The 60,948-nt window shown below is 41.1% G+C and overlaps 2 protein-coding genes and 1 long non-coding RNA gene across 7 annotated transcripts in view; 1 reads left to right on the top strand and 2 right to left on the bottom strand.

Moving 5' to 3' along the window:
* Nucleotides 1-600: 600 nt before the first annotated feature.
* LOC102075604 (lysozyme C) lies at nt 601-27,946 on the bottom strand. The gene is made up of 7 exons (XR_002062814.2): nt 27,883-27,946; nt 27,461-27,505; nt 26,690-26,778; nt 2,502-2,766; nt 2,022-2,180; nt 852-930; nt 601-768 (listed from the first exon to the last, which is right to left on the bottom strand). It is a non-coding gene; the product is annotated as a lysozyme C (long non-coding RNA).
* LOC109202849 (lysozyme C) lies at nt 6,986-9,132 on the bottom strand. The gene is made up of 4 exons (XM_019361339.1): nt 8,887-9,132; nt 8,407-8,565; nt 7,237-7,315; nt 6,986-7,153 (listed from the first exon to the last, which is right to left on the bottom strand). The coding sequence occupies exons 1-4, from the start codon at nt 9,011-9,013 to the stop codon at nt 7,087-7,089; spliced, it is 432 nt and encodes a 143-aa protein (XP_019216884.1). The 5' UTR covers nt 9,014-9,132; the 3' UTR covers nt 6,986-7,086.
* Nucleotides 27,947-53,626: 25,680 nt separating the features above from the next.
* Nucleotides 53,627-60,948, top strand: part of LOC112847292 (uncharacterized) — an 11,480-nt gene continuing 4,158 nt past the window's right edge. Inside the window, exons 1-4 of one of the 5 annotated variants that reach the window (XR_003220749.1) lie at nt 54,661-55,661; nt 56,069-56,237; nt 56,378-56,545; nt 56,667-57,399. Coding sequence is in view for 4 of the 5 variants with exons in the window: in XM_025908569.1 (XP_025764354.1) it covers nt 54,713-55,661; nt 56,069-56,237; nt 56,667-56,796 (1,248 nt within the window). In the remaining variant the exon portion in view is untranslated. The other 4 variants (XM_025908569.1, XM_025908568.1, XM_025908570.1 and 1 more) reach the window with 4 other exon arrangements.

Below are 60,948 nucleotides of genomic sequence, written 5' to 3'. Positions count from 1 at the left end.
CTGATATCCCTCAATCAAGAGTTCTTGGTCTGCTGCCGTGAAATACTGTGCGCACTCCTTCGACATCTTCGCCGACCAATCACAGGGTTGCCGATCAATGTTTCTACTATCGATGCGTAGCCCCTTTTAAGCCACCCAGTGATCTCAGATTACTTCATCCAGCTATACTAATCGTCAACAACAGGTGTGTTCGGAGAACCGGATTAGCGAGCTCAAAGTTAGCGCGATGATTTGATCTTGGATGTGTCATTTGATCTTGGATGTAGTAAGCGAGGTACGAAGAACAGGCCCCAGGTCGTCTGTTATCCCCACCATAGTCTGTCGTAGTGTTTTATAGTGTTTTGACAGTGTGTCATAGTTTTTTGTTTTTTTTTATAGTTTTCATGCTTATCAACTGCCAGCAGCCAAATAAAGGCTCACTTTTTGTTTCACCTGCAACTCCTCTCTCAGTGTCTGCTCTTGGGTCTGTTCAATAAAACACACCGGCGTATCCCGCCGTGACAATTATATATTTCAATTGAATACTTTAGGGTTGGGGTCATGACTGATGAGAACTTTCAGGGTTAAATCTTAAAAAAGGTAGATGAAAACAATGAAAGCTGTGATTTTAATTCAGTTTATTAATTTGAGAAATTACAGAAACAGAAGAAGACGGGGACATCTTATTATGTGGACGAGACCCTCCTGTTCCCGTGGGCTGATTAAACACCACATCCACTCACATACGAGCTGAGGTCACGGCCATCACAGTTAGAACGCCAGCCATACCTGAAACCAGACAAAAGTATGATTAACCAAGTAACAGGTCAGTCAGTTAGAAACTGTTTGTCAATTATGTGATTCGTTCTTACCAGGCACTGATGCCTTGAGGATCCCTAACGACACGTTTGGCACAGGTGATTGCTGCACTGACATTATCGCTCAAAAACGCTGAGACCAAAAATGGGAAAAAAGGACAGCAATGTAAAAATCAAAAGTGTAAAACATCAAAATTGTAGCTGGCACTGGAGAAACTGAGAAAAAAGTGAGTCAAATCACATTATCCCTCAGCTGTTTCAACAGCAGTAGTAAACTTCAAATCTAGATTAAAAATTAACACAAAGCAAAAGTGGTCTTAAGACCAGTATTCACAGACCAATAGAGTATTAACATAAACCTTTTTATCTCCTGTGCAGCAGTTTATAACCACCTGTATCTGCTGCTATAAGGATAGAGGCAGATACAAGTGACAGAAAGGACCAATCATGGACAGTACCAATGTTTCACTTAACATGCTGTTTTTTACTAAGAGTAATTTCCCACGCACAAATGGAAGTATTTGAGAAGTAAGAGCGTCTTTTGGAGGGATAGAGGGTATATAAAAGTGTCTACTTCTGTAGCCAGCATACACAGAGCATCCCATTGGAGTTTTGGTTCTGTTTGGGTCTTCACTGCCTCCTGATCTTTAAAGCATCACAATTAAGGAGAATAGGTTTAAAACTACCAGATATGCAACTTATAAAGTATCAGCTTTATGCTTTAACCCTCTGAGGTCTATGTAGGGGTGGGTTTATTTTAGTTTGAATAATGCAATATTGATTCATTAAATCCTGAATCGATTTTTAAATATAAATGTATTTTGCCAGAAATGTCAGAATCTCAGGTTAAAGCTCACCAAACTGTTTAAACAGCAAATTGGAATTTAATCAGTTATAGAAATCAGTGATGATACCCAGCCCTAGGTCTAAGTCATCATTGATGGTGTCCCCAGCCCTAACCCATAACTTTAACTCATGCAGACAAGCAGAAAAAGGTAATATTTGTTTTATTAAATTTCCCAAGTTCTCCTAATCCTTGGCAGTCAGGAAACACCCATTAAAAACTATTCTGTTTTCCCCCTAAAATAATTTATTTTGCTTTTCTTTAAAGTATAAGCTAAGTGTTAGGACCTATGATGACTTAGACAGCAAAGGGTTAAAGATTGCCATCATTCAGACAGCAAGAGGACCTGAGCTAAAAACCTATTGAGGCTCATCACTGACCACTGCAGTCCATGTTGCATCCGTTATGCGAGTTGATGATGTAGTCATTGCACCACCAGTAGCTGTTAATTTGAAAGATGCCAAAGTCGGTGGATCCATCATTGTTGGTGTTTTTGGCCATGGTGTTATAGTTTGACTCCCATCGGGTGAGGCAAACCCCTGCAGACAGAAAAAAAGAGGTGGAGGTATAGACAACTTGAAAGCTAAGTGTCAGGTAAACAAACATTTCCCATTTACCTGTTTTTCATATATTAATGCTTGGTCACAATCCCATTCTTGACAGATTTTAAAAACAAAGGTTACACAAGTTGGAAGACAGATCGGTAAGTTGGACTCTCTGCGCACCAATATTATTAAAAAGCAAGTAGGTGAAAATTCCACATATTGATAACCATGACCTTACCCTTAACATTGCATTGGTAACAACGTACAAGTTAAGAATTATCTTGCATTTTCTTAAGCTGACAGGCTGGTACTCACAGTCGGCAAGGCTGATTCCATAGTAGCCGTCCATGCCGTTAGCCTTGAGCGTGCGCGCCCATTCACAGCGCTCGAAGATTTTGGCGTTGGCCACAGCCAAGAAGAGCAAAACCAACAGACTCCTCATGATGGTATTTTTCCTTGTCCGAATGTGTCCACAACTGCTGCTGCTTCCCTTTTTATAGCCAAAAATGCTTAGTTGCAAATTGTGTTGATTTCCAGGCTCAGATAAGAGGACCCCAAAGGACAGCATAAGGGACGCGTTCTGGCAAAGTAGAAAAGCAAGCAATGGTGGGTTTACGGTTGAAAAATAGAGCTTGACAAACAAAGCATATCGATCCAGCTGAGAAAGATCCCAAAGCTCTGAAAAGTGTATTTAAAAAAAAAAAAAAAGAAGAAGAGATAACTAGAGAAAACTAGATAAGAGGACCCAAATACCCACAAGGGAAGGGTTAAGTTAGGTGAAAGTGGAAAAGCAAGCAATGGTGGATGTATTCTTAAAAAATACAGCTGGACAAACAAAGCATATTGGTCAAGTTGAGACAGATTCCAGAGTTGTGGAAAGTTTTTCCGTTTGTTTTTGCAACACATGGGGCCACATTTTCTCAAATGAACATCATGTTTGATTCAATAAGACTAAAGTAGCCTTAAACATTCAACCAGTGATTTTAAATTCATCTATCAGCCCCTTAACATGACCAGAAAAAAAGAAAATGATCAAAATCTCTCTTCAATCTTTGAAATTAAAAACAGTGAAAGTAGAGATGTTAACTGAGTTTAACAGAGTTCATTAATTTTATTTAATATTATTAATTTCAATGTGTTTCCCTTCAAAAGCAGTTGTAATGTTTCCGTCTGCTGCAGAGGAAGATGGGGACATTATGTTGATGATCAGGGCCGTGCAGAGATGTTTGAAGGGGCACATAAGCTGAATAACAACAACCCACATTCATCAAGAATAATAATATGGAATCACATCACAATATATCATTACCATCAGGTGGGGACAATGCAAAGCAAACGTAGACTAGGTTTTACCTGATGGGTACAATGTTGCTGTTGTGGGTTTGCTGCAACAGATTTAAAAAACAGTGGGAAATAAACTAGGCTCTGCCTGTGAATCACTCTTTGCCTCTCTTCCCCCTTCCATCTCCTCATCTCAGCTATCAGTTTCCAGTTGCTGTCCATCTGAGAACAAGGCACAATTTGCTATTGTATTAATCTATTATTTAATTATCCACACTTAACAACTCTTGCACCTAATCCATAAAAAAGTATAGAAAAGTGTCATAGAACCAAAACATGGTGTTTATTATTGTTTTTGTACTTGAATAACTCTGCAACAGGGGCGGATCTAGAAGGGTGGCATGGGGTGGCAAGTGCCACCCTAAAATGATCCCGTGCCACCCCAGTTTTGCATATGACAGTGTTGTTTATTAAAATAAGATAGCATTAACAGTTTGAGCGTAGTTACAGTCAACAGTGAATATAAATGCTAAAACTGAATATATTGCATAGTGTTCCCCCCCTCCACCATTAACAAATGGTTCAGCCCATAGCAGGACCGGCTTTTTTCTTGTTTTCAGTAGCAAGCCATGCTTATGATTGTGCCAGAGCACATTTTGAACAACACCATGGGAATTTCGGATTTTACACAGGTGTTTGGATGTTACACTCTAGAAATGGAAGGAAGGTGAGTGTTATTAACCCTCTGTGGTCCACGGACACGCTGCATCTCCAAATCACATGACTGATGTAAGCTGACATAGCAACAAGCTGCAGCCACGCTGAGTCTCTATTTCAGCCCACATTGAAAGTTCAGACTTCAAAGTTTTTACATTTTAATTACAGGCCAGTAAATCCAGAGTTATGATAATATATATAAGCCACGCTTTTTTCTAAATACTGTCGTCACGTTTTTGTGTGTGTGGGTTTTAAGCGTTTTCTAAGGACAGTAAAGAAAGGAAAGAAAGCCACCTCTTTCCTATCGGTGGAAAAATGTACCATGTTGACCAATTTTTTAAAAAGTCAACACGTGAGATTTGGTTGTTTAGGCAGAGGGAAAAGTTTTGGGAGTGACGGTAACAGCAGCGAGACAGAGCGAGCGAGTGAGAGAGAGGGGGAGAGAGAGAGAGAGAGTTTTTAGATGTGGGAGATTTGTGACGTTTAGTGTGCAGTGTATACTTAGTGTGTTGTGCTGTCTTGTGTAGTTGTTCTGTTGTGTAGTCGTTGTTTTGTTTTGTGTGTCCACTAATGAATGTCACTAAGGCACATTTGCAACGTAAACACTGTCACTAAGTAGAAAACCAGCGGAGTGATACACCACCTGTCATCAGGCCTGCAGGTTTATCCCTGTGCTGTTCTGTCTTTTGGTGTAGAAACTTTTTTTTTACTGGCACACATCATTTGTGGGGCATCTTATTGCGACACCTGATTGTTCTCTCATTTTAGTTTTAGTAGTATTTTTAAATGGTTGTACAAAATGAAAGAAACAGCAGGTATATTGGCTGCATTTTTAGATAAATAGTTGTATATGTTTACAAAATGCACAATTTATATTTGCATTTCAAGTTATAAAAATTTACTCAACATGTCTGTGGTTTTTTTTTACAGTAAAAAATACTACTAGGATTTAAAGTTGTTTGTGTGATTTCAGATCAGTAATACTAATGCAGTATGTCAGTGAAAAAAACAACTAAATTCAGTTGAGCTGAAAAGAATGATACCAAACAAGGCAAGGGGGAAAAAAATAAAAAGAAACAATTTGAGGGTGAAATACAAACATAAACTCAAAAGGAGTCAAAAATGGCCGGTTGTATTTCAGACCTCAGTGGGTTAATCCAACAAATCATGAAAAATTAGGTTTAAATTTTTGTTCATGACAGTGCAGATTTCTGACATTTTGTGTAATTTAAGCTGTAACAATGTGATTGTTTTCTAACAAAAAACAGTGAAACTTAAGTTAGACTTGTGTTTGTAAATGAACCGCCCCATGTTGTGTAGCTTTCTGGATTTTATACTTATTGGGCTACATATTTATTTATTATACAGGCTATACAGTACATAAGATCAAAACTCACATGTTTTATGTAACTAAAGTGTGTAATTATGTGGGCTACAGACAATAATTAAGTTATAGACTATATTTATATGAAAAACGTGTATACTGACTGCATTTGAATCATTTTAACCATATGTAACCACCTGCATATGTGTTTGGGAAAAAAAAAGGCTTTGATTTTGCCACCCCATTTGATTTCTTTGCCACCTTCATGCCACCCTAAAAAAATTTCTCTAGGTCCGCCCCTGCTCTGCAATGCAATAACTGGTACATGTGTTATTTTTACCTGTGCTCTCTTTTATTCCAGCTGGTGAGGGATCCACTGCCTTTAGCAGCCTCACACAGCTCCTTTTGTCCACCTCATTGTTAGTCCGTTTAAAAAACTCGGTGCTTTTCCTCAACATTTTGCCGCGATGTTTCAAAGAGCCGGAAAGTAAATAAACGGCAGACAGAAATGAGGTAGGTTGAATCGGCTTGCGTTTCACGCATGCGCAGTACTGGAATGTAAGCGTTTTCGACCGTTTCAATGTGCACGCACAACTCTGTGAATACAACTGAAAACGATAGCGTAGACGCGGAGCGTTTTCAGATAAAAAACGCAGTTTTCAAATTTATCCGGGCTAGTGTGGACGTAGCCTTAGATTGCCACGTTAGTACGGTGTACATTTTAGGACATCATCAGGTCTCAGGAAAAAAGTTGTCAGGTATCAGGTCTCAGACAAAAAATTGTCAGTTCTCAGGAAAAAAGTCGTCAGGTCTCAGAACACAAGGTATCAGACAGAGAAAATCTTCCTGCAGGTGGCGCTGTTGTCATGTCCCACAGTCATTGGTAAGGACTTGGAAGGACAATCTAATACAACAATATTATTGTCATGGTACTGGGTCTGCGACCCAGTGTTGTGTGTATTTTAGTTTTATTTCATTGATGATTATATTTTCCATCATGTTTCCTGTTTATTTTGAAGGAATCTTGTGTTCTTTGTTCATTGTATTTAGTTTCACTTCCCCTGTCCCGTCATGAGGTTCATGTCAGTCAGCTGTTTCCCCATGTGTTCCCACTTCCCCTGATCACCTCCTGTGTGTATGTATGTCCTCTGTTTTCTGTATGTCATTGTCAGGTCGTCTGTTATCCCCACCATAGTCTGTCGTAGTGTTTTATAGTGTTTTGACAGTGTGTCATAGTTTTTTGTTTTTTTTATAGTTTTCATGCTTATCAACTGCCAGCAGCCAAATAAAGGCTCACTTTTTGTTTCACCTGCAACTCCTCTCTCAGTGTCTGCTCTTGGGTCTGTTCAATAAAACACACCGGCGTATCCCGCCGTGACAATTATATATTTCAATTGAATACTTTAGGGTTGGGGTCATGACTGATGAGAACTTTCAGGGTTAAATCTTAAAAAAGGTAGATGAAAACAATGAAAGCTGTGATTTTAATTCAGTTTATTAATTTGAGAAATTACAGAAACAGAAGAAGACGGGGACATCTTATTATGTGGACGAGACCCTCCTGTTCCCGTGGGCTGATTAAACACCACATCCACTCACATACGAGCTGAGGTCACGGCCATCACAGTTAGAACGCCAGCCATACCTGAAACCAGACAAAAGTATGATTAACCAAGTAACAGGTCAGTCAGTTAGAAACTGTTTGTCAATTATGTGATTCGTTCTTACCAGGCACTGATGCCTTGAGGATCCCTAACGACACGTTTGGCACAGGTGATTGCTGCACTGACATTATCGCTCAAAAACGCTGAGACCAAAAATGGGAAAAAAGGACAGCAATGTAAAAATCAAAAGTGTAAAACATCAAAATTGTAGCTGGCACTGGAGAAACTGAGAAAAAAGTGAGTCAAATCACATTATCCCTCAGCTGTTTCAACAGCAGTAGTAAACTTCAAATCTAGATTAAAAATTAACACAAAGCAAAAGTGGTCTTAAGACCAGTATTCACAGACCAATAGAGTATTAACATAAACCTTTTTATCTCCTGTGCAGCAGTTTATAACCACCTGTATCTGCTGCTATAAGGATAGAGGCAGATACAAGTGACAGAAAGGACCAATCATGGACAGTACCAATGTTTCACTTAACATGCTGTTTTTTACTAAGAGTAATTTCCCACGCACAAATGGAAGTATTTGAGAAGTAAGAGCGTCTTTTGGAGGGATAGAGGGTATATAAAAGTGTCTACTTCTGTAGCCAGCATACACAGAGCATCCCATTGGAGTTTTGGTTCTGTTTGGGTCTTCACTGCCTCCTGATCTTTAAAGCATCACAATTAAGGAGAATAGGTTTAAAACTACCAGATATGCAACTTATAAAGTATCAGCTTTATGCTTTAACCCTCTGAGGTCTATGTAGGGGTGGGTTTATTTTAGTTTGAATAATGCAATATTGATTCATTAAATCCTGAATCGATTTTTAAATATAAATGTATTTTGCCAGAAATGTCAGAATCTCAGGTTAAAGCTCACCAAACTGTTTAAACAGCGAATTGGAATTTAATCAGTTATAGAAATCAGTGATGATACCCAGCCCTAGGTCTAAGTCATCATTGATGGTGTCCCCAGCCCTAACCCATAACTTTAACTCATGCAGACAAGCAGAAAAAGGTAATATTTGTTTTATTAAATTTCCCAAGTTCTCCTAATCCTTGGCAGTCAGGAAACACTCATTAAAAACTATTCTGTTTTCCCCGTAAAATAATTTATTTTGCTTTTCTTTAAAGTATAAGCTAAGTGTTAGGACCTATGATGACTTAGACAGCAAAGGGTTAAAGATTGCCATCATTCAGATAGCAAGAGGACCTGAGCTAAAAACCTATTGAGGCTCATCACTGACCACTGCAGTCCATGTTGCATCCGTTATGCGAGTTGATGATGTAGTCATTGCACCACCAGTAGCTGTTAATTTGAAAGATGCCAAAGTCGGTGGATCCATCATTGTTGGTGTTTTTGGCCATGGTGTTATAGTTTGACTCCCATCGGGTGAGGCAAACCCCTGCAGACAGAAAAAAAGAGGTGGAGGTATAGACGACTTGAAAGCTAAGTGTCAGGTAAACAAACATTTCCCATTTACCTGTTTTTCATATATTAATGCTTGGTCACAATCCCATTCTTGACAGATTTTAAAAACAAAGGTTACACAAGTTGGAAGACAGATCGGTAAGTTGGACTCTCTGCGCACCAATATTATTAAAAAGCAAGTAGGTGAAAATTCCACATATTGATAACCATGACCTTACCCTTAACATTGCATTGGTAACAACGTACAAGTTAAGAATTATCTTGCATTTTCTTAAGCTGACAGGCTGGTACTCACAGTCGGCAAGGCTGATTCCATAGTAGCCGTCCATGCCGTTAGCCTTGAGCGTGCGCGCCCATTCACAGCGCTCGAAGATTTTGGCGTTGGCCACAGCCAAGAAGAGCAAAACCAACAGACTCCTCATGATGGTATTTTTCCTTGTCCGAATGTGTCCACAACTGCTGCTGCTTCCCTTTTTATAGCCAAAAATGCTTAGTTGCAAATTGTGTTGATTTCCAGGCTCAGATAAGAGGACCCCAAAGGACAGCATAAGGGAAGCGTTCTGGCAAAGTAGAAAAGCAAGCAATGGTGGGTTTACGGTTGAAAAATAGAGCTTGACAAACAAAGCATATCGATCCAGCTGAGAAAGATCCCAAAGCTCTGAAAAGTGTATTTAAAAAAAAAAAAAGAAAGAAGAAGAGATAACTAGAGAAAACTAGATAAGAGGACCCAAATACCCACAAGGGAAGGGTTAAGTTAGGTGAAAGTGGAAAAGCAAGCAATGGTGGATGTATTCTTAAAAAATACAGCTGGACAAACAAAGCATATTGGTCAAGTTGAGACAGATTCCAGAGTTGTGGAAAGTTTTTCCGTTTGTTTTTGCAACACATGGGGCCACATTTTCTCAAATGAACATCATGTTTGATTCAATAAGACTAAAGTAGCCTTAAACATTCAACCAGTGATTTTAAATTCATCTATCAGCCCCTTAACATGACCAGAAAAAAAAGAAAATGATCAAAATCTCTCTTCAATCTTTGAAATTAAAAACAGTGAAAGTAGAGATGTTAACTGAGTTTAACAGAGTTCATTAATTTTATTTAATATTATTAATTTCAATGTGTTTCCCTTCAAAAGCAGTTGTAATGTTTCCGTCTGCTGCAGAGGAAGATGGGGACATTATGTTGATGATCAGGGCCGTGCAGAGATGTTTGAAGGGGCACATAAGCTGAATAACAACAACCCACATTCATCAAGAATAATAATATGGAATCACATCACAATATATCATTACCATCAGGTGGGGACAATGCAAAGCAAACGTAGACTAGGTTTTACCTGATGGGTACAATGTTGCTGTTGTGGGTTTGCTGCAACAGATTTAAAAAACAGTGGGAAATAAACTAGGCTCTGCCTGTGAATCACTCTTTGCCTCTCTTCCCCCTTCCATCTCCTCATCTCAGCTATCAGTTTCCAGTTGCTGTCCATCTGAGAACAAGGCACAATTTGCTATTGTATTAATCTATTATTTAATTATCCACACTTAACAACTCTTGCACCTAATCCATAAAAAAGTATAGAAAAGTGTCATAGAACCAAAACATGGTGTTTATTATTGTTTTTGTACTTGAATAACTCTGCAACAGGGGCGGATCTAGAAGGGTGGCATGGGGTGGCAAGTGCCACCCTAAAATGATCCCGTGCCACCCCAGTTTTGCATATGACAGTGTTGTTTATTAAAATAAGATAGCATTAACAGTTTGAGCGTAGTTACAGTCAACAGTGAATATAAATGCTAAAACTGAATATATTGCATAGTGTTCCCCCCCTCCACCATTAACAAATGGTTCAGCCCATAGCAGGACCGGCTTTTTTCTTGTTTTCAGTAGCAAGCCATGCTTATGATTGTGCCAGAGCACATTTTGAACAACACCATGGGAATTTCGGATTTTACACAGGTGTTTGGATGTTACACTCTAGAAATGGAAGGAAGGTGAGTGTTATTAACCCTCTGTGGTCCACGGACACGCTGCATCTCCAAATCACATGACTGATGTAAGCTGACATAGCAACAAGCTGCAGCCACGCTGAGTCTCTATTTCAGCCCACATTGAAAGTTCAGACTTCAAAGTTTTTACATTTTAATTACAGGCCAGTAAATCCAGAGTTATGATAATATATATAAGCCACGCTTTTTTCTAAATACTGTCGTCACGTTTTTGTGTGTGTGGGTTTTAAGCGTTTTCTAAGGACAGTAAAGAAAGGAAAGAAAGCCACCTCTTTCCTATCGGTGGAAAAATGTACCATGTTGACCAATTTTTTAAAAAGTCAACACGTGAGATTTGGTTGTTTAGGCAGAGGGAAAAGTTTTGGGAGTGACGGTAACAGCAGCGAGACAGAGCGAGCGAGTGAGAGAGAGGGGGAGAGAGAGAGAGAGAGAGTTTTTAGATGTGGGAGATTTGTGACGTTTAGTGTGCAGTGTATACTTATGCCGGGCTCACACTGTGCGATTATTTCAGTCGCGTGATTCAGCTCCTGCTCAAACTGTACGATTGACTCGCAGGGGTTAGAAGTTCATAGGTCACGATGCAGGGTCTCACACTATACGGCCCGATGCTCTGATGCGACCTGAGTGCTCAAACTGTGCGTTCATAAAATGAAGGTTATAACAGAAATTCTGCCGCTCGCTCTCCCTCTCTGTCTTTCACTCACACAGACACGCACACCACCACCATCAACTTTATGAAAAACATTGATCAGGCAGCTGTGATTGAGCAGCAGTGTAGATCCAACTATTTTCACGGTTGTTGTGGTCGTGATAATTTTGTGAGGCCACATCGAAAAGGCTCGGGTGAGCTTTCCAAAGTTCTACAAGTTGTGCCTCCATCGCTTGTGTCCAGATCACACGCTGCACTGCCGTGCTGCGCCGTCTTTTTCGCTGACATTTGTGTTTGCGCGTGCGCAGTGTGAGAAGCTGCAGTGACACCCTCACGACGGTCGCGAGGATTTCAAACAGGTTTGAAATCCTCCCGACCAAGCGATTGATGATCGGGAGCTGGTCGTGAGGTGTTAATCGCTTCTCGTTACCCCACGTACACTACACGATGCACGACGCACGATGAAGGACAAACTCGGGCCGATTGCCAAAACGGTCGCACGACTCAAAAATCGGCTCAAAATGGGTCAAAAATCGCACAGTGTGAGCCCGGCATTAGTGTGTTGTGCTGTCTTGTGTAGTTGTTCTGTTGTGTAGTCGTTGTTTTGTTTTGTGTGTCCACTAATGAATGTCACTAAGGCACATTTGCAACGTAAACACTGTCACTAAGTAGAAAACCAGCGGAGTGATACACCACCTGTCATCAGGCCTGCAGGTTTATCCCTGTGCTGTTCTGTCTTTTGGTGTAGAAACTTTTTTTTTACTGGCACACATCATTTGTGGGGCATCTTATTGCGACACCTGATTGTTCTCTCATTTTAGTTTTAGTAGTATTTTTAAATGGTTGTACAAAATGAAAGAAACAGCAGGTATATTGGCTGCATTTTTAGATAAATAGTTGTATATGTTTACAAAATGCACAATTTATATTTGCATTTCAAGTTATAAAAATTTACTCAACATGTCTGTGGTTTTTTTTACAGTAAAAAATACTACTAGGATTTAAAGTTGTTTGTGTGATTTCAGATCAGTAATACTAATGCAGTATGTCAGTGAAAAAAACAACTAAATTCAGTTGAGCTGAAAGGAATGATACCAAACAAGGCAAGGGGGAAAAAAATAAAAAGAAACAATTTGAGGGTGAAATACAAACATAAACTCAAAAGGAGTCAAAAATGGCCGGTTGTATTTCAGACCTCAGTGGGTTAATCCAACAAATCATGAAAAATTAGGTTTAAATTTTTGTTCATGACAGTGCAGATTTCTGACATTTTGTGTAATTTAAGCTGTAACAATGTGATTGTTTTCTAACAAAAAACAGTGAAACTTAAGTTAGACTTGTGTTTGTAAATGAACCGCCCCATGTTGTGTAGCTTTCTGGATTTTATACTTATTGGGCTACATATTTATTTATTATACAGGCTATACAGTACATAAGATCAAAACTCACATGTTTTATGTAACTAAAGTGTGTAATTATGTGGGCTACAGACAATAATTAAGTTATAGACTATATTTATATGAAAAACGTGTATACTGACTGCATTTGAATCATTTTAACCATATGTAATCACCTGCATATGTGTTTGGGAAAAAAAAAGGCTTTGATTTTGCCACCCCATTTGATTTCTTTGCCACCTTCATGCCACCCTAAAAAAATTTCTCTAGGTCCGCCCCTGCTCTGCAATGCAATAACTGGTACATGTGTTATTTTTACCTGTGCTCTCTTTTATTCCAGCTGGTGAGGGATCCACTGCCTTTAGCAGCCTCACACAGCTCCTTTTGTCCACCTCATTGTTAGTCCGTTTAAAAAACTCGGTGCTTTTCCTCAACATTTTGCCGCGATGTTTCAAAGAGCCGGAAAGTAAATAAACGGCAGACAGAAATGAGGTAGGTTGAATCGGCTTGCGTTTCACGCATGCGCAGTACTGGAATGTAAGCGTTTTCGACCGTTTCAATGTGCACGCACAACTCTGTGAATACGACTGAAAACGATAGCGTAGACGCGGAGCGTTTTCAGATAAAAAACGCAGTTTTCAAATTTATCCGGGCTAGTGTGGACGTAGCCTTAGATTGCCACGTTAGTACGGTGTACATTTTAGGACATCATCAGGTCTCAGGAAAAAAGTTGTCAGGTATCAGGTCTCAGACAAAAAATTGTCAGTTCTCAGGAAAAAAGTCGTCAGGTCTCAGAACACAAGGTATCAGACAGAGAGAAAATCCTCCTGCAGGTGGCGCTGTTGTCATGTCCCACAGTCATTGGTAAGGACTTGGAAGGACAATCTAATACAACAATATTATTGTCATGGTACTGGGTCTGCGACCCAGTGTTGTGTGTATTTTAGTTTTATTTCATTGATGATTATATTTTCCTCCATGTTTCCTGTTTATTTTGAAGGAATCTTGTGTTCTTTGTTCATTGTATTTAGTTTCACTTCCCCTGTCCCGTCATTAGGTTCATGTCAGTCAGCTGTTTCCCCATGTGTTCCCACTTCCCCTGATCACCTCCTGTGTGTATGTATGTCCTCTGTTTTCTGTATGTCATTGTCAGGTCGTCTGTTATCCCCACCATAGTCTGTCGTAGTGTTTTATAGTGTTTTGACAGTGTGTCATAGTTTTTTTTTTTTTATAGTTTTCATGCTTATCAACTGCCAGCAGCCAAATAAAGGCTCACTTTTTGTTTCACCTGCAACTCCTCTCTCAGTGTCTGCTCTTGGGTCTGTTCAATAAAACACACCGGCGTATCCCGCCGTGACAATTATATATTTCAATTGAATACTTTAGGGCTGGGGTCATGACTGATGAGAACTTTCAGGGTTAAATCTTAAAAAAGGTAGATGAAAACAATGAAAGCTGTGATTTTAATTCAGTTTATTAATTTGAGAAATTACAGAAACAGAAGAAGACGGGGACATCTTATTATGTGGACGAGACCCTCCTGTTCCCATGGGCTGATTAAACACCACATCCACTCACATACGAGCTGAGGTCACGGCCATCACAGTTAGAACGCCAGCCATACCTGAAACCAGACAAAAGTATGATTAACCAAGTAACAGGTCAGTCAGTTAGAAACTGTTTGTCAATTATGTGATTCGTTCTTACCAGGCACTGATGCCTTGAGGATCCCTAACGACACGTTTGGCACAGGTGATTGCTGCACTGACATTATCGCTCAAAAACGCTGAGACCAAAAATGGGAAAAAAGGACAGCAATGTAAAAATCAAAAGTGTAAAACATCAAAATTGTAGCTGGCACTGGAGAAACTGAGAAAAAAGTGAGTCAAATCACATTATCCCTCAGCTGTTTCAACAGCAGTAGTAAACTTCAAATCTAGATTAAAAATTAACACAAAGCAAAAGTGGTCTTAAGACCAGTATTCACAGACCAATAGAGTATTAACATAAACCTTTTTATCTCCTGTGCAGCAGTTTATAACCACCTGTATCTGCTGCTATAAGGATAGAGGCAGATACAAGTGACAGAAAGGACCAATCATGGACAGTACCAATGTTTCACTTAACATGCTGTTTTTTACTAAGAGTAATTTCCCACGCACAAATGGAAGTATTTGAGAAGTAAGAGCGTCTTTTGGAGGGATAGAGGGTATATAAAAGTGTCTACTTCTGTAGCCAGCATACACAGAGCATCCCATTGGAGTTTTGGTTCTGTTTGGGTCTTCACTGCCTCCTGATCTTTAAAGCATCACAATTAAGGAGAATAGGTTTAAAACTACCAGATATGCAACTTATAAAGTATCAGCTTTATGCTTTAACCCTCTGAGGTCTATGTAGGGGTGGGTTTATTTTAGTTTGAATAATGCAATATTGATTCATTAAATCCTGAATCGATTTTTAAATATAAATGTATTTTGCCAGAAATGTCAGAATCTCAGGTTAAAGCTCACCAAACTGTTTAAACAGCGAATTGGAATTTAATCAGTTATAGAAATCAGTGATGATACCCAGCCCTAGGTCTAAGTCATCATTGATGGTGTCCCCAGCCCTAACCCATAACTTTAACTCATGCAGACAAGCAGAAAAAGGTAATATTTGTTTTATTAAATTTCCCAAGTTCTCCTAATCCTTGGCAGTCAGGAAACACTCATTAAAAACTATTCTGTTTTCCCCCTAAAATAATTTATTTCGCTTTTCTTTAAAGTATAAGCTAAGTGTTAGGACCTATGATGACTTTGCCATCATTCAGACAGCAAGAGGACCTGAGCTAAAAACCTATTGAGGCTCATCACTGACCACTGCAGTCCATGTTGCATCCGTTATGCGAGTTGATGATGTAGTCATTGCACCACCAGTAGCTGTTAATTTGAAAGATGCCAAAGTCGGTGGATCCATCATTGTTGGTGTTTTTGGCCATGGTGTTATAGTTTGACTCCCATCGGGTGAGGCAAACCCCTGCAGACAGAAAAAAAGAGGTGGAGGTATAGACGACTTGAAAGCTAAGTGTCAGGTAAACAAACATTTCCCATTTACCTGTTTTTCATATATTAATGCTTGGTCACAATCCCATTCTTGACAGATTTTAAAAACAAAGGTTACACAAGTTGGAAGACAGATCGATAAGTTGGACTCTCTGCGCACCAATATTATTAAAAAGCAAGTAGGTGAAAATTCCACATATTGATAACCATGACCTTACCCTTAACATTGCATTGGTAACAACGTACAAGTTAAGAATTATCTTGCATTTTCTTAAGCTGACAGGCTGGTACTCACAGTCGGCAAGGCTGATTCCATAGTAGCCGTCCATGCCGTTAGCCTTGAGCGTGCGCGCCCATTCACAGCGCTCGAAGATTTTGGCGTTGGCCACAGCCAAGAAGAGCAAAACCAACAGACTCCTCATGATGGTATTTTTCCTTGTCCGAATGTGTCCACAACTGCTGCTGCTTCCCTTTTTATAGCCAAAAATGCTTAGTTGCAAATTGTGTTGATTTCCAGGCTCAGATAAGAGGACCCCAAAGGACAGCATAAGGGAAGCGTTCTGGCAAAGTAGAAAAGCAAGCAATGGTGGGTTTACGGTTGAAAAATAGAGCTTGACAAACAAAGCATATCGATCCAGCTGAGAAAGATCCCAAAGCTCTGAAAAGTGTATTTAAAAAAAAAAAAAGAAAGAAGAAGAGATAACTAGAGAAAACTAGATAAGAGGACCCAAATACCCACAAGGGAAGGGTTAAGTTAGGTGAAAGTGGAAAAGCAAGCAATGGTGGATGTATTCTTAAAAAATACAGCTGGACAAACAAAGCATATTGGTCAAGTTGAGACAGATTCCAGAGTTGTGGAAAGTTTTTCCGTTTGTTTTTGCAACACATGGGGCCACATTTTCTCAAATGAACATCATGTTTGATTCAATAAGACTATCCATCCATCCATCCATTCGCTTCCGCTTATCCTTTTCAGGGTCGCGGGGGGGCGCTGGAGCCTATCCCAGCTGTCATAGGGCGAGAGGCGGGGTACACCCTGGACAGGTCGCCAGTCTGTCGCAGGGCCAACACACAGGGACAGACAACCATTCACACTCATTCACTCGCACATTCACACCTAGTGACAATTTCGATTATCCAATTAACCTATCCCCACAAGCATGAACATCATGTTTGACTCAATAAGACTAAAGTAGCCTTAAACATTCAACCAGTGATTTTAAATTCATCTATCAGCCCCTTAATTTCTGGGGTAATCCAAGGTTTGTTGTTGGAGAAACACCGTACAGTCCTGGTAGGTACGGTGTTATCCACACAGAAATTAATATAGTCAGTAATGCATGTAGTAAGGCTGTTTATTATTGTTTTTGTACTTGAATAAACTGGTACATGTGTTATTGTTACCTGTGCTCTTTTTATTCCAGCTGGTGAGGGATCCACTGCCTTTAGCAGCCTCACACAGCTCCTTCTGTCACTGTTTCCTCCTCATGTCCTTACAGGACATGTCGGGAAAATGTTATATCATGAGTAAGAATTTAAAAAAAATATACAAACATAAAACATGCGCGCGCACACACACACACACACACCCCCATGACACCCTTACCCAGTTAGCTAGCAGCTATGACCAGCACTACTTGTGCGGTTCATAAAATGACAGGTAATGTTTGTTGCGCTGTTGCACACACAGCACGCTCATTTGTTTCAATTCGTCAGTTGTCTTGTTGCCACAAGACAACTGACCAACGTGTATGTAATAACCTAATATTTCTATGTGCCTTAGACTATAGTATACGCTGTACACCCTACTTACTCGTTTTTGTTGCATCAGCCTGCATCTCCCAATTAATTTGTGTTTCTCCTACAGCTCCGCACTGCTGAGGCAGCAAAAAATGCGCATGCTCTTTGCGAGCTTGTTCCAGACTCGTTTTTTTTTTCATCTGTGAATAACCCTAAGCATAGACAATCAGAGTATGTAATATTTTTTTTAAACCCATTCTTAGCTGACATACATCAAAAACTATTCATTGTTCCAAAATAAAGGGTCAGGGTCACAATCTCAGATCACACAGATGCCAAAAGCAAGAACCAGCCACCCCAACTCACTTACTCTGTTTCTCTCTCACACACACTCCTAGCGTTGTATGGCATACAGGGAAAAAAAGAGCAATTTGTGCATTTACGTACATGACACAGTTACTATGAAAATTCAATGTAAGGATGACTCTGGATTTGACTTTTACTGTGTATTCTTCTGCACACCATACAGGTCAGCTGTAACACAGACTGCAAGTTTACAGAGTGGAGTAATGTGTAATGAAGCAACCTTCTCTGTATGAATCCTGCCTCTACCTGAGCTGTGATATATATCTATAACTCTGATGTTAACTCTGTGAAAAGCAGTAGAATAGAAATTCACCTGAGAATAAAAAAAAAAAGGAAAGAGCTGGCATCAAAGTTAATGGTTAAGGGAGGAGAAAGCTGTGAGAAGCATGTAAGGATTGATGAAGCAGGTCAGAAAGATGACTTTATGCTCTTTACTTCAGTCTGACATTTGCTCACTTTTGCTCATGAAACCATATACAACTTTTTGCTCTGCTCATTTAATCTAAATAAGCAAACTTGGACTGCAAAAGTGAGACATTTTTCTTTAGGGTCTTATCAGAAACTTAGAAGTAGTTGCTGTTGTATTTTCTTTCAAGCTGACTTCATGACAACCAGCACCACAGATGACATGAACTGTGATCTTACTGGTGCCAGAGAACCACTCAGGGATAGACCTATGGATGCATTTTACCCACCTCGTAAACAAGCATAGTTTCAAAAACAAAAAAGATTTTTGCTTTTAAAACAGCTCTCTTACATGGTTGGCCTTATAATCTCCAATTACTTGTGCCAAATACCCATATAAATGGGTAGATATGAACCATACATTAGCCATACCATTCCACTGGTAGGAAGGACTCTACCATATGGGTCACTGGTGGCTTAGACATTAAGCGTCATGTCATCTTGCTTGTTCTTAAATTAAAAGGCTGGTACTCACAGTCAGCCAGGCTGACACCACGTTAGCCGTCCATCCCGCTTGCCTTCAGCTTATGGGCCCAGTCACAGCGCTCGAAGATTTTAGCGCTGACCACAGTCATTAAAAGCAAGAAAACAAACACACTCCTCATGATGATGTCTGTGCTGGTCTAAAATTTTCACAGTTGCTGCTGAATCTCCTTCTTGTTGGAAAAGCTCAGCTGAAAATGCTGTGACTCTCCAGGTTCAGATATGAAGATCCAAATGCACAACAAATAATGGGTTAGATAAAACAAAAGGCTAGGTTCATGGTTACACAATCCAGAGAGACAAACAAAGCACATGATGGGGCTGAAATGTATTCCGAAGTTTAAGAAAGTTAATAAACAATAAATAAAACAGGTTTAATTAAGAGCAGAAACAACAGACAGAAGACAGTGATCTCGAAGAGACACCAAACGAGAAGCCATCTAACTGTTGCCAGGGTCTTATTTTACTTTGGACTCTGGGTATAAGCATTATATCTGCAATTTTATGCAGGTCTATTGCCACCCCCCTAACATGACTCCTCCACCTTAACATGTTCAATTGGTTAAGATTTAACACGGACCAGCCTTTAAGGTGTCACGGATAAATACAACAAAATAAAACCAGTACCGGTACTTAAAAGATTTATTCATAACACACTGGAAAATACACAGGGAAACAGAGTTAAAAAAAATAACAATAAAAAACGATAAAAACCCTGAAAACCATAAATTTCACACCTGAGCCTCAACTCTTGTGGCCCGGTACCAAACGACTCACGCAGTGGCGGTCCTAGCCTGTTTGGTGCCCCGGGCGAACACTCCCTCTGGCGCCCCTCTGGCACACACGCACACACACATAAAACATATTAAGGATTGTACATTAACATAAAACTGTTGTTGGAACCATACTGAATTTCACCAGAGGAACACACACACATGAAGAGAGAGAGAGTATGCATTGTATGCAAACGGCTACCAAACAGCCATCATAATTCGTCATACAATGAGAACAGGACAAATCAACAACTGACAATGACTAATTAATATTAAAATCTATAACATAATGTATTGTTTGGAGTTTAGTCTGTTACTGTTACTATTTTTACCATTTCTTCTTGGAGCAACTGTAACCCACATTATTTCCTTAGGGATTAATAAAGTATTCTGATTCTGATTGTTTCAGGATGACCTGCCATTATCCAATGACACATCTGCTTACCTGTATCTTTTGCTTGTTTCTCCTCCTCTTCTTTTCTATTTTTTCTAAACTGAGCACCTGATGGTTTTGAACTTTTCTTGTCCATCTTCCATTGGTTTTAATTTTGCACTCCAGTATGAACACTCATCCCCCAACTTGAGGATCACCACAACATAACCTAATAGACCTACACCTTAGTTCACAGATTCACTTTGTCTAAGGTGTATTTCTGGGATTTCACACAACCCAGGATTCAAATCATGAATACATAATGGGCTTGGATTTACAACATTATGAATGAAATGTGCTCTATTTGGAAGCAGCAGGTCTCCCTCCCCTTTCAACGAGTTGTGTGTGAGACTTTAAATCTCTCTATATACTGGACTGTATGTAGCGGAGATGCCAATAAAGTTTACTTTGACTTCAGCAGCGCGCAGGTGCACCGAGGGCTCTCGTGCTCACTTTTCACGTATAGAATTTTGAAAAAACATCGGTGCAAATTATAAGTCTGTATCATGATGTCTGGTGTTTTCGTGTTTGTTGTTTTGTTTTTATTTTGTTTTATTTTGCGAGTTGGTTATTGGATGCCGCTCCAGCCAGCCAGAGAATCCCCGCCGCCCCGCCCTCTCCTCCCTGTGCCGCAAGCAGCAGGCGCACCTCGCAAACCCTTACTTCCAGCAAATGGGCGATAGAAAACCGATCGGTGCCTATGCCATTCCCAATATGCGCTGGCTGATGTTGGACCAGCAATTTTTTTTTTTTTTTTTTTTTTTTTTTGCCGATGCCCATGATGCCGCCCCCCACCACGATGCCGCCCCGGGCAGCTCCCCGTGTCGCCCGTATCAAAAACCGCTACTGGACTCACGGACTAGTACCGGTCTGTGGCCCTGGGGTTGGGGACCGCTGTTATGCACAACTCAGGACAACCAAGTAAGAGAGCTAACCTAGCTCTGAATCCCTAACCCTTTGGAGAAAAGCAAAAAGGATGTTCAAAATCAACAAAACCAACAAGAACATTTACAATTAATACTTTCTTTGACCCTTATTGTCTTCAGAGACCAACATTTAAGACAAAACTGCCTTAAAAAACTGAAGACAAGCAGCTGAGATTTGAAAGGTCCATCCCGCAGACTTTACTGAAAAAAGTGATACCTTTACTACTGCTCTGTCTATACCTTTCTGCTCTTAATAGCAAAACAATGCTTATGTGAGGGGCAAAGAATCTTCCAGACTTCTAACATTGACTTTTACATGGTATATTGGACATACTGTTCAGCTTGGACTAAAAGTTAACAGAGATTTATCTGAAAAGTGTTTGATACCTTGATAGATTTTTTCCCCCCTTCAGATGCCTTGTACATGTCCTTAAACTTCATAGTCTTCATAAAAACAGTGATCATAAGAGGAGCCCATTCGTGACTTGTGAAAGATTTCACTGGAAATTTTCTGCTGCACTGATTAAACAAGAAGAAAACTAAAGATGTGACAAGAGGGGTAACGTAAGGAAGAATCAGCTTTGCATTAACAGTATTTTACTTCCTACAATAATCTTGCATTCTTTGGTGATTATTATTCTGGGTATAATCAGCTACTTACTGGGGCTTTTCTCTATTTCTAATGAGAGTATTGTTCTGTCAGGTTTAAGCAAACAAATAACATTTTTAATGTATTATTTACTTAAAAGGGCATTAGGAGACAAAACAAAATATATGGGAAAAATTAACAGAGATGGAGAACTAGACATAAAAATACTAACTTTTAAAACGGGACACAAAACCAGCACAAAACCATAGTGAATAAATACATCTTTGTTTTTATATATTTCAGTTACATTTTAATCAGAATTAATGCTACATATTCATTAAGGATGAAGAATCATTTCTGAGCTGCTTTTGAAAGTCTGTTCTTTTGATGCACACTTTCTTGTCTTGTAGAGTTGATAGATCCAGTTTCCATGTTTCACAATCACACCAAATAATCCATAAAACCAAAATGAAAAAGTCTTTTCTTGTAAATTACTGTTCGGACCCTTATCTTACCAAGCCGAAAAAAGGCTCAGATAAATAAATATTTATTTAAAACAAATACGTTGTGCACAGCAGCACATCTTTTACCTATTTTAATATCTGCTGATCGTATCATCCTCCTTACTGATGCTTTCTTTGCATTTTGCTACAAATGGTGAATGCAAAATCAAAATTTGACATGTTAGTTGATGGCTAATCTATATTAGAATAATGGGGCCACCCCATGCCCCCCGTTGTGGAGATGCTCCTGGACAAGGCTAGCGCTGTCATTACATGGCTGTCAGCAGTAAAAGCAGGTCATAGTTGAGATGTTGCTCCTTGGGGGGCACTAATGGCAACTCTCTGTGACAGCAAGGAGAAGAAAGGGGTGTGTGAGGTGTAGTAGAATTATAAAAATTCAATGGCCAGGCATTGCATGCTTTTAATTAGGAAACTGATGCCATGGGCCACTTTAAAATCAAGATCTAATATTATAAAATACAAACTGAAAAAAATGTCTCAAGAAAAGGGGGCTTATGAAGTAAGAGGCCAACAGGGGGTGTGCTTGAGTATCACCTGGGGTCTGTGCATGTGCCAGCCCACTGTTCTCCTTGAGGTGAGGGTCTACTTGTAACATTAACACACTTTGCAAGCGAAGCCTTTTTTCTTTTTTTGTTACATTTTACCCAGAAGTTTTCTCTCTATTAATGTTTTGACAGCATCTGCTAAATCCATGCACCAGCAGATAAGCTGACCTATTAAATACATGAAAATGCTAGAGTACCAGGGCTAGGAAAAAAACAATTAAAGGTAAAATTTTAAAAAGTGGCTATTCTGCAGTAGGATCTTACCCTAAAAAGTCCACTTGGTTTATTGTAAGTGACAAGGTAAATATTCATGCAGATCTGTGAACTTTAGTAATTCTGAGTGCCAAAAACACTGAGCCAACACAAGACGACAGGAGAGTAAATCATATCCATATGTGTGTTGATTTATTAGGTATAATATTTAATAGGAAAAGTTGGGAATAGTTATTCATTAGCAATACATAAGGTGTAACAGCTTTACTAAATCATATTCCAATATGTGAATCTGTTAGCTGGTGTTTGGAGACCAAACACAGTGAAAAGTAAAGGTTTCACCTGACTTTATTAGTTTAGGAATTTCAGTAAAGAATCATTTGAAAGGTTTCAGACTTAATGGAGGTCCAGATCAGAGACCTGCATTACGCTGATAACTGGTCTAGTTTGGAATACATGGAATTTCACATCCATCCAAGTATGAGGACAAGTCACGGTTTTCACACTGATTATTCCAGGTCCCCCTAAAAACCAGACACAAGGACGCCTCATTTCTCCATAGTGAAGGTAATGTCAGTTAATACATCACAGTGAGACCAGTGATCAGGTCTTACCAGGCTTTGAGCCCTTGGCGTTCCCTCACGACTGCTTGGGCACATTCGATTGCCACCCTGACATTATCAGTCAGAAGCTCTGTGACCAAAAACAGAGAAAAGTGCAAATTTGGACAAACCGCCCCCGAAAAAAACAAGCAGTATATTTCAGGGTCTGGGCAGGTTCTGGGTTTTTTTTTTCCCCCACTCTTGCTCTCTCTTTCTTGCTGCCTATCAGTGGAACCGCCCTTTCTGGGACTTGCACTCATGCACATTAAGGATAAACATTTAAGGCACGGCCGTGGATGCCATTCTCCACCAGATAATTGCTGGTATATTCACTCACCCGAATCAGTTATTGTCCTTGTCTTTTTACTCTCTAATCCTTGTTTGCTCCCCAGTTCACCTGTCTGCCTACTCGCCACTGAATCTCCTTTGCCATCCTTGGGTTCTAGCCTGCCTATCTACTACCCTTCCTATGTCTTTTATTTCAAGTCTAACAAGTAAGGCCTGAGTTTTTATCAGCACACCTTTGCAAGTCTCTGTAATCTGATGGCTTTCTGAGCTCACCTGTCAGAACAGTTTCCTGCCCAATAAGTCATCTGTCTCCCATGAATCCCATTTATTCTGTATATAAACCTTTTGCAACTTTTATTTTTGGTCTTCTCCTTGGGTCTGATAATTGCAAAATCATGACGGTATAGTCTTTCACATACATGGTCATACTTTATTTCCTGATTTAAGAGCTTTTAAATACCTTAAATATAAATGAAAAATTCCCATGTATTACAGGGAGTGCAGAATTATTAGGCAAATGAGTATTTTGTCCACATCATCCTCTTCATGCATGTTGTCTTACTCCAAGCTGTATAGGCTCGAAAGCCTACTACCAATTAAGCATATTAGGTGATGTGCATCTCTGTAATGAGAAGGGGTGTGGTCTAATGACATCAACACCCTATATCAGGTGTGCATAATTATTAGGCAACTTCCTTTCCTTTGGCAAAATGGGTCAAAAGAAGGACTTGACAGGCTCAGAAAAGTCAAAAATAGTGAGATATCTTGCAGAGGGATGCAGCAGTCTTAAAATTGCAAAGCTTCTGAAGCGTGATCATCGAACAATCAAGCGTTTCATTCAAAATAGTCAACAGGGTCGCAAGAAGCGTGTGGAAAAACCAAGGCGCAAAATAACTGCCCATGAACTGAGAAAAGTCAAGCGTGCAGCTGCCAAGATGCCACTTGCCACCAGTTTGGCCATATTTCAGAGCTGCAACATCACTGGAGTGCCCAAAAGCACAAGGTGTGCAATACTCAGAGACATGGCCAAGGTAAGAAAGGCTGAAAGACGACCACCACTGAACAAGACACACAAGCTGAAACGTCAAGACTGGGCCAAGAAATATCTCAAGACTGATTTTTCTAAGGTTTTATGGACTGATGAAATGAGAGTGAGTCTTGATGGGCCAGATGGATGGGCCCGTGGCTGGATTGGTAAAGGGCAGAGCGCTCCAGTCCGACTCAGACGCCAGCAAGGTGGAGGTGGAGTACTGGTTTGGGCTGGTATCATCAAAGATGAGCTTGTGGGGCCTTTTCGGGTTGAGGATGGAGTCAAGCTCAACTCCCAGTCCTACTGCCAGTTTCTGGAAGACACCTTCTTCAAGCAGTGGTACAGGAAGAAGTCTGCATCCTTCAAGAAAAACATGATTTTCATGCAGGACAATGCTCCATCACACGCGTCCAAGTACTCCACAGCGTGGCTGGCAAGAAAGGGTATAAAAGAAGAAAAACTAATGACATGGCCTCCTTGTTCACCTGATCTGAACCCCATTGAGAACCTGTGGTCCATCATCAAATGTGAGATTTACAAGGAGGGAAAACAATACACCTCTCTGAACAGTGTCTGGGAGGCTGTGGTTGCTGCTGCACGCAATGTTGATGGTGAACAGATCAAAACACTGACAGAATCCATGGATGGCAGGCTTTTGAGTGTCCTTGCAAAGAAAGGTGGCTATATTGGTCGCTGATTTGTTTTTGTTTTGTTTTTGAATGTCAGAAATGTATATTTGTGAATGTGGAGATGTTATATTGGTTTCACTGGTAAAAATAAATAATTGAAATGGGTATATATTTGTTTTTTGTTAAGTTGCCTAATAATTATGCACAGTAATAGTCACCTGCACGCACAGATATCCCCCTAAAATAGCTAAAACTAAAAACAAACTAAAAACTACTTCCAAAAACATTCAGCTTTGATATTAATGAGTTTTTTGGGTTCATTGAGAACATGGTTGTTGTTCAATAATAAAATTATTCCTCAAAAATACAACTTGCCTAATAATTCTACACTCCCTGTATACCTCAGCTTTGTCTACTTGTACAAGTTCTGTTTCTGAAAATGTAAGAATCAGTTCAAGGCTTTAGTGACTTTTTAATGGTGAGTGACAATATGCAAACAATCCAGAGAGATATTGTCAGCATATGGCCTGTTTTCACATCAACCAGGCACAGACAGATCATAAGAACATCACTGCCGGGAAGAATGGATTAAAAACTAAAATTCAGCCACCAATCAGACCACCACAGGACTACAGGGGGGACAAAACTTGCCCAAAGAAATGGAATGTAATAAAACAAGAGAAAACACATTTTTTATAATAATATAATAAAGATTAATGTATGGTTGTTCATGTTATGTGATGGCTGTGTGCAGGCAGGAGTGGTAGGAGGAGGACCCAATGTGCAGACACTCGGAGGCGAAACGTGAACTCAAAACAAATTTAATGCTGAACTCAAAAGGGTAACAAAACAAGGAATACAAAATACACTTACGCAGACCAAACACACAGCTAGATAAGGGTAGATCGCGACACGGACACAGAAACACAGGGCTTAAATACACAGAGGGAGCAATCAGGGAATGGGCAACAAGAGGGAAACACAGCTGGGGCAAATCAGGCCTAACGAAACAGGGGGAGCAAAACCAGATACATTAACACAAGACATGCACCTCCAAAGTAAAACAGGAAACATAACACAGACTGAACTTAAAGACACAGACTCACAGGCAGGCACTGCAACAGAGGGAACAGAGACGTGGGACCAGGGCAGACACAGACACTGACTGGACACGGGGATATAGCAGACAGGGGAGATAGCAACTAAGGATTACACAGAGACATAAACCATAAGACAGAACTCCAACAAAGAAACCAAAGACTAGAAATGATAACATGATAAACTCAAAACTCTGGGTCAATGACCCAGGCATCCTAAAAGTTCATCTCTGACCAGTGCAGCTGACGCCACATCTAGCTGATTTGGGGTCGTCGTCATTGCACCACAAACCTCCCTTCACCTGAAAGATGCCATAAAACTTGGCTCCATCGAATCTGTGAGTGATAGCTGAGGTGTTGAAGTTTGATGCACTGCTGGTTAAGCAAAGCCCTGCAGACAAAAAAGATGACACAGGATGACACACCAGAAAGCGCACCATAAAACGTTGGCAGCCTTTGTCTTCACACAAATCCAAATTTCTGGAGACATCTTGCCTGCCTGAAAATGTAACTACCAGCACATTTTACTCTCATTAATGTCTTATCTCAGTAATTTAAATGTTGTTACTGTTTTACAAGTTAAATGATCAGATCCAGGCTAGCTTGATGGTGACTGCTAACTCATCCTTAACGTACAGCCATAACATTGGCATCTTGCTCTCTACAGAACAGGTATATTGTCAACATAGTAAAGTTTTCTTTGCTTGCCCAAATAAGCTCAGCATGCAACACAAAATGATATAGAAACATAATTTACCTTTAGATATAACCAGTATGGATATGTTTTTATTCACACTACTAGCCTGTCAACCAGGAGCAAATGTTGTGTGGCTATTTGTCATTGTATTTGATCGTGATCAATAAAATGTTGTATTAAAAAAGCAAAGACGTGTTCTCGTGCATAATTCAGGATGCCAGCGGGGCAGTTTGAACTCTTGTTAGCCGAGTTGGAACCACCTATGAGGCCTTTAGTCTTAATATGTATGATGTAAACGCCTCCTAGACTTCTAACTCAAAGAAAGTTCCTCAGTGGTTCAAATAAGATGAAAAAAAGTCTTCTTTTAAAAGGCTACCTGGAAAATGTCCATGGACATCTTTTGCTTGGGAGTGTTTCTGAGCTTTAAAAAATATAAAACAAGACATCTTTCACAACCGATCCACACTTGTGTGTAATGAATGTAGCTTTAAGTTTTTACAAAATGTCCCATTTTGTAAAAAAAAGGAAAAAGAAGAGAGGAAATAAATGTAAGTTTCTTTTCTACCCCAGTGTAAGTAATAGAATTAGCTTGGACACCCATAGAAATACAAGCTGCCACCATTGCAAACTTTTTGTAATACTCACCTGCACTTTTAGAAGGAATAACATACACAACGTGCATAGATAGTTTGTTAACTGTAATGGTTTTTTGCATACTTTGTACAATATTTGCACTGATTTAACACTTAAGATGTAAATGATCTTCTGTGACATTTTACACAATAAGCTTGTACTCACAGTCAGCCAAGGTGTGGTTGTAGTAGCCAACCAGACCGTAACACCTCATCGTTCGGGCCCATTCACGTCGCTCAAAGCCTTTCTGCTGACCACAGCGACCAGAAGCAAAAGCACCAGAGTCCTTATTATTGTTGTGGGGAAAGTCTTTAGTTTAGCTCAGACTTGGATCTTTTTGAGAGCAGAACCTACAGTTACAAGATTCCTATCAAAGACCTTTGCCCTAACTTGACACCAAGCATTGGTAAAGGCAGAGGATGATTACAATCTTTACCTAAACCATATTAGGAAACAGATCCTGGTCAATGTCTCGACCTCTGTATCACTTCTCTTTTCAGAGATTTACCATGTTTGCCACATTCATTGGAGAAGTGGTCTGATTAAAATGAATTCAACATTGTTGTGCTTCATTTCACTCATTTTACAGTTTTTGGTTTGAGTTAGCTGAGATCTTTTAGGACAGATGATATAAGAATTGTTTTGGGAAGTCATATAGGTGAAAACCCCTACAGGATCATTAAAACATTAATATTTTTTTCCCAGTTATCAGAAGTTTAGTTTTATCTTTAAAAAAAAAGGCTGTTGATCAAAGTTCAGTTACCTAACACACACGGAGACTGGGACAAAACATGTTTCATAATATTTGCTCAAACTGCCCCGCACTCAAAATAAACTGCACGCTGAATATGATAAACACAAAGTGACCGCATTCATATCTGCTGAACCTTCTGCTTTACGGGAATCTATCCTATCTGTGATAAGCATGGTTTATGGTAACTCTTGGTGCTGTGGCACAGAGCCATGGCTGACTGAGACAAAACAGTTATCAGGAAAATAAATCATGCTTTCACCTTTAGCCTCTTTACAATTTAAATATAAAAAATGATCCTTTAGCGTCTCATGAATGGAACAGACCCATGTTAGAGTAAGGTGAATGACCAAAAAAGTTTATGCTAAAAACTCAACACTAAAACATTAGTACAGTCAGCCTTTCTGTAGCAGCATCTAGTGGATGTGAAAGAAACTAAAAAGCTTCCTAATGCAAAGCCCTACAGTTTTATGGTATCAAATATTCACAACATCGGGGGGCATTTGGGATGTTTTTGGAAAGCAATTTTATTAAAAATATCAAATTATGCTCATGGCAATTTTAAAAATGCTGAAATTTCTTATTGTGTGTTAGCAATATTGCTAGTAATATTGCTAGCAATATCAGATCAAAGTGTAACGCTAGTTGTCTAGCTGCTAAAATTGCTTCATTAGCTAGTAATTCTTGAGTTAATTGGGTATTATGTCAAACAGTAGCTAGAGTTGGTGAGAGGTTGCTATCATGATATTAGCAGCAAAGAGGCAGATGGTACTGCACCCAGAAACCCAGATTGCTTTGGTCACCAGGACATTGCTGCAATGGCTTGCAGTTTGCATGCAACATGGTGACTCGACAAAAAAATAAACACTGTTGGTGAGCAGAGAGAAGTTCAACAATAACTGGATATAGAGAATGTTTGCCTTCAAAATAATAGTTGTGTCTTTTAAAATGGGTTGGCTGCAGCAGTAAGAAAACTTTGACTTTGAAGGTGATTAGTTTTAGTTTCCAGTGTCACAATTTTTCAAGGTTTTCTGCTGCCCAGCTAATAGTTAACAAGTATTTGCAGACATCTTCCATATAAAGTATGGACAACCATGCCAATCGGCTAGCAATCAGAGCAATTGCAAAGATTTTTGTGGTTTGCCACCCCTTTGCAATCGATTTAACCTGGTGACACAGAGCAAACCTCCAGCACTAGCCAAATGGTTGGGAAAGACATTTTTCTCCTGGCAGTCGTTAACCTGCCAGTGGCTTGTGAAGGCCCATGCCACTGAGGCCTAAGTTGAAGTACAACACACGTGACATATGAGTCATGACAGGCTCATACATACAGTCTCACTTTTAGGATCTAGGCCAGCAGGAACACTAACTGTGAGCAAGTACTGCACCTAAACACGAGAACCTTTAATAGCCTATGTCTAATTTGTCATCACAATTGCACTTGCATCAATTTCTCTTTATCGTGTATTTTTCATGAGTGGCGTTGCTCTTTCTCCCGAGTATCTAATGCCATTAACACTACTCAAAGAGACCCTGTGTTACTGAAAGAACAGGAGCTGCCTGTCTCTCTGCTAGCTCTATTCAGATGCATTTTATCATACAGAGCTGTAATCACAGTCATAATGGAGTTCCTGAACTCCATTTATCGCACCAACTTTCTCCATTCTCTCGCTGCACTTAGTGTTTTCAGGCTGTGCTTCATCAAAACACCCTCGCTTGCTCCCCTCTCTCAATGTCTCATCTCAAACCTGAAACACGGGTAAAGAGTGCAATTAATCAACAGGCCAAGTGACAGCAGTTGGATCAATTAATCTGCACACAGAGAGAGACGAGAATGGATCTATCAGTAAGAGAGAGAGAGAGGGAGAGAGAGGCCGAGGAGCAGCTGAAAAGGGTGTAAACAACAGTGTTAGAGGGATCTTAACACAGCTGTGAAGTTCTACAATTTTTCCCAGCAGTGCACTGAAGAAAACACTTCTTCTGTTAAGCTGTTGATGTATTACATTTCTTTCTAATTTAATTAATCTCATCAAATTTTTTGCTTTTACACACAACACCAAGTATAGTCAGTTAAAAACACAGTATGCAAACATAATTTAGAGGTAATCATCCCAAATACCCCAATGTGGAAGGAGGTAAGGGGAAAAAGTTAGATTTCTGTTCACTGCAATAATGAACTCTCTTAAGGTCCAGCAAGTCTCCGATGACCTGACTAAAGTTATGGATCCAGTTCTTTTTATAATTTTTTGTCAGTAATCCCAAAATTAATATATAAGACTTAATTTGGACTGATAAGGGAAAGAAAAGGAATGGATGGATGGATAAAAATAAAGACAGACTCAAGTACTTATTACTTCACTGAGTCATCAGTTTGCTGTTAATTTTCTGTACTCTGCTTTTTGTGGTTAGAGTATTACGATGAATAGATGCCGTCCATCCTGTTTCACGAGGTCAAAGAGATTAAGCTTTTTTTATGTGAAATATATTGAAAAGCACTCTATCATTAGGTCCTCAATATCCCTGGATCAGTTGGAGCACTCACTCACTCAATAGCACACCCAGACAATCCTCATCAACTCTTAAGGTCACATGTAATGAGGTTGCTGTTGAAAGGTGTATATTTTTAGCCTTGCTAGCAGATTACTGTATGAGTGGAGGTGTAGGCCTGTTGACAGGTCAGTCTGCCACTTTGATCCAATTAAAATGATCAATCAGTGGTGGCAAAACATCTGGTTTTGTTTTATAATTTCCAAAAGTGTCTGAGAAAATCTTGAGAATCAGTTTTAACAGTCCAGTTACTACCTACCCCTTTCTTACGACTTTAACAAGACTGTCCCGTTTAATAAACACCGGGTTCACACCAGACAATGGTTATTTCCATGTACTGCTTAACACTCTAGCTTGGAAGTAAAAATCCATCCATCCATTTTGTTTATCAAGGTCCAGATTCAAAGTCAAAACACAACGGTATTCAAAGACAGTTTGATCTCCAGTTAACTTTTTGTGTGGATTTGGGCACATTCACTAAAAGAAATGTAAAAAACCAGATGTCCTATGGTAATTTCTGAGCTTGGTTAAAGACAGCGATAAATGACAATGAGATATCACGTTACAGAGAATAATGGAGCTGATTTACCTTTATCCATTATCTTCCTGAATTAGGACATTTCCAGCCATCACTTCAGGCTGGACTGCATTTGGTTACTGAGCCAACAGTCCTGTTAATCACAGATGAAGCAAACACTGAAAGTTTCTAAAACAAATACTGGCTACGACTAAAACCTGTCCATGTGTTTGTATTTAATCCTCATCCATGGAGAGAGATTCAGTGTGTGGGAGTCCCTGCTGAAGGTCTGAGCCATTCTTTAAACTGATCGATTGTTTTGTTTGTCTTGGTTTCATAAGACCTGAGAGTAATCAGACTCGCAAACTATTTGAAAATATTCTCACAACTTTATGCTCCTAACTGACTGAAGTATTGCCCGTCCTGTGTTACGACATTTCTAAAGGCACCCACACACAAATGTAGTCAAAAGTGTCCAGTTGTGTTGCCTAATGTAACCAATTAGAAGTGTGTAGGGGTCCACAGACTGGTTCCTTACTTTTTTCTCTCCTAACTTTGGCCATAAATAGGGTGGGTCTTTTCTTTTAGTTCCTGACGTCTCTGCACATGCTCACTCTGCTTTAACTCTGCTTTAACCTGAGGGCAGACTTAATTATCCAGAATAAATGGAAACACCTGTGTGGGACTCTGGGGTGCCAAATATTGGTGGTTTATGAAATACAGTCACCATGGATTCAACTTAACATCAAAGTCATGCTACTCTTTTTTTTATAGTAAGAGAAGCAAAGCAGTAACCGCTCTTAAATTTTAAGTATAGAATTATAGTGAACATGTAAAGAAAATAGAAGAATGAGGTGACAGGTGGCAGTTACAGATATACTGGATTATAATGCGGGGGGGGGGGGGGGGTTGGGCATTCTGTATTACTTTCAAATAATTATCCTCAGCTTTATTTAATATTCCCTGGGGAGTCACTTTTAGGCATGATTTACTCTGCACATTTTTGCCTGGTTTCACAATGACTCACAACAGGGGCAGACAAGATCATAATAAGATTAGTTAGAAAATTACAAAAAAACAGTGCACTTAAAGTAACAAAACCTACTTGGTTTTTGTAGTTTTGACCTCTTTCTCCTTTATCTTCCTGCTCTTGCATGATTATCAAGCAGGCTGTGTGAACACATGGACATGGCCATAATTATAGGAGAAATTTGAGGTGAGCTAATGTTAATGCCACAATTAGCATCTGTATTTCATAGAGTTGCTAATTTCATGTCAGGTTTGCCGTCAGGAGCAATCGCAGGACTTCTAGGCCTGGGAAAGCATAATGGTTTGGTCTGGACCAGTTTGAGATGGGAGGCATGAAAGAGAAAACAGACAGACGAGACAGAACGACAAAACACACAGATACAGGGCTGCCTACAAAGGAAACAATGATGACAAGACACCTACATGAGACTAGGAATAACAAAAAACACAGAAACTAGAAATAACCTCAGGTGCACCAGGGAAAATCTAAACAATACAGAGCTAGCACTTTCTTTCACTTCTTAAATGCAGCAGAAAGAATCACAACAACCACACAACAAACTCCAAATGTTGGACCATGACATTCTGACTAACAACAAACAGGCTTAAAACTAAACGTACCTATACTGGTTAAACTAAACTCCTAACTTTTCAGGGTTGATTAGTGTAACCGAAACCAAAAGATAATAAATATCATTACTTGTTTATTTATTGTTGTTTTGTAATCAGACGAGCACCCGCTGGTGACCATTTCAAAGAGTTACAGGTTCACTTTTCAGACCACCCCAAAAATGAATGATGAATTTAATCAAGGATAAACAGTAAATGTCTTTAAACTGATTTATATAAATCCACTGGGCAGTAGAGAAGACATTAGGTCTAAAACATGGATGCTGGTATTAACATGGGGCCTGTACAGTGGCTTAATATCAATATCAGACAACTTTGGATTCTTATTTTAACACTTGGTCTTGAAGAAAAATAAAAGCATGATGAACTCACAATATAGCAATACATCTGCTAAAGCTGGATTTGAGTGTAGGTCCACATTAAGCTTCAGGTTGTGCGTCGTGACTTTTCTACAGAAAGGTAAGTGTCATCCTGAGCAAGAGAGCAATGATGATCCCTGCATAAAAAAGAACAAACTAATAAAAATATATTTATGAGAATGCACAAAAGATTAGACTTCTGTGATGAAATTAGTTTTGGTTAAAAGATTTGTTTAAAATGAGAGTCCAACGAAAGAGAAAGCAGAAGTAGAAACACAGGGAGGTAGAACATCAGCAACCAGCAGCATCGATAAATGAGTCAATTATTTATTAAAGACTGACACAGAAAGTGTGAGGGGACACCTCTGAACTCAAACCTGGACACATGTGATTCATTTTCTGATGCGTGAGGAAATTCAGACTTCAGTTCAGATCCAACAGTTTAAATAATGACTCTGGCTTTTTGGCACACACACGCACACGCGCACGCACACACACGCACACACACAAGCACACACACACGCACACACGCACGCACACACACACGGGCGCGCGCATGAACACAGACGGTGACCTCCGTCTCTGTGTCACTGATTGGTTGGAGTAGAAAGGATGGAGAGGGAGGTGGAGAGACAGAGAGCGAGCGAGGCCAGACAGGAATGATGTCAGGGATGATGAGTTTTGTTCCACTAGGCTGAGCTGAAAAAAGTGAAGTGCAATTCAACTCCCACAGCTTCTCTGTGGGTATTAGAGGTGTTGGGGGCAGCGTCTGTCACCTGAAACTGTCATAATGCAGAGAAAATGCAAAACCTGTCAATGCAAATCATTTGATTTTAGGGGATTTAGACTGGGTTTAGGATTAATTTAGAGGTTAGAGTCAGGTTTGTGTCAGTTTGTAAAGGTAAGTTATGTAAAGACTCCTGAAGTGATAAGGTGATGAAGTGATAAGATCTTTTGGATCTTCACTCCCTTCTTTTTCACTCCCCATACATTTACGTCACTACTAAATACCAAAATACTTTAGTTACTGGCTCCTGTGGTTTGTTTTGTTCTGCTAGTCCAACCAACCCAACACTCTGGTTGGGTTGGTTGGACTAGAGGACTACAGAGAGGAGTAACTGTGGATTTGAAACAGGTTTGGGATGAGATAGAGATGGAAACAATCAGACACAAGTCGACTCTTACTGGTAACGACACAGAGACAGAGGAACAGAGGCAGAAACACAGAAACTAGACAAAAGGAAGCAGTGACAGGGAAACACCGGGGAGACTAGAACAAAATAAAAACACACTAAAGCAAAACCACTGTCACTAAAAGTGGAAGTCATCGCTACAGTAACAATAAAAGACTCAATAAAACACGATATTTCCAAAAGTATGTTCATCTGCATTTCTGCACAAATGAACTCGAGTGACATCACATTTTCAACCCACAGACTTTAATATGATGTCAGCACACCCTTTGCCGCTGTAACAGTTTCAAATCTTCTGGGAAGGAGTGTGTTTATAGGAATATGTGACCATTCTTCCAGAAGCATGTTTGTGAGGTCAGACGCTGATGTTGGACGAGAAGGTCTGTCTCGCAGTCTCCCCTCCGATTGTTTGTAGACGCAGTCTACATGCTTAGATGCTTGATTTTATACACATGTGGCCATGGAGCTGAATTCAGTGATTTAGATAGGTGAGTGAATACTTTTAGCATTATAGTATATTACAGTTTTTCCTGAATGCTTAAACCCTAACTGTGATTCTTATTGCATAATTTCTAAAACTATTAATGCTTATAGCAAAACCACTCACTGAGTTTGCCAAACTAAAAACACAAACACTGCTTTGCACTCAGTTTGCCATTTTGTAACACACACCTTGCAAACCTGTAGCTACAATCCACTGCACAGCACTCTATTTGCAGAACTGTAAACACAACTCACTGCTTTACACTCAATTTCCAAATGATCAACACACTCCTAGCAAAACTATACACATTTATGGCTGTCTGGCACACTGTCACATGTGAAAACTGTGTTAGATAATTAGTTCACTTTCCAATCAGCCTAAGCACTATAAATAAGCTACAGGTAAGCTGTCCGTGTGGAGTACAATGGAGGGAGCAGGAAGAGTGAGAAGAGTGAGAACTAGAGGAGCCCGAGGAAGAGGACGTGGAGGTGAAGAAGTAGGATGAAGAGGACGACAAGGACAAGGAAGTGAAGTTAGAGGAAGAGGACAAGGAGGAGCAAGAGGAGGACGAGGAGGGGGAGGAGGAAGGGGAAGAAGAGTAAGAAACAGAATTGCTGATGACATCAAGCTACAATAGTGGACCATGTAATCAACCATGGAATGACCCTGAGGGAAGCTGGCCAACGGATTCAGCCTAACTTGAACCGCTACACTGTAGCAAGCATCATAAGGACATTTCGAAATGAGAATCAGTTACAGTTTTTTCTGATGGCTTGAGCACATTTTTTGTAACTATTGGCTATTTTTGCAAAACTCTACACACAAATAAGAAAACTCTTCACCCAATCAGCAAAACATTGTAGTTTTCTTGTAAAAGCGAATAACCCTTGCTTAACTCTCCACACCTTTGTAAAAATGGTATTTTCATATCCAACAGTTAACACAAGCCATCACATTAATAAGCACACAATGCACCAACTACACACTGATGGTATGAATAAAAACACATCTGGCTTTTGCTTTCTCTGTGCACAAGGTAGGCTATGTCAGTTTGAGCTCATACTTTTGTCATAGATCCGTAAGCATAGAGGGATCCAAACTTCAAGTACTGGTGTTTATTCACACACACATCAAAACAAACACAAGTGTTTATTTCCAAGTATAGGATTATTTGCAATCGCCATATTGACTGTATGGGTTTCTTGGTCTGCAGTGAACATTCTTCCTCTGCCCCCAGCATCTGGTCATCTAGCAATTCTGTAAAGTAACAATTTCAGTATTTTTAAAAGCACAAACACTGCTGTAAACAAAAAAAACAACACAAAACCAACACACCATGACAAGAAGAGAATGCGCGGGAGCCTCCAGGCTGATAAACGGGCACCTGCACTCTTCTGACCTCTTAACGTGGTCTTTGTAGGGTCTCTATAACAGGACTGATAACCTTTGTCAGCTGATATTGCTGTGTCCAATACATCAGTGAACTCAAGCAAAAGACAGCTTATGCATAATGGCGAGACAACGTCGTGCCTTGTGACGTTCATGGGTCTGCCTTTTGTTTTTGTGCTGTAAACTGGCGAGGCTAGGATGGTTTGGACATGTGCAGAGGAGGGAGAGTGGATATATTAGACAGAGGATGTTGAAGATGAAGCTGCCAGGCTGGAGATTCATGGATGTAGTGAAGGAGGATATGGAGAGGGTTGGTGTGACAGAAAGGACAGGGTGGTGTAGGTGTAGGAGATCTGCTGTGCCTGAGACAGAGTTTTGAAACTTCTTCAAGTTCACGTGAGAGAAACCTGAAACCAAAATGTATAGGTAAACATTTTTTTGTGTTTGTTATACTGTGAATAGCAGAGAATCAGAAACACTGCATTCCTTGGTGTACACATCACTAACAAGCTCGCCTGATCCACCAACTCAAGCTCTGTTGTGAAGGAGTTACAATCGTGGCTCCACTTCCTGTAAAGACTAAAGAAAGCTAGAGCTCTCTCACTAATCCTCACCACCTTCTCCAGTGGGACCCTAGAAAGCCTCCTGAGCACCTACGTCCCTCCATGCCTATGCACAGACATGCTGCCACCATGCAGGACCCCACCCTTCCTGCACACAGATTGTTTGCAATGCCATCAGGCAGCATTAAAACTGCACTCTGAGGTTCTGCGAAAACTTCTTCAACCAAGCTATCAGGCAAACTCACAGCCTCTTCCCAACACCTGATACCTGATATGAGTGAGGCCTGACATCCTGGAGGAACTACAGTGGAGGCAGAGACAGTGGAGTTTTAGAGGTGGAGCTAAGTGGAGAAAATCTAAACTGTCTGTTCCAGTGATCATCATGGGGAATGTGAGGTGTTTGGAGAATAAGATACGAGCTCTGTGAGCTTATTAAATCCCAGAGACTGAGTGCAATTTGATGTCTCTAACGGAGACTGGACTGCAGCGCGACTGTACTAGGCTTCGGACTATTTGGGTGGATTGCACTGTGACTGAAAGGTGGTGTAATCCCAGACATGTTAATATGAAGCAATGTTTCTGTGGCCTGAATATTGAGTTGATCTGGAATGCATCCATGTGGATTCCTAAGGGGAACTCTCCTCCATCATGCTATTGCTGCTTGTATCCAGCTCGAATGATAAACACCCCGTTTGGCTTTCTCCATCTGCTGATGCAGATGACTTTGGCTGTAGTGACTGTCTACAGATTATTAATGGCTGTTGACCACTCTCTGCTTCACTTACTGGACATGCAGCTGCAGAATTTCTCTAACATTTGTTTCAGCACATCTCCATAAGTTTGATTATTATTATCTTATCATTTTTATTTTACTTTCAATAATTAAAAAAATACATTTAATTTATTTTTTTTGTTCATTTTTTGTTGGTTTTACCTTCCAGAAATATTTAGATTTATTTTATTGAGCAATTTGACTTTATTTAGGCAATTTTAGTATTTTGGTTGATTTGACACATTAATTTCCAAATGTTTGGGACTAAAGTACATCTTAGCATCTCTTATCTTGTGTCTGTATTTGTGAAAGCTTCTGGGTTCCAGCTCTCTGAATCTGTATGTATGTAGAAGTGCTCCTTGTTCTTTCCAGATAATTCAACCTTAACTTCATGAATCCATGAAGTATTTTCCCAGCAGTGTAGTGAAGTGTCAGGCTGCTCTTTAGCAAACTTCGGGCTGGGCTGGCAGTTGCTTCCTCTGTGGTGTCCTGCCACGAACATCATGATCAGCGTTTGACATGCTTGCCAACACTTAGGTTTGCCTTGGTGCTGAGAGCCAAGAGTGAAAAAAATACCTCCTTATATTACCATCAACACTACAGAGGTCCCAGAAAAGCACAGCTGTGATCCTGATGACTTGCACATTAAAAACAGAAAATCTTCACTTTATCTCAAGCTAAATTTGCAGTTGCAGACAACAAACAGGTCCATGTTTAAAGACACTCAATCGTGTTTGTGCCTAGGGATGAATCATCTGCAGGGGCAGAGGAGAACAAGAGCCAGGAGGTCAATGAGAAAAAGTGATGAAGGAGGAAAAAAAGAGGGAACGAGAAGGTTTGGACAAGACAGAGGAAAAGCAATATAGTAATAAAGAGAATTAGAAGGAGAAGGTGTCATGGTCCTGAGTCTGACGACTCAGTGTTTTGTGTTTCTTTATATTATTCTATGTTCTTGTTTATTCTGTTATATCTTTTGTTAAGGTTTGCCATTTGTTAGGGTTTTGCTCTGTGCCTGCCTGCTCCCACTTCTCTGTGTTCCCTCTGTCTGTCTTTGGTGTCACACTGTCTGCTCGTGAGTCTGTCTGTTAAGTTCAGTGTCTTGTCTGGTTCTGTGTCTGTGAGTTTCCTGTTTTATTCTGAAGGTCTCTGTCTCATGTGAGTGTGTTCAGATAACGTTTCCCCTGTCCCGTCAGCTCTGATTTCTCCCAGGTGTGTTCCCCTCCTGTCTCTCATCCCTTGATTACTGCTGTGTGTATTTAAGCCCTGTGTGTTCTCCTGCCTGTTGCCGGTTCGTCTGTGTTAATTCCCTCTGTCATCCTGAGTGGTTTCCCTGCATCTGCCTGCGTCTCTCTGTCCTTTTCCCTGTTTGGTTATCATTTCAGGTTTGCTCTTTAGTTTTCCCAGTTTAGGTTTACTCAGTTCTGTTTTTCGCCACCCTCGCCTTGTGTATTTACCACCTCCATTAATAAAGCTTCCTCACATCAGAAGTGCCTGCGTTTTGGGTCTTTTAATAATTCCACACGACTCATCCTACGAGCTGTGACAGAAGGAAGTGGAGGAGGAAGAACAATGAGCAAGAAGACAGAAAGAAGGAGTGATTAAAAACAAGTGTGAGGGGTGAGAGAGGAGGAGGTGGCAGGGGAGGAAGGAAGACGAGGGGAGGGCAGGTTGTTAATTTCAGGGTTGGTATCTCTGAGGCAGCAGAACCTCCAGGGTCAGCAGGCCACCAACAGGACTTTCATACTGAAATAGACAGCCTGACCCTGGGACACATACAGAAGGAGGAGGAAGTGGGGGCTAGTGGGGGCTTAAGCTGTTGTCTTCAGCCAGTCAGACTGACTGCTTTGGCATGAATTTAATATCATATTTGCATTCATAGCCACATGAAGTATTCCATAGCAGTATAAATGTGCATGATGCATTGTGACAGAAAACACCAGGAACTTGATACCAAATCACAGCTTAATAATGTAAGAATATATGAATAAAGAATAATTAGATATAATCTGTCCTCCTGTCTCAGTGAGCGAAGTTCCGGGATTTTATTAGTCAGTTACTTAGCAGTTATTAGCATGCACATCCATATGTTTGCACCCATCAGATTTATGAATGCAGCTCGCTAACTACCCTCGTGTCTCATTTGAATATGGTTTCACTCCAAAAAAACAACACAATGGTGGGCAAAATGCCAGTGACGATGATTCAGAACCATCTTCCTCTTCCATCAGCTGCTCCATGTCATTCCGTCCCTAGCATCCTCTTCCGTCACACGGACCCTCTGCATGCCCTCCTTCACCACATCGATGAATCCTCTCTGCGGTCTTCCTCATCTCCCAATCTGTCATTGGGAAATATAGTTCTTTGAGCTGATGTTTCCTGTGTCCTCTGTCACCCCTGCACCACCTACAGTTGATTTACACCTACAGCTGAGTCCTCTTTCCTCTTTCTAAATCACACTTAGCACTTTAAAAAATGTGGCATAACAGATGTGCATTAACGTCATGTAAGATGACTTAAAGGAACTCGGTTAACCTGCGTTTGGTTCAGTGAAACAGATGATTAAAGCTTTCCGAGAAGAAATACAGCTCCTAAAGACAGCAGACGGCGGACGAACGCTGGAGGAATTTTTCTAACAAACACCGCAACCTTTAAAACAAGCCTGAAAATAACGAGAAAACATCAAAACCAAGAAACAAACTGAACACATAAAGAAGACACACAGGAGAGTGTAGTGCTGCTGCGTAATGACATGACCAGCTGAGTACACAAATAATTATCATACGATCAGTGTCACTGCGATCAAACAGTGACGAGTTCACTTTTGGTTTGTGATAGCTGCTCTCTGGGAGAAGGCAGTGCACAGACAGCACAGACAGCAGATAAAAAGCTGTCTGCAGACATCTGGAAATGTTAGCAATTATATAGTAACTTTTCATGTGATTACAGCATCTTTCAAAACACTCTGATGGAAAGCATTTGTAGGAAGATTGTGTGTAGTCTTGTGTTCTTGTGTCATTTTTTTGGTAAACATTTCAAAAACTGTCAACATCAGAATATACACATAGGACCTGAATGTGTTTAATATGAATGTCGTAGGTGAGATCAAAGAGCAACCTCAAGAGCCGAAAACCAAAAATCTGCAGTTCCTCTGACACTTGAGGCAGTGAATCAGTCCCCATAGACTTCCATGTTAAAAAGTCCAATTTTACAGCAAAATAAACAAGTTTAGATCATGATACAAAAACTGGCATTGGTCTTCATAACAACTGTATGGGGGATGTTTTTTTTATATTCACCCATTTGGATTTTGTCAGTGCACAAAGTCTGGTGGGTAGCCTCTGTGACTGACAGGGCTGCAGCTGTCTGCTAGGCTTCACCTCAACTAATTGGAGTCCTTGAACTGGACCTCTGGATGGCGTTTGTGCCGTTGGTGCCTTCTGGAGCTTATTTAATGAATTTATCTGACAAATACTCTGGCTTGCTGTGTGCTACAGCATGTTCAAGGAGTTTCTGCTCTGCTAGGATTTTATTAGTCAGCTGCATGCAGACCACAGGCTGCCCTGCAGCGCTCTAACATCATCCATCACTGCAAACTCTACCAAAAAACTGCAGCTACCCAGTTTAGCTTGCATGCATTGTTCAGTATTAGGATAAAATTTGGATAAAACTTTATAGAAAAAATAATGACATGAAATAACTAGATAATTTCACCACTGTGCTGCTCTTTTGTAGAGATTTAACAGATCTACCGAGATTTTAGACAACACATGTCAGCTTTAAATGAGCACTGCTTACCTTTAAAAATTATTTCTTTCATTTTCTACAGGCTTTTCCTTCTTACAGCTTTCTCACTTCTAAGAGTGAATCCGTAACACATTTTTATCACTATGTTATTTATTTATTGTGAGAAGTACAACAGCTGTGCCTTTAGCTTTCAGTATGACTCTAATCCAAACTGCACAGGAACATTTTGTGTGTTTTGCTGATATTTGCTTAGCTGTTTAAAATGTTACCCGACAACTCTTCCTTAGCTGAACTGTGCAGCAGATGAGTTAACATTACAAGGAAGTCTCTCAGAAGTGGATACAACTGCCAGAGGTGGTGCATAAGATTTATTCTTTTTAAACTCATTCTGGTGCAAATTTTGGCGCTTGTATCCACTTTTTGAAAGATTTTTTTCAGTTATCTGCTGCACTGTTATTGACGTCTGAATGCATGATTGCACAATAGGGATGTGAATGATAAAACATGAGACCTTCTAATGCAGGGTCTCTCTGATGAATTAACCAAAAATATTTCCTTATATGTCCCAGGATAATCTTATATAATCTTATATCTTATAATCTTATATAAGGTGAGCTTCCTGTTGGACTTAGTCTACATTTTACACCTTCACTGATTCTTAATACATTGTTGTTGTTTAATGTTATAATGAAAGTGCCGAGTGGTGCCACTGTAACACTGGGGACTCCACATATTGTTTATTTCTTTAAACTGTTATAATTTCAGTTGAAATATTTGCACCTGGTGACCGTAGTATAACCCTGTCACAGGCCTGTGTTTTTGTCTTGAGTAGAATTGATGGCATAATCAAAGGAACCCCCTGAAAGTGGAATTTACAGTTCCAGACACCAAATCCTCCCAGTGGGAATGTCAGAGCTCAAAGTGTCTGATATTGCTGCAGGTGCTTTAATGTCGGGGTTGATTGCAAACTCAGTGCGCTGCTGTAGAGACGCCAAAGGGGACCCTGTGGGTGAGACAGCAGAGTCTGATGCTTCGGGAATGAAAATGTGGTGAAAAGACACAAATCTACTTAACGGGGTTATCACTCAATTATTCATATATAATCAGAGTTTCTTAACAGTAGTGGTGAGCTGAGGGAGGTAGTCCTGCTCAGTATGTGGTTTCTAGGAACAGAGTCACCTTCACATTAATCATCTTTATAAAAAAATAAATCGATTTCAGAGGTGTTATTTCTATAAGCTGATATACAGCAACCTGTGTGGCTTCCCCATCTCATACTTTCTGTAGAACATTTTTCCTTTCCTATTTTTCTCTCTGTGGCACAAAAATTGCTCATTCTTACAGACCTCTGATTGGGTCCGTTGTGTTTTCACAGCCATCAAAGAGCACAACTCTGGGCCCTTTTGGTTTGGGTCACTGAACAGGCAATTTCAGGGGTGTGGAAGAAGGCAATAAGGATATCTGAACTTAATACCCTGTCCTTAAGGCTGAACCCCAGCAGCCTGCGGAACAAACTCTTTTAGCTTCCGGCTCACTCTTATTGCCAAAAAAGTTTATTTTTATGACGTCAAGAGAAGCTCTCATGAACATTTCCTACCATCTGAGCACAGCCATGGATGCTTTAACCTTCTGAGCTCAGGTCATCATAGGTAATCACTGTAGCCCTAAATTTTGGAAATAGAGAAAAGGACATTTTTGGAAATGATGATGGTTGAATATCTTCACCTGTGTCTCATTACCTTCTTGTGTCCAATTTCCTGATTTACCCATCGGTGTATAAATAGCCCTGTCTTCCCCTCAGTCTTTATCTCAGTATCTATTGTTCTGTGTTCTCTGCTGGTGTGTTGGCTATAACGAATTTAATTTGTCACTTCATTTCATGCACTTTGAATTTCTGGGACCTATTTCAAGAAGCAGGTTTAGCTAACAATTCAGATTTTGTTAAGCCAGAGATGAAGGAAACCATAGATTTTCTGTTCCAGAAATAGAGTTAACTAATCTATATAAAGCTATATAAAGCTTTAGACAACAACACACTATTACTAATCACTCATCGGTCACACTGATGGAAAATATTTGTCACAGATGGATCTTGGAGATGATGGGATGATGAGGCTGAAATAACTTAAAGACTCTAAAATTCTGTCTCTCGTACATTTAGATCAATTTTAAAGTCACTTTTTTAAAAGCAGCTGCTGCGAGTCTTCCTTATTCAAAACAATTCATTCTTCCAAATAAAATTAAGCTTAATATCCCAAATCCAGCTGAGGAACATGCAGCTAGCTCTATAAATCCTGAGTCCTTTCTTTTAATACATTTACCGTTACTCATAAAACTTCACATTTATTAAAGACTCAGAACACTGCTGTGTATTTCAGCTGAATGTGAAACAGCCGAAATACAAACTCTCGAGCTCTTCTCTGAGCCCTTGGTATTTCTCAAGCTTCTCATGTTCCTTCTTCCTGATGTTGCTGTCATTCGGAACCCGTACATCGATCACTACGGCCGTCTTCTTCTGTTTGTCTACCACCACTATGTCCGGTTGGTTAGCCACCACCATTTTGTCCATCTGTATCTGGAAGTCCCACAGGATCTTAGCTCGGTCATTCTCCACCACCCATTTTGACCTCGGGACTTCCAGGCCAAACTTGGCACAGATGTTCCTGTATACTAAGCCGGCCACCTGGTTATGGCGTTCCATGTATGCCTTGCCTGCTAGCATCTTGCAACCTGCTGTTATATTGGATTGTCTCAGGGGCATCTTTACACAGCCTGCACCTGGGGTCTTGCCTGGTGTGATAGACCCCAGCCTCCATCGATCTTGTGCTCAGAGCTTGTTCCTGTGCTACCATGATTAGTGCCTCTGTGCTGTCTTTCAGTCCAGCTTTGTCCAGCCACTGGTAGGATTTCTGTATGTCAGCCACCTCCTCCATCTGCTGGTGGTACATACCGTGCAGGGACCTGTCCTTCCATGATGGTTCCCCCTCTTTCTTGGGTTTCTGCTGCCTGAGGTATTCACTGAGCATGCTGTCAGTTGGGGCCACCTTCCTGATGTATTTGTGGATGTTTGTTGTCTCATCCTGGACTGTGGTGCTGACACTCACCATTCCTTGGCCTCCTTCCTTCCGCTTAGCATACAGGCTCAGTGTGCTGGACTTGGGGTGAAACCCTCCATGCATGGTCAGGAGCTTCCTGGTCTTGATTTCAGTGGCTTTTATCTCCTCCTTTGGCCAGCTTATTATCCCAGCAGGGTACCTGGTTATGGGCAGGACGTAGGTGTTGATAGCCCGGATCTTGTTCTTACCGTTCAGCGCAGTGTCTGAAGATGAATTGGCACAAGCCTCTCGTCTTAACTTTGCTTTGTTAAAATTATTTATGATTTGGCAGAAACACTGGGACTTGGTAGAAATATTATGATTTACATGAAATACTTTGACTTAGCAGAAATCCTATAATCTAGCTATATACACACACACACACACACACACACACACCCACACACACACACGTGTGTGTGTGTATATATATGTTGATTGTTCTGACGATGAATCTACATATCCACTCATTATATCCCGTCATGTGACCACTGAATTTGATCACTGGGATAAAGCCCCTTAGGCACAAACTGTTGGCTCAGAAATCCAACAAGCAGCTGCCGTTAACCACCGCAACCTGCTGGAGTAGCATGTTTCACAATTTCTGTTTTAAACTAACAGAAATTATTAGTTAGTTTTTTTAATTGTTAATTTTGCTTCTTAATTATTGTTTTATTAGTATTCAGAAATGGCTAACATTCAGCAGAAACAAGCAGAATGATATTATGTCATGTACCACATCAGCTTCACTGTAAGTAAAACCAGAGGTCAAAGCTGTTGGCTGTTTTACTCCATTCACAGCTATTCATTAAGGACTATCTCATGAGTGCTCGCTAGATAAACTGCAGTCATTTTCATTGCAATGGAATCATTTGGCTCTCTGTAGAGCTGCTCTGATCTTTCCTGGGCCAGCAGAGCTGATTGGATGATGGATTCTGCAACATTCAAACACTGATGTGGTGCTGGTGTCTGAGAAACAGGACGGATGTCACTGATGGAGCGTGAGCATGCGAATGATAATGAAATTGTGCACACACAGGCTTCGCGTGTGTGTGTGTGTCTGTGTGTGTGCGCACTACCACTCTCTAGGGTTTTGCATGAGGTAATAAAGGTTGTTATGGCAACGGGTTCAATGGGTGAAGTTTTTGCTTGAGGTCTTTTAGTAATATCTAGATCATCCTGAATGTCAGCGCTATTTTCTTTCAAAAATCACTTTCAGTGAGTTCATAAAAATGTTTTTTTTTTAAAGAGCTCTGTGGATTCCTTACATGGTGAAAATAGAAAAGACTTCCCACTCACTCTGATTTTAAACACTTATGGTTTATATATCAAGCTTTCCGGACAACATTCAAGGTAATTTATTATTATGCAACACAAAATTGACCAACAGTGCTGCAGGTATAGTTCCCTCTATGCTGCTAAATAAGAATGTATAATTTAGTCATAAAAAACAAGTATTTTTTCCATGAAGTGTGGAGGATTAGATACATAGCCCTGCAACCTGAGGCAAACCAGACTGTTCCAAAGTGTGTTGGTACAGCAGTTATAGATATGTGCCACTTGCCAGACGTCATCAGGGTGAGCACGCTGTTGCTGGGGTGGATATTTTTCTGGAATTTTTATTAAAGATATATTGAGAGTGGTCCACTAGATGGTTAAACGTTGCTGCCCAGAAATGCTACTGGTTTGAATGATTAATTAGACTTTTCTAATGTGATGCCAGTTATGCAGTAACCTACCACAGGTGAGGGAGAGAGATTTATGGGAAACGACTTTATGAAGGAAATGCTCATTCCTTGAAGAATTGTAATGACTTTGAATCCATGAGTGTCCCACTTACGTTTAGGATTGCATTTCAGGCAAATGCTAAACAAGAATGGCACACAGCAGCTATCATTACATTAGATTTTGGACACTGCATTTTGATATTCCCAAATATAAGAAATGACATAGAAATGGGGTAGATGTTAATTGAACCCTCACCCCTACTCCTAAACAGTTTTGTGACCTGATGGCTGTTCAGAGGCTAATCAGGCCAAACTTGAACCTTTCCCTAAAACCAAACCACGTTGTTCTTTGGTCTAAACAATATGAAGTGCTACTGCATTATCATGTTCATGTTTGAATTCTTCTTTATTATTTCTGTTTTTTTTCTGTTTTCTGTTATTTCTGTTTGAATAAAGTTAAGCTGATTTTTACCTTTATTACTATATTTGTGGTCTTGAGCATTAGTGGTTGCTGTATATGCGTTCTAGTTACTTATGAATATTTATTTTATTTATGTAGCCTGGCTAAACTAACCATTCCAGAACACAGATTATCTTTGGGGTTCTTTTAATCTGAATTATAAAGTAAGCATTCAGAAGAAAATAAAAAGGTTGTAAAAATAAGGAAATAAAAGTGTTACAGACAGTTCTCATCCAGTAACAGCTTTGTGCACTGGTAACCCACTGCTACTTCAGGTTATTATCCCAACTTTTCAGGGTCTGGAACTCAAAGATGTCTAGTGTCAAATCGTGACTGATGTAAACCCATCCAGAAACAAAACAAACTTAGCAGTGCAAAAATAACTGTAGTGGCGTCTCCTGCTAAACTACAGAGCCAAAATTAAACAGTTAACAACAGTACATTTTCCCTCTTACACACAGAGATATTATAAAGTTTTTCTGAATTACTAAAACACATTTCCTAAAATCTCATCTCTTTGTCTCAAAACACTAAACACAAACTCTAAAATTCAATTCAATGGGATTTAGTGTTTTAGCAATTCAGAAAAACTGTAATACAGGTGTGAACTCAAATACATACAGTGCACTAATCCAGGAGAAAAACAGAATACAGATACAGGTCGTAGCAACACCTGGTGCCTTAACTGTTCCACACTTCGCGCTTAAACAGACCACGCAGCGAAAACATGGCATTGCATGCCCACGTTACAGCAATGCAAGCTACACTGTTCCAAAAAATAGTAATGTCAAAGTATTTTACAGTTGTGTAGCTACTGTTTTTCCACAATATCATCAAATTTACATAAATAGACTGTGATGTCACATGTGAAATGTAAAATAACATAAAATCACTGTAAATGTAATAAAACATAATCTCCTTGTTATCCAAATCTATTTTTCTGTACATATGCATAGTTAGATTGTAAAAATACATTGCACCTGGGGTGAGGGCGCGGTCATGAAAACGATGTGACATGCCATTGGATGTTCGGACACATAACGACATGACCATAAATATCGGCCAATGAATTAGAACTGACAACCACAAGGTCGCGGGTATGGCTGTGGAAAGCGCGGTGGAAGAGAGAGATTGAAAGATCATCCACGCAGTGCTGCAAGGCAAGTATATCAAACTCAGCTCAGTAGAATTAACTTGGCATTGCTTGACCACTATGGCTGGTAGTTTACTGAGACGGTAAAAGGCATGGAATCCCTAGCTATGAAGGAAAAGCACGTTGTCTGTCAGTTTAAGGTGCAGTTAGCGGCTGGTCTAGCTCTATACTAACTTGCTGGCTAGCAGAGTTGTTTTTCGCTAATTTGTCAGCTGCCCGCTTTATGTGACCGTGTAAACACAGCAGTTGCTACGCGGATAGTTTCTACACCGCTAATACGCGTTAGGTGGCCCGCAACGAAAGCTGCCACTGATGCATTTGTCTCAATGTGAAATGAAGTGTGCAACATAACAGCTAATAGGCGACCTGTTCCACTCCAGCAACACACCTGCACTCCTGTAGAGAACTCGTGTGCGCCTAGATGTGCTGCGTGATGAAGTGAGAGAAATAGGAAGTAGAAGTAGCCCACTGTGCTAGCTTTGCCCTGTAAAATGTAATGGACATGTAAAGGATAAGCCAAGTAGCCGATTACCTTTTATTTTGTGGAGAGGAAGTAGGCTAAAGCACCTGAGGCGAATTATTAGACTACATATAAACGTACATTACATACATGCAGCATACAGTGTGTGAATGTGTGTGTGAATGACTGAATGTAGTGTAAAGCGCTTTGGGGTCCTCAGGGACTAAGTAAAGTGCAATACAAATACAGGCCTTATTTTGTTTTGTTTTTTTACCATTTACATGTATTTTGATTTTGGCAGGTTTCATGATTCATAAGGGGGTTTTTTTCTGTCTCTGCAGATTAGTGCCGTGTGTTCTCAGATTTTCTCAGTAAGTTGTAAAGGTGAGTATTGTGCTGCATTTAAGGATGTCAAAACATTACACCTGTCGCAGTTGTGGTGCTTCAATGAGAACCCTAAAAGGGTATGTTCAGCATCAAGGGCTCCATAAAAATGAGCCACATTATCAGTTTGTGTGTTGTATAGAAGATTGCAAGTTTCAGTTCAGAAATTATAATTCTTTTAAAAGTCATGTTTACCACCATCATCAATGGTCATCTGCTGTGTCACAGTGTCCGACTTTGCAAGCACCCTTTATATGTGAACAACCTCATTGTCAGAAACAGTTGATTGATCTGAAAGACCTATTCTGTCATCTAAAATCTCACATTTCAAGAAGAGAGGAAGTGCGTTGCCCTTTTAAAAACTGTGAAAAAGCTTTTTCAGTGGTGTCGTCTTTCACAGCCCACTTATCCAGAAATCACAAACACTCTACAGCTGTCCATGTCTGTGGTTCATACTGTTTCCCATCAGTTCCTAGTGAAGTTCAGTCCCCTGTTGCTGAAAGGTAGTTAGATGAAGGGTCACAGGATGATGTCCCTGAGGAGGAGGATGTACTAGACACAAATGAAAAGTTTGTACATGAAGAATCTGTGCATGTTTTACATGAAATTGCAGGCAAAACACCTCATCCCTTCCTCTACAATACAGCTGATAATAGAAGAAATGAATACTCTTAATGGAATGTGCCTGCAATACACCAAGAATCAACTTAAAACAGTGTTACAAACAAGAACCGAAGTATCTGAGACAGAAATGAAAGATGTGTTCAAGACCCTAGATGAGATAGATATCCATGCATCCTGCAGCTCAGCCCTTTCCACAGAGTACAAAAGACAACAGTATTTTGAGGATAATTTCCCGTATGTACATCCACAGCCCATATTTTTGGGGTTTGACGAAAACAGAAAGGAGCAATATGCTCAATATGTACCCATAAAACATCGGAACAAAACCAAAATGTCCATCACAGGAACTCAGAAAAGCGTCCAACACAAAACGTCCGTGAAAAACACAGGGACCCTGGAAATCAGTCAAAACAAAACAGGCAGGCCAGAAACAACCATGGGTTGCAGCGAACGGAGTCGAGAAACATAGTTCAAGGGGCCGACCCCTGTCCCAACAGCACAGGAGCCAAGGGGAAAGCAGTTCAGGGGGCCGACTGTACGGACGGCAATGACGGCGGTGACACAGTTCAGGGGGCCGACCGTGCGGACGGCAACGACGGCGGTGACACAGTTCAGGGGGCCGACCGTGCGGACGGCAGCGGCGGAGACATGGAAACAGTTCTGGGGGCCGACCTCGACGGCGATGCCATCCAGCTGGTGGCCCGGAAAGCGGCTGGCAATTCCGATGGCGCAGAACATGGCTTGGGTGTGGGCGCGGCAGCCACAGGACCAGGCAATGCTGACGTAGAAGCAGAGGCCGGACCGGGCGAAGCAGAAGCAGAGGCCGGACCGGGCGAAGCAGAAGCTGAGGCCGAGGCTGGACCAGGGGAGGCTGGGCCAGGCGGCGTGGATGATGAGGCTGGACCAGGCGAAGGTGAAGCTGATGCAAAGGCCGGGCCAGACGAAGCTGATGAAGCTGATGCAAAGGCCGGGCCAGACGAAGCTGATGAAGCTGATGCAAAGGCCGGGCCAGGCGACGCTGATGAAGCTGATGCAAAGGCCGGGCCAGGCGACGGCGTGGATGAAGGCTCGGAGGCCGGGCCAGGTGACGGCGTGGATGAAGGCTCGGAGGCCGGGCCGGGCCAGGCGACGAGGATGAAAGCTCGGAGGCCGGGCCGGGCCAGGCGACGAGGATGAAGGCTCGGAGGCCGGGCCGGGCCAGGCGACGAGGATGAAGGCTCGGAGGCCGGGCCGGACCAGGCGACGAGGATGAAGGCTCGGAGGCCGGGCCGGGCCAGGCAAGGAGGATGAAGGCTCGGAGGCCGGACCGGGCGAGGAGGATGATGACGGCTGGACGGGCCCCTCGGACCCTCCAGCGGAGACAGGAGGCTGAACGGGCCCCTCGGACCCTCCAGCGGAGACAGGAGGCTGAACGGGCCCCTCGGACCCTCCAGCGGAGACAGATGGCGGAGTGGGAGCCGCAGAGTGCTGGATGTGCTCACCCGAGCATCCAGCAGGAGCTGATGTAGGGCCAGAGGTAATTGGGACCCCTGGCTGAATGTGTAGATGACCAGGTGGTTGAGTGTGTAACTGAACCGGAGGCTGACCTGCTACGGGAGACTGAACTGAAGTCTGAACTGGCACAGGGGACTGAACTAGTGGCTGTAATGATGGCTGTGGTGAGAGTGGAGTAGTGGGTGATGTAGGTGACTGCACAGGAAACTGAACTTGGGGTGACTGCACAGGAGACTGAGCAAATGGTTCTGGTGCAAACGTAGCTGCTGATGACAGAACCAATGGCTGAGCTACAGGGAGAGGGGACACTGAAGACGGAGCTACGGGAAACTGACCTAGTGGTTGTTGGATTGCAGGAAACTGAACTAGTGGTAGTAATGATGGATGTAGTGAGAGTGAAGTTGGTGGTTGGGTAGATGACTGAGCTAGCAGGAGCTGCGCTGGGGTATGAACTGGGGGGAAAGCTGATGCCTGAGTTAAGAACTGGGCTAATGACTGAGCAAGGGACTGTAATACATGTTGTAGTGGCTGTAGTAGCGATGGCAATTGTGACAGAGGCTGAGCTAACCCTTCTGAGCTTTCTGAACACGAATAAGATGGCTGGACAGACTCGCTTGAGCTTACAGTGGATACAGAAACAGGTGCTGGCATCTGGGAGACACGAGCCGCTCCCACCCGAGGAGTAGGTACGGGTGCAGAGGTAGGCTGTGTACTGGCTGGCCTCACCTCAGGGACCGGCACTGGTGATATGGCAGACCGGACACCAGCCGCTCCCACCCGAGGAATGGGTACGGGTGCAGGAGGAAGCTGAGTGACGGCTGCCCTCACCCTAGGGGCCGGAACAGGCACTTGCAACGGCTGGGCAGCTGCCGTCCCCACCCGAGGAGCGGATATGGGTGCGGGGAGCGACAGAGCCTCGGCCGGCCTGGGAGGCGGAGTAGGGACCAGCTGAACCTCCGCTTTCCCCACCCATGGAACTGAAACGGGTGCAGACAAAGGCCGGGCCCGAGCTGCCCTGGGAGCAGAAACACAGGTAGACGAAGAATTATGCTCAGAAAAAACAGTCTTTGCTTGGGCAGGCTCAAAAAGAATCTCTACCGGGTCCACAAAAACAGATCTATCAAAAAAAAATTCTGCCTCTTTCCCACAATGTTGTATAGTTTTTCTAGGTTTTGTACTGATAGGGTTCATGGTTCGAAAAACATTGTCATTTTCCAGCTCAGAGAGAGGGAGCAGAGCAGATTAAGTTCTCCCAGACCACATAATGCCATTCTGCATGCATGGTGACACCGAGGCTGGAGCGTGGGCATCTGGAGAGACGCAGAGAATTCCCACCTGAAGCGACCGCGACTTGGGTGCAGGTGAAGCCGCAGGTGGGGGCTTTCGGCAGCTCCGGGGACCACCGAGAGCCAGCCGAGTTCCTCAGAAAATCCGCCCGTAGTCAGGAGTGCGCCACGGCCTCAAGCGGAGCTCCTCCTCCAGCTCGGCAAAGGCAGCATCCTGACGCTCACGCAGCTGAGAGCGGTTTGCTGGGTCCATGTACTGGTCGCGACCTACTGTCATGTTTTGGCTGTGTGCAGGCAGGAGAGGACCCAAACGCACAGCTTTATTTGCTGGCTGGGAAAAGCATACAAAAGCAAACTAAACTAAACTGGAAAATCACAAACTAAACTCACAGTGAGACACAGGGAGATCCACACAGCATGAGGAAGATCACGACACTGACACAGGGAAACACAGGGCTTAAATACACTGGGAAATAACGAGGGGAATGAGACACAGAAGGGGAGCACAGTTGGGAGGAATCAGAACTGACGAGACGAGGGAGCAAAGTAGGATACACTCACATGAGACATGGACCTTCAAAGTAAAACAGGAAGTAGCACAGACACGAACTAGACTAGGGGAGACAGAGCAACTAAGAAACACAGAGAACAACAACAAAGAGACACAGAGGGCGGCTACTAAATACTCAGAGAACTAAAGAGAACACAAGAAAGCCAAACTAAGACACTAGACTAAAAAATAAACTGGGGGAACAAAGGGAACTAAGATCATAATACAAAAACTCAGAGACACAAGAAACTCAAAACACTGGGTCACCCACCCAGACCGTGACAATTACCTCACTCATTACCCTGCTTTAATACTAAAGTTTGGCCCATTCATTCGACTGTGGACGATGAGGTTCGAGAGCAAACATTCCTATTTCAAAAGATGCGTGAGAAGGACACAAAATTTCAGAAATGTATGTCACACACTTGCAAAGAACCATCAGCTACTGCAGGCGTACCTACATTCGGGCTCCTTTTTTGCACCCTCATTGGTGGTTGAGGACCCCACTCCTTTCCATGCTGAACTGTATAGCGAAGCAGTGCGCACTGCAGTTGGACATACTTTAGTCAAAGAACCCAATGTTTTGTCAACTACTGAGGTGCAGTGGAAAGGCACAAAATACAAAAAGGGACTCTTTCTGTGTCTAAACCAAGGTGAGGCATGCTGGTGAAGCAGGACCAGCATGTTTATTTTATTGTTACACCTTATGATGTGTCCTATATGCCAGAATTTGGATTGTATGAAGTGAAAAAAGCAAGGCAGAGCATGAGGTGTTGGAAACCTGGGCTGAGACTAGATTATTATCCTTTGCCTGTGTACAAGCTGTGTGGGACAAGAGTAATTTCACTTAAGCATAGCATTCTTGACCCAGAGTAAAGATCAAGTTCCTGACATTTCACACTCATGCTCCAAAAACCAGTCTCTCATCCCTTCTAGTCCTCCTAGTCATGGATACAAAAAGTGCGCTTCTGTCCTTCATCGAATCAAGTCGACCTAAACTGAAAGACCCTGAGCCTTTGCTTGAGCGTCTACAAGATTTAGGAGTTGAGGGACTGGAGGACCTGAGCTATCTGCAGGAAAGTGACCTCCTTCCTGTCCTGCGGCCAGTTGAAGTGAGAAAACTTCTCTCACAGTCAAGTATGTATTCCAAGTCAGTATTTAACGAAACTTCCATGTCAGAAAAATATGCATAGTCAAATAAACTTACTGGGCACACTTATTGACACAGTCAATAGTGGATGGTAGTTGTGTTGTGCGTGGCATCATATTGAGAGACGAACACTTCGAAGTGTATCAATTGAGCTGAGTGTACAATTGCCTTCCGTATTGATATTCCCAGATTGAGCTTTGTGATGTCTGTGTACAAACGTAAATCCAGTAGTGTCCCTTATTAGGCCATCAAGATGTGTTTGACAGTCCTCCAACCAACCAACAGTACAGCAGAGCTAGTACCAGTACAAGTCCAGTAACACGGTCTGACGAGTTGCTCAGTTCTGGTGAGTACAAGCCTCTGTTTAACAGAAGGACCCTTTTGAAGTGTCAGCATAGATGTGCTGGGTAACTGACCTGGTAATCTGGCTGCCCCTGGGTGGGTCCGGGGCGGGGGTGGGGTTCTGGGGGTGCCCTGTCTCTGGGCTGGGGCCCTGGCTGGGCCTTGGCGGCTTTGGGCCTGGTTGGTGTGTCGCCGAAGTTGTGGGAGTGTCCAAACAGCCTCTGTTCTATGTTGCTACTCGTCAGGTGGTTCTGGCTCAGCAAGTACACTCTCACCACAGTCAAGTGGTTCCATGGATGTGGCTTTCAGATCTCGTCGACTGCCTGACAACAGTTGGCATTTTCAATTTCAAATTCCTTGGCAGAAGACTCCATCTGATGTCATCAGGAAGCTGGAAACAGGGAAACGGCCAACAAGACGTGAGAGACTTGAAATCATCCGACTCATTGTCAGTGAAATTTTGACCATATGCCCAACACCTGGGAAGAAACACCTCAGTGAGATAGCAAGACGGATGACAAAGACCTACCCTGTGGCATTTACTGATGTAATTGAAGGGGAAGTTGTAGGCAGTGGGTATGACACTCTCACCAAACAGATGGTCAGCAGAGTGGATAACCTTAAGATAGGAATGACTTCACTTGCCATAAAGAGACAGCTTATTAGCAGCAGTGGAGGAGAGGGTAGCGCCACTCAAAAGAGAAGGCTAGACAGTTATGGGTGCATAAACTGGCAACCAACACTGCTTCCGCCTGGTGAAACCCCTGGGTCCCAAAAATGTGGAAAGGAAGAGTTACAAAAAATGTACAGAGAAAGATGCTGTGACTCCAAAGCTATTGAGAATATGATGAGGGTCACATTCTTCACTCAGAGACAGGACATTATTAGTGGAACTGAGACCTCTGAATGGCCATATCTGTTTGAGATAACTGGCATGAAGATTCATTTTGAAGAGCTCACCGGCATGGACATAGATGAGCATGACATGGCAAATAAATGTGCCAGAGTTGTTTCATTCCTTAAACACAATGACAAGACTGAGAGAATGGCGGCCATCTTCAGAGAAATGGAAACATCTAGCAAGAATGTTGCAGACATCAATGTTGCAGTGTTTCTTCCACTACTGCTCAAGTACTTCAATGAAGAGGAAGACCAGATGTTCTTCAAAGTGGATCAAACAACCCTGCCCTCTGAAGTGGATTGTACTGAACTCCCAAGTACACCATGCATTGTCCTTTGTGGTATTAATATTTGTCTTTATCTATTTAAACATTTTGTGCATGATACCTCTTTATATTTTGGTCACCTAAAACTTAGAGTTTACACTTCTGAGTTGCATTGTGGTCGGATTGGTTGTTGTGGCTTTCCTCAATTCCATACTAATGGTATAGTATAATAACACCATTGACATTAGATGTGATTATTATACTGCTAATTTCTGTCTGATTGGCTTAAGCATTCCTGGGATTTCCCTATACACAAAAGTTTGGGCACCTTGCAGTTGACCGGGGGGCCCAAGCTGCGTGCCAGTGTATGTAATTGATATACATCAGTTGTAACATAGAAGTTGTTTGAGTCATGTGTGGATTTGTTTTTTGTCTTTTTTAAATGTCGTTGTCCCCTTGTCTCTTGTTCATGTACACAACAGGGAACTCTACTTTGGCGGCAGAGCACTACATGTTATCTGTGGACCAGACCATTGTGAATGGCCGTATCACTGTCTTCAGCAAGGCACTTATCCTGATGTTTGGCTCTTACTATTGCATGAACATTTCCTATCCAGCAGGCCAGGCAGCAACCTTGGAATTCTTGCAAAGGTAAGGCGGCACCAGTCAATTTTATACATTGAAACATCTCCTTTCATTTGCAGCTAAAACGCACACGACTGAGCAATGCTAGAGTGTTGGGAAGATTTGTAGATTGATAAATCAACATATGCTCAATATTTGCTTTTCAGGTGGCTGTCTCTGAAATATCCTTGAGTAATGCTCATGTCAAGTTATAGAGAAGGACCTTTGAGTAGTAGATGTTCACAGATGTTTCACTACCCTGAAATAGTATTTGCAATGGATACTCACAGGTTAACCAAACATCGTTGCATCACCCCTCTGTTCCACAATGACCTGTATGTCCAAACACACACTCAAAAGCAAGCTCAATATACACTTAGATTATTTGCAAATGTAAAAAACACATACAGTCCAGTCCTGTGTTTTTTGATTAAGTTGTTGTTTTCCATTTGACAGATGCCTCTTTAAGATAAACCCCGACAAGGGATCCAAAGTGGTGTGGAACACATCTAAGACACACCTCGCGGTCAATCCAAGGGTCCTGACGTTGATAACCAAAATTGCGGACTACGAGTGGAGAGCCTAAAAAGGTCTTATTTTCATCCTGTGGTTGACATAATCTGGTGTTCAGTAGCACTGGTCTCTGGTTCACAGCCAGTGTCAACAGCACAGGTGGTCCACTTGATAGGGGAAGAGTGAAATATAAGCTGCAACTCCTATTCACATTTTGCATTCGCGCTAGCCAGTTTGTATGTTACTGTCTGCTGACAGGTATCTCTGTTCATGCTTCAGGTGTAGCATTGTCTTAAGTATTATCTTCATTTCAGTTTATTGTAAAAGGCTATACATTGATACTTGTGGTGCTTACTCTGTAAACACAGTACCATCCGTTCAGTTATTTTCATGAAAGTTTGTATTACAGTGACAACTTACAACATATCAATACTTATCAGTTTATAATCAGCATAACACTGAGGCTTTTGTTTTACTCTATTTGTTCTTTGCATATAATTCCATTTCACAATTCTCCAGGGGAACCCAAATGGCCAGCAGCATCCCTAACTGTGAGACTTTGGCTACGTTCACACTGCAGGTCTTAATGCTCAATTCCGATATTTTGATCAAATCCGATTTTTTTTTTGTCTGCTTGTTCACACTACAAATAAAATGCGACAGCAAACGTGCTCAAGTGTGAACGATCAAAGCGGCCCGCATGCGCAAAAGAAGACGTCACACACAACTCGCTCTGTTTAGACCCAGAGCAAACAATATTGTTTGACTGATGGCCCTTAATATAAAGACTTCGGACTTTACGTTTCCCAATTTTTGCTTTAAGTTATTTTGTTATTTACATAATAATGTAGATAACCTAATAATGATCCTTATTGCTGTTTTAGAGGAGCGGTGCTTCAAAGGATAGTTGCAGATTTCTGTCAGAATCTGCAGATTATACAGTACAAATAAAATGTTCATGTTGTCTTCCCAACAGTTTCACTGATATCTACACTGGATGGCCAGGAAGCGTTCGCAATGTCTTCTCGGGCGCTTCTCCGGCGCTGATAATTGGCGTCTGTCCTGTGTCAGTGACATAAAAGACGGATTTAATGCGACATGACCGTTCAAACAGCAGTCGCTTTCTAAAACATCGGATATGTATCGGATTCAGTACCACATACGAAAGTGACCCAGGTCGGATTTGAAAATATCGGATTTGTGCCGTTCACACTGTCATACCATGATCGGATATGGGTCGCATAGGGCCAAAAAAATCGGATTTGATGCGCTTTCGCCTGCAGTGTGAACGTAGGCTTAATGACAGCTATGGCTACTTCTAATCCCCCCCCTCCCCCAACCAACCCCACCACCACCCCCTCACCCAGATGGACATGGTGTAATAGTGGGTTTGCCTTAGTGCCTTAATAGGTAGATGATGTACAATGCAATGAAGTCAGTTTTAGTAATTAATTGTGATCGTTAAGAGTATTTAGTGTCCTCTTTTCGTTGTTCCAGATGTGGGGAGGCAGATGGACCTTCTCGGTGACAGTGTCCCCTTTTTTTGAATTGCTTTTTTTTTTTCAATGTGCCTTTGTCCAGCACAAGTGGTAGTTCTTGGGTTGTTCCAGGAATGGTTGTTTTTTTGTCATTAAAATTCATGTTACTGATTGAAACAATGTCTCCTGTCTTATAAGTAAGATACACATCTGCAGACTGCTCATACACAACATATGATAGAGAATTAACATAATCTTGATGTAATTATAATCAGGGGTTGACAGATATGTCCCACAATCTTACAGTGAGTACACTTAATCCAAACTGAAAGTCCAGTAAGTATTCAGGAAATTTATGTTAAATTACACTTAAAATCTAAATTTACATGTGATATTATGTAGTATTGACAGTGAATTGTAGTTTTGAAGCCAATATCTAGTTTTTTGACATGTTTTGACAGATAAATCAAATTATTTTGTGCTGTGTAATGTAGTATTACATCAAATATGATTGAATATACAACTTTTTTACATCAAATGATGTTATTTAATCCAACTGTTAACTGTATATTTCTGTGGATTTAAGCATTATTATTCATATTGCCACATTCATTGACCTTGTTTGTAGGTAATTTCATTGTGTAATCACATTAAAATGTTCCTAGTTTAATGTCTAAAAGCACTTGGAAAAGGCAGAATCCCATGTAAAATTAGCGCAACAAACTCTATTTTCATTACTGAAAATAACTGTATTTTTATGGGACAGTTATTTTCTGTTATTTTTACGGTAGTATTTTGGTGCCCCAGCTGCCGGAATATTACCGTTTTTTTAAAGATTTTTTTCCCCCCTATTTATAGATGATTTCATTGTTTAATCACATTAACATGTTCCTAATTTAATGTTTAGAAGCACTTGAAAAAGGCAAGATCCCATGTAAAATTAGCACAACTCATTGTGTTTTCATTACTGGAAATAACCGTATTTTTATGAGGAAGTTATTTTTGGTTATTTTACGGTAGTATTTTGGCGCCCCAGCTGCCAGAATATTACCGTTTTTTTAAGATGTTTTTTTTTTAACAGTGTAGAACTTCCATGAATGTCTCTGTAGATCCCCATCATCCTTTGCGCTCTCAGGGGTACCCATGCAGTGGCATGTCCCACAATACTGACCTTTCACCTGGCTACATTTATAAGTTCTGGATTCCTATTTTGTGCTTATCATTCTCAAAGTGAGTTTCCCCCCCTGGATTTCCTGATAATCAGCTGTTTTGCAAACCTGTGTTTTGGTTCGTGTTTCCACTGTTATTCTTCAGTTTTATAGTGGTTTTATTGTTCTTTTTCATGTGTAGTTTTTTATTGAGCTCTGGATGCCTGCTTAGATGAACATCCGTCCTACCTAGGTTTGAGTCCTCATTAATGATTTGTATTTAGCATTGTTTCCTTCTTTGAGTAATTTGTGTTCCCTCAGTGCGGTCCCCTCTGTTCCTCTCTCGCTTGTTTCTGTGTTTATGTCTTGGTCGCTTGTACTTAATACGTTTTGTTAATTGCCAATATTTATGTCTGTACCTGTTTCCTTTGGTCTTTACTCTGCTGTAATTGTTTTCAACTGTTCAGCTGTGTCTAGTTCCCCACCTGCCTTTAGAAACTGTGTGTATGCCTGCTTATGAAGAGATTTTTTTCTCTCCCTTATTGGTTTTGGTACTTGACCCTCCACACAGCTACACTGTGACTCACAGCTTTGTCAGGAACAGACTGTATTTGTCTGCACAGGGAGACTTCTGCACAATTTGATTCAGTTTTAATGCTCTTTTTGTCATTCTCTGCCACTTGTAAGGCTTATTTTGCCCATCTGTCAGTATTTTGTTGCGTTGAAACACTTAAATTTCTTCCCAGTGAGGCATTATGAAGCCTCCGGGTTAACTAATGTACTTCATAATAAATTGCAGCAAAATACAGACACGGTACTTTAATGCAAGTGTTAAAGAACATATAGTCTGCACTATGCATGCAGCAGAGCACTTGTACCTTCATTGACCTCAACATCTCAACATAAACAGTGCAGTATATTAACATAGCTATGTAATGTGTTTATATTTAACAATAAAAGGGTTGCCAAAGAAGATTTTATGCATTTCATATAGAAATGTATACAGTAGATCCTTTAATAACCCAACAAGCAAGTGTCACCTTTCATTATTAACTTCACTGTTACTACCAAGCATCACAAATGATCATGTGAAAGTTTGGCTTTTGCTCAGTACGTGGTTCAGCCTCACCCTGGCTGCTGTTGCTGCTGCTGCTGCTTCTGTTCACTCCAACATTGTTGTCATGCAGTCAAAGTCGTCCTTTTGGAATTACAAAGAGCCGCATGGTTAATAAGTTAATTAAAACATCAATTAGATGTCTGACCTTCATTTTCCGCTCTTCATCCTGCGGCTGAATGCTGCTCACAGCTGCTGAAAGGAAACAACAGCCGACGAGTCTCTGTTTGAACATTATTCAGACTAAAAAGCCTGTGTGAACAGAGGAAAATCAAAGCTTTCAGGACCTCCACACTGCTGCAGGAGTTTGAAAATTATTTTAAATACTTGTGTTGAACACGGTTCAAGCACATCCTGGAGAACCTGTGATACATGAATCATAAATTGCTTAAAATGTTCTGGCACAAAGCACAAAAATTAGTCGTTTGAGGGCACCTCTTCTCAAAAAATGCCCCTGACAGGAGAGAGAAGATTATTATTATAAA

Source organism: Oreochromis niloticus, linkage group LG7 (assembly GCF_001858045.2).
Source record: "Oreochromis niloticus isolate F11D_XX linkage group LG7, O_niloticus_UMD_NMBU, whole genome shotgun sequence".
In the NCBI taxonomy this organism is placed as follows: domain Eukaryota; kingdom Metazoa; phylum Chordata; class Actinopteri; order Cichliformes; family Cichlidae; genus Oreochromis; species Oreochromis niloticus.
The sequence above is the reverse complement of the archived record's forward strand: the minus strand, read 5'-3'. Positions and strand labels throughout refer to the sequence as shown.

Coding starts and splice junctions, on each gene's coding strand:
- LOC109202849 (XM_019361339.1), bottom strand. CDS start 9,013: ATGAGGAGTCTGTTGGTTTTGCTCTTCTTGGCTGTGGCCAACGCCAAA. Junction 8,566..8,886: donor TGGAATCAGCCTTGCCGACT/GTGAGTACCAGC, acceptor TTCTGTCTGCAG/GGGTTTGCCTCACCCGATGG. Junction 7,154..7,236: donor CCTCAAGGCATCAGTGCCTG/GTAAGAACGAAT, acceptor GTCTGGTTTCAG/GTATGGCTGGCGTTCTAACT.